General features: G+C 35.3%; 2 protein-coding genes across 2 annotated transcripts; both read left to right on the forward strand.

The window, feature by feature from the left end:
- Positions 1-9,997: 9,997 nt before the first annotated feature.
- Osi3 (Osiris 3) lies at positions 9,998-24,263 on the forward strand. Its single transcript, XM_081734461.1, has 3 exons — positions 9,998-10,926; positions 16,232-16,589; positions 23,917-24,263. The coding sequence occupies exons 1-2, from the start codon at positions 10,266-10,268 to the stop codon at positions 16,525-16,527; spliced, it is 957 nt and encodes a 318-aa protein (XP_081590587.1). The 5' UTR covers positions 9,998-10,265; the 3' UTR covers positions 16,528-16,589; positions 23,917-24,263.
- A 4,157-nt stretch (positions 24,264-28,420) lies between these two features.
- On the forward strand, positions 28,421-33,601 carry LOC145666204 (uncharacterized). Its single transcript, XM_081733272.1, has 2 exons — positions 28,421-29,318; positions 29,589-33,601. The coding sequence occupies exons 1-2, from the start codon at positions 28,421-28,423 to the stop codon at positions 33,599-33,601; spliced, it is 4,911 nt and encodes a 1,636-aa protein (XP_081589398.1).
- Positions 33,602-72,089: the final 38,488 nt, after the last annotated feature.

A 72,089-nucleotide genomic window follows, 5' to 3' on the forward strand; every position in this document is an offset into this window, starting at 1 on the left:
ATCTTTAAAATGAGCTATTAATGAAGAAAATCGGTCCATAAATAACTGAGATATCACATATAACATGTTAATTACATTATTAAAATGGTGGTCACGACTTCTTACAGATAGCGACAAATTCAGCCAAAGTAATTCATTTCCATACACCAGTCGAAAATTTTACAGAGTATTTATATACATAATAAATAATTTTAAAATACCTGGGAGACACTTGATTTAACACGCTGAACTCCTATGTTGACGCCTCAAAATGGCCGCCGGGATTAAAAACATAGGTTTGATTAAATACAACTATCTCCATTACCGATCATTTTATTGAGTCTTCCAATTGTTCCATTTGAAAGAGCATGAAATAAAGTACAAAAATGTTATTCGATTTAGTTTATAGGTAAATGGTATATCAATTACCGTACATATGACGATGACAACTTGGAAGTGGATGAAAAGAATATCCGTACATTTTCTTCTAGTAGATGACAGAAGTTTCTACTTGAAGAAAACGCAAAAACAATGTACTGGAGGACCACTATGGTGCTAGAATGTTTTCTTTTAGATTAGGTCCGCAGCATTCGACAAAGCAGTTTGATAGACTTTATTTCTACTCTGGAAAACAATTTCCCATGGATGTTTGCTCTCGATCATACTATGCGCGGTGGCTGCCAGTGTTTTTGTACAACTTAAAGCAACTGCCAGAGATGCATCCAACAATGTTCCGTGAGTTCCAAAACGGAAATATATCTGGCTGCAAAACTAAAAGAAAATTTTCCAGGATGGTGCATGACCAGTTACATGAGCAGAACAACAAACTAATTAAAAATTCTTCAATTAACCTATTCCGTCTAAGTCAAGGGGAGGGGCTATTGCAATGGATGGTTGCAGGTTGTCCGCATGATTGGAGAGTTCGAAAAGGATCGGAACCTGAAATCGTAACATTACTTCCGAGGAGCACCATGAAAATACTCCAAGTTTTCTTAAGAAATTCGAAAACCATGTTTCTGCCCTTGTTGAAGTGTTTGAATCACACGGCAACCCATTCGAAGATGACGAGTTAACTACAGTCAACAGCAGTAGATCATTCTCCCAGAAGAAAATGCGATGAGCGTCATGTCGGCAAATGCTACAGGGAAAAGCCAATTTGATACGTTTGTCGAAGATCGGTTGATCCTCAGAAAAGTTTCCATCCCTGAAGTCATCAAAAGAAACAACCTTCCCTTGATGAGCGCTAAGAAAGTTACAGTTAAGTCCATATCAAGCAGAAAATAGTAGACCTGAGAAAAGACAGTACTCTTTTTGCCAAGTTGTACGTCGCTAGTCAATCAAGGGGAATTGACGTCAAAAAGTTCTTTACCCATGAAAATAGTTCACGTCCACCTTTCATATCTGACCGCGGTAAGCTCGGAAAACCAATAAAAAAATCCGACGTGGTGTCCTGTATCGTCGAGTCAAGTGAAGTTCGGGTGACCACTGCTCATGAGCCCAAAGTTTCTTCACTCACAATCGATGCAGCAGCCTTGATCCATATGCTTGTCCCTAAATCCAGCCGGACATTTCAAGAGTACTGTAACCAGATTGTTAAACCATACAGTCTAATGAGATTAAGATCTGTGGAACGAGTTGACCTAGTTTTTGACCGCTACCTAGAAGGAAGCCTAGAAAGTGACGTAAGACAGTCGAGAGGGTTTGGGCTCAGAATAAATGTAAAATCTAATGTTGTCATCCCCAAATCTTTCAGTAAGTTCCTTGCTCACAGTAAAAACAAAGAAGAACTCTTTGAATTTTTAGCTGAAAACCTGGTCAAAATGGATCTCCCCGCCGGGAAAAGTCATTTGCACCTACAGAGACACGGTAATTAGATCGCAAATGGAGGTGACATTTGAAGCTATATCTTCGGAATTCCATGAAGAAGCCGAAGCCCGTCTTCTACTTCATGTATGGCATGCCATGAAATACTCAGGTTGTTCTTAGGTCATGGTGAAAACTGTTGATACTGACGTGGTAGTAATTGCTATATATGCCTTTTCTAGACTCAATACACTGAAAAAATTTTGGATTGAATACGGCAGTGGAAAACACCTCCAATACCTTCCGATCCACGAGTTGCACAACAAAGTTCCACGAAGAGTTCCAGATCTTTTGCCTTTCTTACATGCATTTACGGGGGCTGACGCTGTGTCAAGTTTTGTAAGTATTGGTAAAGCCACTGCATGGAAAACGTGTATGAATTTCCGAGATGTAGACATAGCTTTTTCGGCATATTGTCAAGTTCTGGACAACATCTCTGAAGATGACGACACGGTTTTATTCATTCAACGCTTTGTAGTTCTTATGCACCATTCATCAAGTTCTGCAGAGACCGTCAATGAGGCCAGGCGGATTCTCTTTACCCAGCAAAACAGACCCATTGAAAATATTCCACCAACCAGCAACGCTCTGTTGCAACACTTGAAGAGGGCCATCCTACAATGTTCTTTGTGGACAAACTGTCTTCAACGGAACAGTCAACGCTTGGATCCTTGTGAGTGGGAATGGAAGAAGATCGCAGATGACTAGGAGCCCCTCTAGTCGACAAGCCCAAACTTCACCATGGAAAAGCTAAAAGAGTTGATAGCATGGAAGTGCAAACAGATTTGGACGTGCTGTCGATTGTAAAAATACACGAACTTTGCACTTTACTTTGTAGTTGTGAGGGTCAATGCAAACATTAAGTTTAATCTTACAAACTTGTCATTTTGTTTAAAGTTTACATTGTTTTCAATAGTTGTGGCTTCCGCGTTAATAATCCATATGGATTGTAAGCTTACATGTTTTCATTGTGAAAAACTGTTGTAAATATCTGTTACTGTTCCTAAAAAAGAAAAGTTTTTTTTTTTTCATTTTTGCCAATCAGTAAAAAGAGGGAATTGGATCCACTAAAAGATGAAAATAACTATTTTTATGTTTATTTTCATGTTCTCTTTTGTGGTATAATTTATAATTAAAGACGAATCACTCTTAAAAAAATTATAAATCATGCAACGTTGCAATGGATGTAATGTGTTTACTTGAGTTAACGCCTCTTATAATAACAGAAATGTAATTGCAAAATATATTAAGCCAACAGTAACCATTTTGAAACATTGTATTTACCCCCTTCCACGTTGTCATCGTCATAAACCATTTAAAATCGAATAAAATTTTGTAGCTTATTTCATGCTTTTTCAAATGGAACAATTGGAAGACTCAATAAAATGATTGGTAACGGAGTTAAGTGTATTTAAGCAAACCTATGTTTTTAATCCCGGCGGCCATTTTGATGACGTCAACATAGGAGTTCAGCGTGTTAAATCAAGTGTCTCCCAGGTATTTTAAAATTATTTATCATGTATATAAACACTGTGCAAAATTTGGAACTGGTATATGGAAGTGAAGTATTTTGGATGAATTTGTCGCTATGTATTAGAAGTCGTGACCGCCATTTTAATAATGTAATTAACACGTTATATGTGATATCTCAGTTATTTATGGACCGATTTTCTTCATTAATAGCTCATTTTAAAGGTAATGAAATTAACAACATAACACGTTACCTAAGTGTTTCGTCTAAAACTAAGGGTTTCGGAGTTATTATGTATTTTTCTTCAATAAATACTCATTAATTTATTAAATTCTTAAATAACTCCGAAACGGTTAATTTTAAAGGAAATATTTTGGTAACGTCTTTGATTGCAAATTTAATTTCCTTTAAAATGAACCAAGTTTGAAGAAAATCGGTTCATAAATAACGGAGATATGGCTTATTTTTTGAATCAAGCTGTCCGCCATTTTAATGACGTCATCACATGAGTTCCGGACGTCAGATCAAGTGTCTCCCGGCGGATTCTTTTCCTTTGGTATACATATAATTACTGTGTAAAATTACAGACTGGTAGCCGGAAGTGAAATATTTTTACGCTAACTCCACGCACTAAAAGGTTTGTGTGTTTAGAGCTTTACCGTAGGAGTCAGTTAACATAATAAAATCACATTTATAGGTAGTTCGGATTTTCGAAAATAACCAAGAAAATGCTATTTAGGCTTAAATATACTGTACGGTATGCTCTTTTATCTCTACAGTGGTTATACAGTATTTACAGTAATTACAATACCGTACGTAAGGCTTCTGAGGAACCTGCTCGTACATTAAATTACACTGTTCTTGTTACTCACACTTAAAACTTAACTTTTATAGGCCTAAGGGAAAATAAAAATATCTATGACAAACAATTACATATGAATGAGCTTTTGTAAAAGCATAGACTTCACACAAACAAAACAAGATGTCAAGAGATAACTAGTACTAATAAGACAACATCTGATATTGAAATAGCGTTTCCCAATCGAACAGTTCACAATCGATAAAGAGGTGAAGGAAGTGAGAAATCCAAAGTTTTAGACTACATGCCAATACGCAAGAACAAAGGAGATACAGAGAAAGGAAAGATAAATAATCATGTGAAGAGAGCATTGCAAAATATACTCTTTGTATATACGAAAAGTAAAGTGTTTGATTGGGAAATATCACCTATTAATATCAGATATTCCCTTGTAAGGGAAATTTAGAATTAGATATCAAAAACTGATTATAATAAAATATCGGAACTTAATCGATGTATCGAAATATTGAGTCTCGAAGTAACAAAAATTGAAATACAGAAAAACATTGAATACCGAAATATCGAAAAGATACCGAAATATCGAATATCACTGTATCGAATGTCAAAAAATCGATGGGAAGTACGATGAACGAAATATTGAAATGAACGAAATATTGAAAAAAAATATTGAACTGCGAAATATCAAATATTGAAATGTCGAATATTATCAAAAGTTCGAATATCAAAATATTGGAAATAATATATAGCGAAAATGATTGAAATAGCGAAAATGTTGAATATGGAAATTAAAAAAAATATATATCGAATTATATAATATTAATATTATCGAACAATATTGAAATGACGAATATTAACATATCGAGTGTCAAAAAATCCAAATATTAAATATTGAATACCGAAGTACCAAAAATAATTAAAATATCAAAAAATATTGATTTCTGAAATATCAAGAAATGTCAAAATATCAAATATGACGAATAATATCAAACTACCGGAAATAATAAATATCGAAAATTATTAAAATAGCGAAAACATTGAATCAAAATATCAAATATTAAAATATCAAACATTTTTGAAAATTCGAATATCAAAACATTAGAAATAACTAAATAACTAACACTATGGTCTATAGGACCCGAAGCTTCAATGCCGCGTTCACAAAAGCTCTTCATTAACTTCTATCCTTAGTCAACTGGATCTAGTTTCTACTTTGTATTCTTATTTCTGCGAGATCCATCTTAACATTGTCCTCCCATCTGCGCCTAGGTCTTCCTAATGGTTATTTTCCGGTTGGTCTTCCAGTTAAGACTTTGAAAGCGTTCCTACTTTCTTCCGTTCTGGCTACATAATCTGCCCACCTAAGTCTTCTAGACTTGATGACCCTAACAATGTTGGGTAAACCGTATAAATTATGTAGTTCCTCATTATGAAGTTTCCGCTATTCCTCATTTCCGTTCCTCTTAGGTCCGAATATTCATCTCAAGATTTTATTCTCAAACACTTTTAGTCTACGTTCTTTCACCAGAGTAAATGGCCATGCTTCGCAACCATACATTATTGTCGTTTTGCATATTTTAAGCTTCAAATTCCTCGACAGAATTCGCGGCGACAGAAGATTTTCAATGGAATAATAACACGAATTTCCTGCTTTCAGTCGACATTTAATTCCTTCGTGAATATGGTTTTGGTTTGTTAATGTTGATCCTAGGTATATGAAAGTATTCACTTGGTCGAAAGTATTATTTGATGTTTTGACGCGAATATCCATATATTTAGTTTTTTTCTTTTTCAGTTACTTCTAAACGCATGACTTGCAAGCGTTTAATAAGACCTCTCCATTTCTTTCTATTGTTTTCTTATAATCCCCTATTAAATTTACATCAGCATATGCCATAACCTGGTGAATACCATTCAGCTCTAGATCCTAGTTGCTATCTTTGATTTTGTTTGTAGTGCACTCCAGAACACAGGGACGTACGCAGGGGGTGGGTCCTGTGGGTCCGGACCCTCCCCGAAATTTTTATTTTTGTGTAAATTTAGCCTAATTTTAGGGGCAATTTTAGGCATTTTAATATAAAATACCCTCATATTGAGTTTGGACCCCTCCCGAAATAAATTTCTGAGTACGCTACTGCCAGAACAAATCTTAATAATAATGGCAACAACGCATCTCCTTGTTTCAGGCCATTCACAACGCGAAAGCTTGTGGACAAATATTTTACTGCTCGGACTTCACTTTGGGATTCATCAAAACACATTTTAATTAACCTTATTATTATTATTATTATTATTATTATTATTATTATTATTATTATTATTATTATTATTATTATTATTATTATTATTATTATTATTATTATTATTATTATATTTTATGTAAGCATGTCGTACAATCCTTCTTAACTGAGTCGTAGGCCTTTCTAAAATTAATAAATAACTGATGTATCCGGACATTACGTATATTCCAATTTCTCATCGAGTATTCGTCATATATGGTCGATAGTTGATAGGTTCCGCCTAAATCCGCATTGATAATATTCAATAATTTGATCTGCATGTGGAGACAATCTTGCTAATAGAATGTTTAACAGGATTGTATAGGATGTTGATACAAGAAAGATGCCCCGATAATATAGCCTTTCTTGTGAATTGGAACAATAATGGATTCTTTTCACTCTTGTGGCAACTCCTCCTTGTTCTAGATAAGGAGAATGAAAATGAGTTTGTGTATCTTCCACATTTTTTCCCTCTAGTTAAAATTATTTCAGCAAGAATTTAGTCTACACTCGGAGATTTGCATTTCTTTAATTTCTTTATAGAGATTTCTATTCTGTTTGGTTAGGTTCTGGAATTTACAGTTCTGCTGTGTGCATTTTCCTTTCTCTATGAACATTAGTTTTTGGTTGCATGTTAAGCAAATCGTCAAGGACATATTTCCATCTATTCAAAATGCTACCTTCATCACTAAGAATTGTTTCGTGGCTTTCTCTAATATATGAGTGGGAGGTTGATAGCCCTTCTTAAATTTATTAATGCCGTTATGCATGTCCCGAATGTTTTTGTTTTTACTATTATTTTGAAGTTCATTAATTTTAGCGTTCAAACAATCGCGTATCCTTATTCTAAAAGTTTTCGAAGTTTATCCCCTGATGTCAACGAAATTTTGTGTAAATATATTGTTCGGATTTTGTAGCCTAGCAGTTTTACTTATTGGATCAAAAGATCCAATATATTTCAATCAAAAAATTTTCTTGTACGCCTTATATCTGGAGAACCACATATAGTGTAGCCAAACCCAAACTATCAGTTAATTCCGTATAATGTGCTTATTCCGCAGAAAATACGAAAACTCGATTTAGATGAAGTTCAAAAATTTTGTGGCCCCTGATTCAATTAAATCAAAAGATCCAATATATTTCAACAAAAGTTTTTTCTTGTAGGCCTTATATATGAAGAACTACGTATAGTGTAGCCAAACCCAAACTATCAGTTAACTCAATATCATATGCTTATTCCGTAGAAAATACAAAAACTTGATTTAGGGGCCCTTAAAAAAATTGTAGCCCCTTATCAAAAAACTAATTATTGATCAAGATCACAATATTTTGATCCATTTTTGGTTTTTCTAAAATTTTTGTTTTTTCTTCTTCACTAGTTTAGTGCATTTCTGGTCGAAGCAGATTTGTCTCAATATATTTCCGCGTGTCCCAATTTGTCTTTTGCTGAAATTTTAATACTAACCCCATTTTCAACCTAAGTATCCTGAATACTAGTGTATTCTGAACCTTCTAAAACCGAGAATCTGTTCGACACTTCAATCTGATATTCCCCTCTCGCCTGGCTCTCTTTTAAATTCTTTAAATTAAACCTCTCCGTTTTCAGATGCATAGTCACAATAAATATTTACAGAAATGGTTTGGAAATAAATAATGCGAATTATTATTATAATGAGCTTCTATTATTTTGTAAAAGATAAAATTTAAGCTTTTTTAATAACCTGTATAGTACAAAAATAATACTAATATTGGAAACCTCAATAGTATTACAAGAAGTTTATCAAGTATAACACCTGCAAGTTATCATTTTATTCTTTACGTTTAAACAGTAACGGCTGTAACATAAGAAGAACATAACTGTTATAACGTAAGATTTAATTCCTAAGATATTTTTTGGTAAGATCGATGGATCTGTTTCTTTATGGGTATTTTGTAAGTATCGATAATAACATGGTAATAAGTGTTTACTAAGATGTTTATGGACTCGTAAATGCAAATTATCACGAAGAACTAAATACTTATGATTTTTTTTCTTCCTTCCACGAAACAGATCGTAGCAGATGTGTTTAATGCTTTAGTTTAAACGGAGCGATTAAGGTTTATGATCTCTACAAATAACCCTTTCTGGTTTGATCTATGATCTGTAGGAAAGACCATAAAATACTTATCTATAAATTAAATAAAGTTACCATATTATTACCGTAAATAATTACCATAACCACCACAGCTATTATAACGTGCTATAAGAGCTAAATAAATTGACCAAATTATAAAAAAAAAATAGTTACCATAAATGCCACAGCTTTTATTACTTACCATAGATACCATTATCCATTCTAAAATTAAAAAAAAAAAAAAAAAAAAGTTGACTAAATTATAATGCTAAATTACTAATAACATCATTAATACACTATACTTTGTACCATGGATATTAAAGTATAAACATTTCGACTTATATACGTCTTAGAGGAATGAACCTAAACTTAGGCAATTATTAAGAGACTTTCTTTTTCACTTTTGTTCGGACATAATCCCTTTCAGCAATGATTTATTTATAAATAGTTGAAAAGGTTTTGATCTTAGTATGTTCAAGTTCCGAGCAGAACTCAACTGTTTTAACGTGATTAAAGGGTGGCATCTAGTTTTTGATGGGTACGTATAGATCACGGAAGTAATAATAATACAGAAGATATGAAAGAAATACTGTATCTTTACTTCCAACTTATATCAAGAAGAATGTTATTATGTATTTCCTTGAAGACCCACGTGAATATTCGATACTATACATCCGATAAATGCCAGGTGTGATGAATAGGAAAATGTATGTCATTAAAAATATATAAAGGAAAAATTATTCTCGATTTGCTACACTGTTAGGTACGTGAGATTTTAGCCGTAAGGGCAGCACCTATAGAAGAACGTGTCTTCGGTGCCCGGAACAAGTATTTCGAGTTCCAGGGCCATTCATATCTTTTATGAGAAAATGTCGTTAGTTTTTTTTTTTCTTTCTTGTCTGACAGGACAAGAAGATACACGCCTATCAGATTCTTTTTAGATTCATCCGCGTGTCCGCATTTTTTCTTTCGTTCTTTTTTTTTTTTTAATTTACTAACATGTGAATGTGGCAATGTATATAATATGTATGCGTTCTGAGTATCTGTTAAAAAGAAGTGCCGGCAGCGAATTTCTTCTAGCTATATGTTGATGTGCTGCGACTGTTTTACATTTGAAGACGAAAAGGGACCCTGTAAGATAAAAGTCACTTCCTGCAACCAACGATGTCACCGTTTAGTTTTTGACCCTTTGCCAAGGAGAGTTTGCTGTCCACGCGGATGTTGTTTCAACTCTTAACGAGAAGAAGAATGAACAATGTTTTTTTTAAAAAAAAGTATTACAGAGCAAGTTCCCTCTCTACCAACTCCATTGACCCACCTATAGGGTCAGAGAAGACCTTGCCTTTTTTCTTTTTTCGTAGTGCGCGCGCGCGCGCGATGATACTACCAGTTTCTCTCTCACACACACACATACTCATACACAAATACACACACATGTGTCGGCAAGTTTATTGTATGTATACTGTAAGGAAACGTTATCATTTACCTGTTTCACTGGTTATTCTCAACACGAGGTCCACATAAAAACCAGATCTTTTAACTATTACGCATCATTCGACGCGGTGAACCGGTGAAGTGCAATTCGCCTGGTATCAAAGAGGCAGTGTTTATTCTAGTGATTGCGTGCAAAATAATGGTCAACTAAATACCATAAAAAATCGTGTAGAAAAAAAAACTGTAGACATTTTGCTCTAAACTCTTAGGAACTCTAGTGTTTGTTATCAAAACAACAACAAAACAAAATGGCCAGTTATACATACGCGTTTTTGTGTGTTTTCTTATTAGCTCGCCTCTCAACGGGCAACCCTGTTGCTGAGGGTGCAGCACCAGTGGACAATGTTTCTCCAAGTACACCATCGCCAGCACCGTCGTCCGAAATGCCTGCAGTGCAACCGGAACCGGCACCTCCAGTGGCGGCAGCTTCCGAAGCAGAAGCAAAACCAGCTGAAGCACCAGCTGCAGAACCGGCAGCTGCTGCAGCGGAAGGTCGTGGATTTGCCAATAACGTTATTAGTTCGAATCCTTTCGAGGATGAACTGCTGCACAAATTGAATACTGATTGTGCTCAGCGTGAAACTTCAGCTTGTATCAAGCTCAAACTTATTAGTTACATGAATAAGTTGTTAAAGAAGGCCTCTATTCAGATCACGGAAGGGGTTGAAATTACGCAAACTTCTACTCCGCAGGAGACCATTGTAGAATCTACACTTCCCAGAAGTGCCAATGATGTTGATTCTGCTTTGACTAATCTTCTGGTTGACAAATTGATTGCATTCGTTAAGTCCAGGAGCTTGAAATGGAACATTCTTCCAGAAACTGACCTTCTTTTGAACACTAGTCCTGATCAAGAGGGTACCATCAATTTTGGAGTTTCATGGAGAGCAGGAAAGGCCATTGCTGAAGGTAAGTTTTTCTTTATTTTTTTAAATAAAAAAGTATTATTTGTTTAACATTAAAATAGGCATGCTAATTTATACGCTGCATGCGTTATTTGTTATAGAAAGTTTGGTTTGTGTTTCAATATTAAGTTTCAGTACTGATACCAAACCAGCAGTGGCGGATCCTGAGGGAAGTCATATTGATAAAAAAAATTGAATTTTATTGTTATAAGCTGAGGAAATGTACTTATCTAACGTAGTAATTCTTATATAAGCTTTTTGCTTTTTGAAACTTTCTTCCCTTATCTTGGAGAGATAAAATTTGGACTTTTGCTAATGTGACTACCCTTAAGTCCAGTCACTGGATACTAAATAACAATATGACCTTCAGTTAGGTATGGGATTCGAACTAAATGTAGTGTTTCCCAGTAGCTGAATGTCTCCTTATAATGGGGAGAACTTAGTTCGATTCCCGGTAGGATTATATTTAGTTCAGATTCTACTTTAAGATGTGGGTCCCGTATAATCTAGGTTCTGAAAAGAAAAAAGAAACTTATAATCGAACAAAAGCCATTCTGAGGTTCAAATGATTGGCATTTTAACTTTTGGTATGAAAGACTTTGTGTTCGAATCCAGATGAAAGTACATTCAATTCAGATAAGTCCTATCATATTAAGCGATAAGTGTAAGCCTTATATAGCGTATATGTCTAAAAAAATCGTTAAAAATTTTAACAGACTAAATCATTTCAAACCAACAAACTGAAGCAAATGTACTTTGATCGAGGATCAAAACTATTCTACCATGGTAAATTCAAGTAATGTTAGGTAATAAGTAAATTTACTGCATGGGATTTAATCACAATTTGCTTAATTTAGCCAGAATATACAGTAACTTATTCCAGTAACTAATTCCCAGTAATTTACCTTGTTCAGGGATTTGGTTAGTACTTTCTAATAAATATTCGAAACGTTGTTATCTTTAATTTTAATAATTATTCTGACAGAAAAAATAAAATTAACCTTTGGTCCAATTTGATCCTAAGAACGTGACGGGCATGACGCAAGTTTACAATAGTAATTAAGAGTTAAAGCTTTATTCTGAAAATAATTAACAATTTTTTTCTCCTATTAGAATTTTTCAAAATTAACGTTATTTAATATTCCTATGAAAATATTTTAAAATAATTTAATATTCTCATTAAAATATTTATAATTAAGTTTATTGATATAGTGTTTCCAATTACGATTTCTCTCTTGTGCCATAGCTTATTTTATCGAAATTTCTGAGCGTAGAATATCTTTCTCTAACATTACTTTTGAGGAGAATACAGTAAAAACTGTCTATCACGATATACGATTTTGGAAACATCTCATCTTCCCTGTTTGTTTTCTACATTTTACGTAATTTAAAAGAACATGTAAAAAACTTACAACATGCATACTTAATGTAAAAGAAATCACAAGTTATGTGTTTTATCGAATAATAATATACATAACTGAATATTGTATTAAATTATTGTATTGGTGTTGCATATAGATTCTGTTACGATCAAGAATATCCAGGACTTGATTTGAATTTGTTTTACTGTATTATTTCTAATCAAATTGCACAATAGTATGCTTTTTGTGGGCATGGTCTCGGGTTCGATTGCTGGCAATGGTAAGCCTTCCCGTTTCCCGCTGTTTAAAAAAGTAGGTTTGACATCATTCAACCTTGGTGCTGAAACAAAGCATTAAACATAAGTTAAATCAATCAATAAATCAAGGAATCTAATACTTAACGGTATTCACAACAAATACTAATATTCATACGTATTTGTATTTTACATTCTAGTGTTTTTGTACTGTTGTAAACTGTAAAAAAAAAAAAAAAAAAAAAAAAAAATCGTCTAAATACATACCGGCAACTTGAAATCCAGAGCGTAACCATTCGTAAAGAAACAATAAATCCATTATACCTTGAAAACAATCCTATTTTCTTGTTATACAGGTCTCCGGTTTATGCAAGTCATATTTAAGTGTTTAATCGTTTGGTTCTCAGAACGTTTCTTTCATTTATATAATTTTCCTTTTTTATCCGTCATAGACAGTTTCAACTGCATTTTCATGCATTATTACCAATAACCGTTTAGTTTTTATATTGTAATGGCAACAAAACACTTAACATCAATTAAAATATTAAATATATTCCAACGCAAAATAATTTAATTTTAAATCCCTCATAACGACCTTTCATTTCACAGTTACCAAGGCTTTTAATTTGCTTCATGTTTTAAAATTTAACTCAACACTTTAACATGAAAGCAAGTGTGATTTTAACCTGCGTGCACTTCTTTAAGGAATTGAATCTGTTATTGTATTTCGTGTGTAACATCGATAGAGTCTACATTGAAATTTCTCTTCGCAGATAGTCTATAAATTCTGGAAATTTTCTCGGCATTACCTTTTTCCTATATATAGCTATATATAAAAAATTTACTGTCCCTATCGGGAATCCAAGTTCAGCCAGCAACGTTATGTGTCCTCGACAATTTCACTTTTTAGTTAGCCCAGACTTCCTCTACTTTTAATATTTTAATTCTAACTATTTTAATACGATCGAACTAAATTAATCTATAACTGAAATTAAAAGGTATATAAAAAGAAGTAGTGAAGAATACACAAAACTAAACTTATTTTTTTTCCGTTTCACTTTTGCACTTTTGTTGAAATATAAAATAATTAAGTTAGAAAACTTTAAGATATAATTAAAACATAAAGAGTGCCATCTATTTATCATATAATGACATAATTGATTTATTATTTTATATTATTGTTATCAGCTTTGGAAGAAACGTCAAAATTCCATAAGGTTTTTTCAAAATTTTAGAATAATCAACTATTAATCATGTTGTCATCTATTAGACGTATATTGCCTATATAGGTGTATGTTCCTGTTCTAACATTTTATTCAAAACATTTTTTAGTTATTTATTTAATATAAAATAAAATGAACACATGAATACTTAGATTTTTCTCTTGTATTCCTCTTCAAACATTTTTGGATTGTAAGTTATGATTTTATTTATAACTTCTAACTTTACGAAACAACGGTATTAAAATATTAATACAGGGAGCGATACAGAGAACAAATAATAACAAAAATTCTAAGCTTTTACTTTATTTTTAACAGTGAAAAATTTTCCATACAAATCCCGTACTGAATTTTTAGCACTTCCTCCTCATCTCTTGACATTTTTTTTAAAGTACGACAATTTTAGTTAATTCGTGTTCTGTGTTTGTTGTCGTACAGCTAAAATGATTATTATCATTATTTATTAATTGTATTCAAAGGATGATTTAACAAATAACAAAGAGTGGAGGGGCGATACTCCGGAGTAAAGGCTCCTTTTTGTTTAATTGCAGCATTAAACTTATCTACCTTTTTTTGGCCACCTTTAAATACTGCAAATGCTCGATTAAGTATTACATTGCAATTAACTGCGCTCTGTAACAAAACATATAAAAACAAAAGAGAACATTGGTTTATTATTTGTTGGAAATTTATTTTTTCTTTATATTTGTTTGTTTTAATTAATTATTATATATTCCACTACCAGTATAGAGAAGTAACTGGATCTAGAAGGTAAAAACTAGTTTGGAGGAGAGCCAGAACCAACGTATGACAGATATATCATGAGTTTACTATAATCATTCAAAACTATATAAATAATAGATTAAATTATTTTTGTCACTCCAAAAACTGGGGGCCAAGTTTCCCCTTTCCCGGCCTAGATCTGCCACTGTCCACTAGCTTATTCTGTTTCGATGTAAAACTTGCATTCCGTGTCTTGAGCCTTTGCTCATCGTTCTGGAGGCAATATCTGTCTCTCCCAAAGTGACGCATCCGGATCTATTGGAGATTGACGATCACTTAATCAGAAGGTTAATTACTTTACATAATGTTAGCTATTCGTCATTAAAATAATTTTGTACTGTGATTTAACTGTCGCTTACTGCAGGACTAAATAAAAACCTTTATTCTTAGAAGTATCATATTCTGTACTATATCAAACCAGTGGCGCCCGAAGAAATTTTTCAGGGGGAAGGCCATCTCCGTTGGTTGCTATGTTACGTCTGGTATTTAATATACGTGATTTTCTATATTACTTGTACATTTTCGTGAGCTAAGGGGGATTCCTGCCATCCCCCTAGGGCGCCCATGTATCAATGAAATTGCAGAAAGAATGCTGTAAAGTAATGAATACTGCTCTATATTTAATTATTGTCCCTCATTTTTAATTTCTGATTCTTAGTTAGTCAATAGATGGCTTTTCTCTTTCTGGAAAGACAACTTTTCATTTTGTGGAACTCGATCACTTTGTTAGATTGACAAGTTTACAGACATCGTTGTATTTTTCTCTAGATATGTTGCTAATATTTTGTTATCAAATATTTTAGAAGCAAAAGAATAACATGGAAATAATTTTTGATACTTCCTGTCAGCAGACAAGATATGTAGTAATTAACAAGATATGTAGACCTAGTAATTAATTTTGAGGAACTCCTGCTTCTTTACTTTTGCAGATCTGTAAGGAAAACTCCAAACATTCTAAATGCTGCGGAAACATACAATCAACATTTCGTATGATAATTGGAATGTCTTTGACAGTTCAACGTTGTACTCTTGTGTGCTACGGAGACCAATGAAATATTTTCAAAATATCCATAAAGCCTTAGCGAAGAAACAGTATAATTGCCGCATCCGCTAATTTGATTCTAGAAATGGAAGTTATGTTTTCGCCAGTTCTTTTCTAACTATTCACAGTAAAATACCGTATACAAAATTAAAATCTCAAAACTACCGAAAATGTATTACATTCTGCAACCTATTGGTTTCTAAAATCAGTTGTGTTACTCGTTTTATCCCAATCATAGCCTGGAAATAGTCTGTTCTTCAAGGTACATCAACTCTACCCTGTTAAACTCGTTCCCGGAACACTTTTGCTCTTCATTTAGGCTCAAACTTAACTCTCAAAAAACTCTTCTCTATTCCTGATTTTAATCCACCTCAAACTCACATATCAAATGTGAGCATGAGTGAAATTTAAGAGGGAGCAGAGCAGCAGCTAGTATGGATCATAAATGTAAGTGACCGACGTTAATGCAGTTTCATCGTTGGAAAATTCATGACGGTACTAAAGTTGTAATTTATTAGATTAATTTTCGATTTCCTTATGGAATATTTCGATTTCGAAACAAGTAATGTCGAACTAATCATTTATTACACTTGTCTTCCAGCTTGTTTTAGCAACATAATTATGCATATATTTATTTTTTCTTCCTCAGCTCGAGGCAAGAGTAAACAGTTGTTGCCCTTCTTGGTTGCTCTGAAAGTGAAGGCAGGTATTTTGGGAGCTTTAGCTTTCGGAGCCCTGGTTCTCCTCGTCGGAAAGGCCCTTCTGCTCAGCAAGATCGCTCTCCTGTTGGCGGCAATCATTGGTCTCAAGAAACTCTTCTCTCATAAGGGCGTCACGTATGAGGTTCACCATGAGGAACACGGGCACGGAGGACACTACAGAAGATCTTATGATGAGACCGCTGCTCATAATATGGCTTACAACGCATATGCGCCCACTCAGTAAGATCATTTGGACACCAATTAGCTTAAAAAAAAGTATATTTGGAGCTATGTAAATCCTGAAGGGTAAGTATTGTTTCATATTCTACATTTTGGTATAAACGTTCTCCGCAATCATAATAATTCCTCTATTGTTTACATTCCACTTTCTGCTTAAACTTCCACTCACTTTGACACTCTGTTAAAATCTTCATTCTGTTGTCAGAACTGAGTTTCCTCTTCAACATGATATTCGATAGACAAATATCATCCGCTCTTAGTACGCATATAAAATATCAATGCCTACAGATCTTTGAATTCCGAAGTATTGGTTATCAAAATAAGAGTTGGGACTTTTTACTTTTGCATAAGCTCAAACCCTTAATGGGATGGCTAATTACTCGGTAATCAAACATATTCACATCATAATGTTTCATATGGATCCTAAGGCCATTAAGGTATATCTCTAATTCAACCTTGGTCAAATGGACGCAGTTGGTTTCAGAATTGTTGGCCATCAAATTTGGGAGTTTGGACTTAACAAATACATTAAACGCTGAGTAAATGAAGCGTGTACTTCTAAGAAAGCTTTGCTAAAGAAAATCAATTAAGAACAAACTTTTTCCACTATGGGAAAATTTACTAAAGTGTGGAATACCGTTGATGGCATGTGGGCTAGGCAAATGAAACGGAAAGCTGTAACACGACGTTGCCATGCCGTAAAGGGGTGTGACTAAGCACACACACACACAGTATAGCGTGAGCAGATCAGATACATGTCGCCCCTGTTTCAACAAGATAGACAAAACGTTGCAACGCCTGCATCCCTCTCATTAGCTAACAGCTTTTAAAGGGTAATTGGAACGGAGCCTTCAAACTCCATAACACTGTCCCTTAGCATAGTTATTTGATAGGATAATAGTAACAGTTATCTTGATAATACTTACGCGTATATAAAACAACAAACAGACTTCCAATAAGTGTTTATTATTATGAATGGATACATCATTATAATGCAGAATAACAATTTTTTTATCTATTATTTTTATATTCGTATTACAAACAAATCTTTTGCCTTTTACTGTATCTTCTATCCGTATTTCTAATAATGTACTTTCTACTCCAATCTATGAACACTAATTGTCATTTGTTCCCTTAGAAGAGAGATTTCCCTCAATTTACTAACACTGATTGTCAGTAGTTGTACCTTTAGATTGTTTTGAGTGATTTCGGGAGATCTAGCTAAGTACAATCTATATCTACACTTTTAGAAGGAAAACTTATTTAACTTCTCATTTCTCATTAACTGTTGACAAGTGAAATGTAATGTACATATCTTAAAGCGAAGAAAGTACATCTATCTTTAACACAAATTGATTCGTAAAGAACACTCGAAAGACCTAACCATAATGTAGGTTGCAACAAGAGCTGTTTGCACAAAAACTTGTTACTAATTAAGAGAAGTACATACAGACATAATGAGCCATCTATGATTGCACTTGGCATACTACAATGTCCTCATTCTGTTCTTTTGACATTCAACACCATTCTCTGTAATCAACTGACATTCATTTGTGCCTTTGCTTGTTGATGTTAAGATTTCAACGAACTTAATTGCTGTGTAAGGTTAATTTACGTCTTGCTTTCCAAGTAGGCTATGAAATGACACAAGAAACTAATAAATGCTAAGTGAATCTTGAATCCTAAACAAGTGTGTTGACTTGCACATTTTGAAACTGTGGTAGTTCTAAATTATGCGGATTTAATGATTAAACCAAAATTATGTGAAGTGTTAATTTTGATTCAAAACCGAAGCCAATAATTTGGTTTGCGTTTGTTGTTGATTGTTTTGAAGAAAAAATCGTTTGTTTCAAAGAACGTAAAGAATTTTTTACGAAATAAGTTGGGAGCCATCTTCACACTTTCAAACTTATTATTCAAAATCCAAGCCAATCGTTTGTTGTTGATTGTTTTCTAGTTTCTCAAAGGTCAGATTTCGATTCAAAACCAGAATCAATGGTTTGTTATTGATTATTTTGAAAAACAAAAGTTTGTTTCGAAAAATATCTAATGTTTAGGAGAAGGGGTCCAGTAATTGTTTCTAAAAACTATTACCATTTCGGTTATTTATGTTCACATTAGATTAGTTTAGTTTAGGTCAGGTTAGTTTATGTTACATTATGTTAGTATAGGGGTCCAACACAATTTTCCAGAAAAAAATGACAGAATTTCGCTTATTTCTACTAATATTAGGTTAGCTTAGCTTAAGTTATGTTAGATTTGGTTACGTTATGTTAGGTCTAAGTTCTTGTATTATCCATTTCTCCTTTAAATATCGACTCGGTGAAATAATATTTTGCCATGGGAGATATACATCCCATGTATACAATTATTTAAGGAAAAAGATGCCACTAGAAGTAGTGAATTGCAAAACTTACGTTAGTCGAAATATATGAACTAAAGAGAAAAAACTTGAGTAAAAATCTGGTAAAAATTATTCCTGTTATTTGTCTTTATACACTGTTAAAGACAATCACTCTTTTTGGCTGTTTACTACCATCTACTGCGAATAAACTTTATAAATCAGACAAAACATAATAGGAAATATTCTATACCATTATCAGCTCTAACAAAAAAAGTCCAAAGATGTAACATATTCCATTCAATAGAACTTGTTCAATTGAATAAGGGGACATGGGCGAGTTTAAATAGACATGCGTAATTTTTGAAAAATTCCAGCAAAAAAAAAAGTTAAAATATAAAAATTTATGCTGTTTGGTACTCATACCACGTATTAAGTTTGAACGGATAGTGTGAAGTATATTTTTTCATCAAGTTTCCCATTACGGCTCTAGGAAACCGACAGTCAGGGACAGGGACGTACGCAGAGGCTGCGTCCTGGGGGTTCGGATCTCCCCCATTCCGAAATAACTACATTTCTGTAAATTTAGTCTAATTTTAAGGATGATTTTCTTTTGTTATAGATTTTAATATATTTTATCCTCATATTGATACTTGGACTCCTCCCTCCCAAAAATGTTTGGACCTCAACAAAATAAATTGCTATGTATGTACCTGTTGACATTACATAGTAGACCTATGGTTGATGAAAAATAACTCAAAACATGAGTTAAATATATACTTTTCTTAACTTTAGTTTTTGTTCAGATATAACATCGTCCAGTTAAGACAATATGTCAAAAGATTATCATAGCGAGATGAACAAAATAACCTGCTAGAAGGTGAATAACTCATGCGTAGTTTTCGAAAAATCAGTTTTAAAAAACTATGACTCTAAAAAAACATATAGTTCGTTCATTGACTATAACAGTTGATGTGTGTTATTCCGCTCAAAGAATTTTCTTTCTTTAACCGTACTGTACTTACATGTTTTAATACTCTATAGATACTAACACGGGTGAATTTTCACCCAAATAATTTTTTGGTGCATAATTTTGAAAAAAAAAACTAAGATTTTCAGTATGTGACGAGTCTGTAAGATAATATATCTCTAGTTCTTATGACATACTTTTTGTCGTAAAAAGTAAATTTTGCATTAAATATTTTCTTGACAAAATAAGATTTTTTTCTTTTGATGCGTTCCAATGTCATTTTCTTGAAAAAAAAAAATAAAAAATTCCAAATAAATACTTTAATCCAAAATTGCATACAATACTATTGGAAACATAATAAAGATACTATATAAAAGTTTTTAACATAATAAATGTGCAATAATATATTAAAAATATATAAAAGATGTGAGAGATCGTAAAAGGTAATTTTCTCCTTAAATGTTTTCTTGGCAAAATAAGATTTTTCTTTTGATGCGATCCAATGTCATTTTTTGAAATTTGAAAAAAAAAATCTAAATAAATACTTTAATACAAAATTGCATACCATAGCACTATAGAAAAATAAAAAAGATAATATATAAACTAATCATATTTAGAACTTAAGTAAATACTTACACAGGTGAATTTTCACCCATATCGCTTATACACAGAATAGCAGATACATAGAACGCCGGTGACGGTACGCATGTCAACACAAATCACACTAAGGTTGGGCAGCATATCTGGAAGTTCAGACACCTGCGACGCTTATGCCTCTACTGACAACGATTTGAAATTTTCCATGGGTGAATTTTCAGCCATGTTAGTATTCTACGATTAATTATTGTATGTTTGTAGTGGTTAGTATATATTTTTTTTTATGTTGGAACGCTCAGTGGTAGAGCGTTCACCTGGTGAGTGGGGTCTCTGGTTCAATTCCAGCTCCCGCCAAGTGAACTTTGTGGTGGACAAACCATGTACGTGGGTTTCTTTCTCATTTTCCCGTTTCCTCCCATTTCATTCATGTCGAATCATCGCCTTCTCCTTTAGCCTAGCCAGCGTAATCATGGGACGTAAAACTGAAAGCTGTCATTTAATTTCATAGTTTTGTGTTTTAACGGCGATGCAGTGTTTCTAACAGTTACACACAGTGCTTACAGTGAAGCATATGTTCTACACTTCTTTGTAGGAATAATAACAAAGCCATAACGATTTGTGAATTCTCGCTGTTACAATCTTGAAGATGCTGTTATTCGTGAATGGATACCTTGCTTAGGTACTTTGGTGTACGTAAGATAGATCTGTGTTACCCGTGAGAAGTTAGAAAAGAAATCTCGCATTGTCCGTACATACGGTATAGTAAGTTTCGAGGAAGTAAAGGAGTTATTTGCTCAAGTAATGTTCGTTTCCTGTCCTAATTTTACAATGTTCTGGCTCTCACAAATTAAATCTTCTTCTAACGTACTTACATATTTCATTTTCATTTTACATTATTTATAACCAAAGAAAGACTACAATGCCATGTACTGAATTTACAGCGAAATTTTAAGTGAGCGTGGTATATATTAGGCCTTTTGCACTGACCAACCTCTACCCAATATTTATTATGAATCATATAACGTTATTTCATACTATATCGTCATAATGAAAAAGAAATTGTTGTTTCGTTTATAATTTAATATTTGCAACGTAAAGTCATCATAACAATGGACATTTCCCTTCTGATCAAAAAAACTTGTAATTTAATACCATCGTGTACAACTAGTCCAAAAAAATCTCACAGAAAAATATTTCTTAGTTACAGAGATACAACGGTTCAAACAAATACAAAAATGCACTGCTTACGTCACGGCAACAAAAACGAGCATTTTGACGTGACGTCATGTATCGGTTTCCTTCTTTGAGGCGCATTGAAAGCTTCACGGAATTCTTTCAAATTACAGTTTTTTACTGTAAACTATAATTATATTGAGTTTGTGATAGTGGAATAGTCAGAAACGAAAAATGCTAAAACAAATAAAATATTTACCGTAAAATAAACTTGCATACCGTAAATTAGCACTCTACTATCAAATCACTGCGCTTTTATATCATTGAACAATCACTAAAGTTCGTTTCGTAAGGTCAGTTCGTTACCCGTAATTAGTAAGGTCAGGTTCGTAATTAGTTTATTAGCTCTAGCTGCAAACAATGTCAATTTACGTAAAAAGGTACTAAATAAAATTACTATCACTATTGCCTTCGTGTACTTATACGTGTAGCTTACATTAAAGCCTTTAACAGAACTACAATACTTGAATGAGTACCGTATGTATGCTACATAGGGACTGAAGACAAAAACCATTCGGAACGTTTATGAAAAGAAGAAGAAAAGGAAATACCACGGTAGCTAGGTAAGCATGATAAATGAAATGCTGCTTCCGGCAAAATACAATTCTTAATTTTTTAAAAAAGAAAACGATTCAGATTTAGGTCCTATGATTATGCACTGTATGGTAAATCGTACAGATATTTAATGAAAGAAAATACTGAAATGAGAATATGGGAGAATCTCGAGAACACGCACGGGCATCTCACATTGAAGCAGACGAGACATCACTACTCTGCGACTGATTCACCATTCTCCTTTCTGAAAACAAGAAATTATTAATTTCGTTCCTCCTTCAACACCGAAAGGAATCGTTAACGAGTCAATAAGGATATACACTGATATGATAACAGAGCAATATTTCTATATTGAATTCTCTATTGTGCCTCACAACCAAATCAAAGAGATTGGTTTTTGAACAAATATTTATGTAAAGAAACAACTGAAAGTTCAAGGGAAGTTGATGACTGTCGTCAAGGGCGACGATTTCTCTGTAAATTTGGGGGACCCACTCAGACGCAGAAGGTATATATATGAGGATGTTAAGACAAATTGCATTCAAATTATGCCAAAATACATTCATAAATACACTAGGGGGGCTCGCATGAGTTTTGGGGGGCCCGGGCCCCCAGGATCGGTGCCCTTAATTGTCGTGGTTGCAGAGGAGTGAGCTGCTCTAGCCATCTCCTAGCTACAGGCTTGAGCACCGTCCGTCCGCCTTTACACCAGGCGCTCATTTTATAAAGATTAGGCAATCCCACTGTGTAATGAAACACGTTTCATTTAAATACGTTGGGAAAATTATTTTATTAGAATATTACTTCCATGTTATAGGTTACGTGTTGCCTTATCAAAATTAGCGGTATAGCAATCTCCCTAACGAGTGAGCAGATACACGTAATTATCAACGGTTACGCTTTTAGTAGCACTTCGAGATAATTAAGTGACTCTTTAATCATATAAAAATTATTTCCTCAAAGTAGAGATTGATTATCACGAATATTTCCGCATTCATATACATTATTATCATTATTATTATTTGTGAAAAAAGTCATGCTAGCTAACTCTTATGCAAAACTATGCAAAAGAGAAGACTTTCTTTGAACAAGCAGCAGTATTACAATGTATTCTAGGCGAAGGAGTTTCATTTGTCACACAACGTGCAGAATTGGTTTGATTTTATTTATTTTTTTTGTATTTCCACTTATCCCTACATCCCCCACATAAGAACTTTAGTAAAATGAATGAATATTTGGAAATGGAAAATATTTAAGTCTTTAAATTTGTCGAGTACAACGTCCTTAAGTTTCGTTTCAGCGTTTGTATTCCGTGAATAATTAGTATTTTGTATCCTGAACATTATAATAACCCCCTAATCTCAGCAGCACTGCAGGTAGTTTATCAAGAAAGGATAATATCCATATTTACTCCCATAAGAATGTTAAAGAAAACCGATTTTCGAATTGCCCATGTCTCTTGGGATCAACTGTTGCAAAATAATACACAACTCAAAATTTCGTTTCTACATGTGGAGTAACTGACGGACGGATCACCAAATGTTATAAGTCGTACTTGCATGATCCTAGCAAAGCTTTCGCTAGTCACTATTTTTATCACTTGCTAGTTTTGCTGGTGGTTTTAGTTTATCTTCAATTATTCGTCTAATAAATGTTTATTCTTTTTTATTTATTTATTTATTATTTTTATTTTTCAGATTTGTAATATAACTAAATTCCTACTCTGGGAACTGCAGACGGCAATCAGATACAAGGAAGTTAACACAAGGATAAACAGGAATTTTCACACATAATAAAAGGATGAGAGTGGGGAAAATATTTAAGTACATTTAAAAAAAATACAAAAATATAAAACCCTCAAGTATTTAAATTTAATTTATATTGTTGAGAGACTTTTTTTTTGTTATTTGTTATTGATAATAATTTATTGGTTAATATTATTATTCGTTATTTATGAACACATTTAAGAAGTACAAAGTGTTGTTTTTATTGTGCGTTTTTCTTATACATGCTATCTTTAATAACACCGGAAGCGTTTTTTTTTAAAACTACACACTACAGACTTGACGTAAGAAGGAATACTGTACATATGTTTTGTGATTATAGTGATTTTTATAAGTGGACTGTGACATGAAGACTCAGAGAACAAAAGGACACATGACGTACGATTAATATATAAAATTCAGTAATTATCACGTGACTTTTTTTTTTAAGAATGTTATCCATTGTTTTTGAAAACGGATGTTGTGGTCGGTTTAACTCACCAAACAAGTGCTATTAATTTTTGCTCAAAACGAAACAATTTGTTTTTAGATTCTGGTCATTTTATACTTTTTATTTTTTTGAAATGTTAACACGCTTATCTCGTGGCACATCTAATCAAACCTCAGTACATAACTTCATCTAGCGATGTTTCTGAAGTATCTAACTTAAGAATTTTTTTTTTTTGGAAGTATCTACCTTAAGTAACTTTTAAATTTGTATTATCGTTACTGAATTTTTGATTTTAATGTATATCTATAAAATACTAGATGAGAGTCAATATTGTTTATGCTTTTTATTAACCAAAGGTATAAGTGTAGTTACGTAGTATCTGTTTTTTTATTAGTATGTAGATTTCAATTAGAATCTATATTACCGTAATTGCATTTACCCAGTAGATGGCACGCATACAACTTCTGAAACTTTCTTAACAAATCCTTTCATCTTAACGTGAGGTTTTAAGTTAAAAATCTTTTTTCTAAATCTAGAATCACCTATCCTAATTCACCAGTAGTGTAAATTTCTGTATTTTGTAAACTTTTGTCTACATTTATATGAAAATACCGTAGCTCAACAGATAAAACCAATTCTTTTTTCGTTTAAATTCAACCTGTTATCGTAACTTTTTTTTTACTGCCCTACGTATTTATTATTCAATAATAGACAAATTATCTTCTTTACTATAGACTTGAAATATTAAGACTGCCCGACTTCATTACAAAGACTGACAGACGACCTTAACAAACTTTACGTAATAACAACAAACTTAACGTTCGAAGACTGAGACCCTGAAAATATTGACGGATTATTCTTTTTGTTAGCTTATAATAGTTAAATCCTTATATGAGTAATCCCATAAAGGATTATTTAACGTAAGTAAACTGGTTACTCTAAATTTTTTTTAAAAAAACTCAGGTTGTATTGTAACTTTATTTGAAATTTATTTATGTACATATGTTTGTATATAAAAAATAAGAAATTTGTATGTTATCCTTCTGAAAGAAGGACTTTTTTTTATTAAATGAAAGTAGTAGTTTTTTTGTAAAACAAAATTTACTAGTTGTTGAATAAAACAAAATCTATTATTTAATTTGTGTTTTCCTTGTCTTTTGTAAATCGTTCCATATTGTGTTTGACTTTTGCAGTAAGTTAAGAATAATTTTAAAACGTGTTTCGTTATTTTACAGAATAATTCCTTGTATGTACGGAGGAAAATTCATTAAGCAATTAGAAATTTATTTTATTCAGACGCAACCACACTTACATATTTTCAAATTATGCTGTTTATCTAAATAATCACCGCTTCTTTTAAAATACATGTTCTATATCGTTATTCCACTATCTTTTATATTATAAAATACCTCGATTATCGCTATTCTCGATGTATCCTGATTTATTTATTTATTTATTTATTTAACAATCAACCAGATACAACTCACAGGCCATTTTATACTGGATATCTAACAACAACCATAACTATATAGGATTTTTGGAAAGTATCGTCCAGAGCCTTTTTAGTAGGTACCATCCCGCCATTTGCCTAGTGGGACTGAGGAAAACCCTGGAAAACCCCAGTCAGGATGGTCGGAGCGGGAATTGAACCCGTGACCTCCCGAATGCGATGCCGACGCTCTACCACTTGAGTTACTTGATACCAAACTATCGATTATTACGCTCTAACTTAAAAAATATCGCAACCATCAGATATAACTCACCACTGCACATTATGCAGCCAGAATTACATTTAATTAAATTTTCCAGTCGCTGGTGTAGTGTTTCGTTTCATGGTAAATGAAAATTGTACAGCCAGCGGCAAAATTACTTTTCGTTTGATGAAATTATGTAGTTACGTAAATAACTTCAGAATGAAAGGACAATTTGGGTACAGTTTTCAGTAAATTAAAACGAATATAATTTTCTGTACGTTCCAGGCATACCAATGTTGTAAGTTACTGCCATACCACCGTTATTTCCAAAATATATTTTATCAAACGGAAAGACCTTTTGTCTCAGACTGTACAAGTAATGACAAACCATTCTGCAAATGGAATAGGCGATGAAGAACGCTGAAACAAAAGAACGATTAACCAATCAAGCTGTCCAAAGAGATTCTCACATACCCGCAAAATACCTGCTGTGTCATTACTCGAATAGATTCCATTTACTCTTGCTTCGGTTTTATCCGAGGAGCTTTAGTACAAGAGACATTGATAGTTCTTCAGGAATTTGAAATTTCCGTCCGTTGGTACTTTGTTTTATATTGAAGGAAAAAGAAAAAAAAATCGCACGACATAACTCTTAACCAATTCTTATCCAAGAAAAAATAATTGTGTGTGTACGCGGTACTCCATATGTGAAGTTATCTAAAATGTATAGAGGCTTTGGAGTTCAAAATTGAGTATACAGTTTGAGAATAACGTTAGGCAACCGTACACGCACAATTTTGTTCGATGACCTTCTCATACCTTTTTTTTTTGGGGGGGGGGCACCATAATGCCGTCGCTATAGTCTCGGCTATAACTTTGTAGTCTCTGGTTAAAAAAAAAAGTAACATGGGCCTCTTTTTAAACTAAATTAGAACCAGTAAAGAAGTTTTGAGAACACCGAAACAAATGATAGTCAGATTATGTCAGTTTTTGGCTATATGATTGATACATTAGAATCTCCAAGCCAAGTTCTCGCAAATTCTGACGGATTGTTAAAAATGTATGAGGTCTGGTGTTGTTAGTTTGGTATACGTCACCATTTTTTCCCCCAGCCATTTCTTTTGAATTGCTTTGAATTACTCACGCTAATTCTAGATAGTACCTGTTTTATGCAGAGTCGTTTTGAGGTATGATTAGCGTCATACTAAAAGCCTGACTACTGCAGGAAAGATATGTTAATCGAACTATTTAGTATGGTACTAACAATGAGTCAGAACGACTCTCCGTAAGACCTTGCAAGTCTGAGTCTATCGTTTTTCCTGGAGGAAGCAGCTTGTGATGCACAATGCAATTCCAATATCACACTAAACTTATAGCATAACCTTTCTGGGTATCAGTGTGCATTGTGCCACAGATTATTGAAGAGGAAGTGTAAGAGGGAGGAAAGATTTCGGCATATCGGCTTTAACTCTTTTTTACACTCTAGCCGCCAGTAGGAAATAGTAGGGGATCTAGCTCGAATTAAGGGGCTTCTAGGATCTGACGGCTGTCTTTTGGGATGAAAGCATGGATATAAGAATTTTAGAGAGAACTGAATTTAGAAAGACAGATTTTTTTTTTTTTTTGTAGAGATTGTTTGGGATTATTTGTGTGTTTAACAGTGTGTGTGCCTTGAGCTGGCAACAGTGTTCAAGTTGCTTAACGCCATTCTATTGTTTGGTGAAGTGTGTGAGTGTGGAGGCAGAAAGAACATGAAGTTTTGGTGGACCATATATCATGGTCGAAAATCATATAACATAACATAAACAATAAGCCATCGCAATCACAATCATTTACAACTAAAGACCTTGTGAACATGTTTATTCTCGTGTATATGTTTTGTGTGCAAATTGAAGTTGTAATCATTAAATACAGTGGATTTATATTTGGTTGCATTCATGTGGTGTACGAATCAAGCTTTACAGTCCACTGAACATTGTTTTTAGCATTGTTATTGTACTTTAGTGAAGTTACAAATACATACATTCATATTGTACATTTGGTCCTATCCGGGCCACATGAGTGCGAAGATTTCTGAGAACTGTTCTGTGCTGTTGTGAAGAGAAATGTGTTTGTGTTGGCCTATATGTGGTGCTATCACGTACGTTGGACAATAATCACGTTTTGTGTAGGCGGACAGCTGTTGTACCAGGACCAGGCTTCTGGAGTATATTTCATAGGTAAAAAAGAAAAAAAAACATCATCTGCAGGTCAGTAGTTTTTTATTATTCATATTTCTGCGTAGCATTTAATCATGAGTGAATCACACCAGCGTCTTTTAAGGCAAAGATCTGCATACAGAGGCCAGTTAACCAGAATAAACACTTTTGTTCAGGCCTTTGATCCAAATGAAGGCAATATAGAAGAAATACGTGCACGCTTAAAACATCTAAAAAACGTCTGGTCAAACTTGCAGGAGGTGCAAGACACTATTGAAATTGATCAAATCGAACCCGAAGCGGAAGCAGTAAACGTTCGTGCAGAAATTGAAAATGTGTATTTTTCTTTAGAGGCTCAAATGCAAGCACTTGTTTTAAAGCATGGAAATAAAGAATCAGCTGTTAATAATAACACTAGCAGTAGCGCACAAGTTAAATTACCGGTCATACAGTTGCCTGCATTTGACGGGAATTGTAAAAATTGGTTATCATATAAGGACACTTTTATATCTCTTATTCATGAGAATAAAGACATTTTCACAGTACAGAAGTTTCAGTACCTCCGAACTTCTCTTAAGGGCGAAGCGTTAAATCTAATTGAAAATTTACCAATTACCGAAACAAATTATTCAGTAGCATGGCAATTACTCGTTGACAGGTATTCAAATAAAAAGCTAATTGCTTCTTCTTACATTCACGAAATATTACAAATTAAGCCAGTGTATAAAGAAAATGTAAGTGAACTTCGCGCTTTTATAAATACAGCTACTAGCAATATAAATGCGCTACAAGCACTTGAGCCAAACGTAAACCTCACAGACGTAATTTTGACCCAACACTTTGTATCAAAATTAGACGCAACTACTAGAAAGTCATGGGAGCTTCAAAATACGAATTCTAATTTTCCTGCTTTATCAGAATTCTTTTCGTTTCTCGAGAAACGTTGTCAGGTGCTTGAGAACATGAGAACTAGTATTGATGGTGTGAAGCAGGGTAGTAGCGTACAAAACAAGCAAACAAAAAGTATTCAGTCATCAAAGACTTATTTATCAACATTTTCAAATGCATGCGAATTTTGTAATAACCAGCATCCCTTATATTCTTGTTCGTCCTTTGTGAATGCGGCACACAGCCAAAAATTGGAGTGCATTCGTAAAAATAAATTATGCATGAATTGTTTGAAAAGTAATCATTTTTTGAAGAATTGTAAATCGAGAGGTTGTAAAAAGTGTTCCAAAAAACACAATACATTATTGCATGTAGACGTAACAAAGGACAAATCAGTGCGGTTTCCAAGTTTAAGCAGTGGCGCGGTGCAAGAGCGTAGTAACAACTCAGATCCCAGTGAAAATTTAGGGCAAGTGTCATATTGTGCTTTAAAGGCTAAGCCTAACGCAAGAGTGTTGTTATCTACTGCAATAGTAAAAGTAAGGGATAACAAGGGAAATTTGGTTCCTTGTCGCCCGCTTCTAGACAGTGCTAGTCAGACCAATTTCGTAACAGAGAATTTGGTGCAACAATTGAACATCAAACGGTATAGACAGTATACTCCAATTCAAGGTATAAATCAAGCAATTTCTAATACAAAGTACTCTGTAGATATTAGTGTCCATTCATGTGTTAACACATTTTCATTGAATATAAGTTGTTCAGTTCTCCCTCACATTACAAGTAAACTACCGGAAGAAAGAATTAATTATGACGATTGGAACATTCCCAAGGACACTGTTCTAGCAGATCCTACTTTTAATACGCCTGGAGACATAGATATTCTTTTAGGTGCGGAAGTATTCTACATAATTATGAAGTCAGGGCACAAAACACGGCCAGGTGATTTTCCAGTGCTTCAGGAGACAGAATTGGGATGGATCGTGGCAGGACGCATTCCTCAAGAACGTGACCCCCATATTCCATTAACAACATGTTTTGTGAAGACAAACATAGATCTACAGCAACAACTACAAAAATTCTGGGAACTAGAAGAAATTACTGTTCCACCTAGATCAAGCGAAGAGCTTGCATGTGAGCGACATTTCGTTCAGAATACAACAAGAGATTATACAGGGCGTTTCATTGTACGATTGCCTTTGCTTGAAGACCGTACAGTTTTAGGCGATTCTTATCAGCAGGCATTGGTTAGATTAAAGCAATTGGAGAGAAGATTCGATCAACACCCGGACTTTGAAGCTAAATATACGGAATTCATGCAAGAATATGAAGATCTTGGTCACATGGTAAGGATAGATGAGCGTAAAAAGGAGGACGTCAGCGTTGCATACTATTTGCCACATCATGCAGTTTTTAAGCCCACAAGCTCTACAACGAAGCTCCGTGTAGTGTTTGATGCTTCAGCAAAATCTGACAGCGGAAAAAGCCTCAACGACATTCTCTTAGTTGGTCCTACAATACAGCAAGATTTGTTTTCTATCATTTTGCGCTTTAGAACTCATTCGATAGTATTCACTGCAGATATCGCTAAGATGTATCGCATGGTCAATGTTCATTCAGAAGACACGCCATTACAACGTATATTGTGGAGAAGATCTAGAAATGAACTGATTCAAGTTTTTGAGTTGAAAACACTAACGTATGGTACGGTATGTGCTTCATTTGTGGCCACAAGATGCCTACAGCAATTAGCAGACGAAGAAGAGCATAATTACCCTGTAGCAGCAGAAATATTACGTCGAGATTTCTATATTGACGATGTTTGTAGTGGCATGAGCAACATACAGCAAGCTCTAGAGGTCCAGAAGCAATTGATAGAGTTACTGGGAAAGGGAGGTTTTATACTTAGGAAATGGAGTTCGAATGATCCAAGGTTATTGGAATCCATCTCGCCAGAGCTTCGAGAAGTGCAGCGTCCAATCCAGTTCCATGAGGGCCAAGGCGTCAAGGCATTAGGATTGTCATGGCATCCAGACAAGGATATATTTCTCGTTGAAAGCAAGACGTCACCAGTGAAGGTTCAAGAGTGCATTACTAAACGCCAGATTGCTTCCATCATTGCCACTATATTCGATCCATTAGGAATAATTTCACCAGTTGTCATTTCATACAAAATATTTTTGCAAGAATTGTGGCAGCAAAAGGTTCAATGGGACGACAGTATACCAATGGAATTAACAAAGAAATGGACTCAATTGTACAAGCAACTTCCATTAATCAATCAGATTAAATTCGACAGATATGTACTCGTAGAAGGAAGCATAGCGGAGATTCAGATCCATGATTTTTCAGATGCTTCTCAAAGAGCATATGGAGCTTGCATTTATATACGATCGATCAATCAACAAGGAGAAATATCAGTTAAGTTATTATGTGCTAAATCACGTGTGGCCCCAGTCAAGAAAATCACTCTCCCACGTCTGGAGTTATGCGCAGCAGTTGTTTTGGCAAAATTAGTTCACAAGATTTTACCAATTTTAAAATTGAACATAAGTAGCGTCCATTTATGGACCGACTCCCAAATCGTGTTGGCATGGCTAGCTTCTCCGTGTAATAAATGGAAACCTTTCGTGGCCAACAGAGTGGCTCAAATTCAAGACTTAACTGACGTTAGCTGTTGGAAACATGTAACTTCTTCAGACAACCCTGGAGACTTGATTTCAAGAGGAATAGATGCAGTTTCCATAAAGGACAATTCATTATGGTGGCACGGTCCACAATGGCTTTCTAGTTTAGAATCTAATTGGTCAGTCACAAGTAAAGATTCATTGCAACCAGATCAAGTTCCAGAAAGTAAGGGAACCATAACATTGACAGTCACTTTAGACAACTGGTGCAATGGAACCATAGCAAGATTCTCAAAATTGTCAAGGTTAGTTAGGACAATAGCATATTGTAGACGTTTTGTTCATAACATCAGACACAAGCAAAACAAACTAACAGAAGGTCTTTCGGTACAAGAACTCCATACAGCGCTCCATGTTTGCATCAAATGGACACAAGAAATTGGATTTCACAGCGAATTACAGCATCTTCGTGATGGAAACATTGTTCCGCCAAGAAGTAAACTGAACAATTTACATCCATTTTTAGATAGTGAAGGCATGATCCGAGTTGGAGGAAGATTGGAGAATAGTCAGCTTCCGTTTGACGCCAAACATCAAATAGTTCTGCCTTCAAATCAACACTTAACAAAACTTATAGTTGAAGCAGAACACTTAAGATTACTTCATGCTGGACCCCAATTATTAATATCATCACTACGCCAGAAATATTGGATCATCAGGTGCAAACAGGTGGTAAAACAAGTCATCCATCATTGCTTCACGTGCTTCAAGTTAAAGGCCAGTGGTTCAAAACAACTTATGGGACAGTTGCCAGCAGCTCGTGTGCAGCAAGCCAGACCATTCCTAAACGTAGGCGTGGACTACGCTGGAGCGTTTTACATAAAATCAGGAGCAGTTAGAAATAGATCTGTACGTAAGGCATACGTTGCGTTATTTGTTTGTTTATCCACCAAGGCAATACATCTGGAATTGGTAACAGATCTTAGTGCGCAGTCATTCATAGCAGCTTTACGCAGATTCATAGCCAGACGAGGAAGATGTCTCAATATATACAGCGACAATGGCACAAATTTCGTTGGAGCCAACAACGAATTGAAAGAATTGTATCAGCTGTTTTCATCAGATCCTTTTAGTTCTCAAGTTCATGATTTTACATCGACCGAAGGAATTCAGTGGCACTTCATACCACCAAATTCGCCGCATTTTGGAGGACTATGGGAAGCCGGTATAAAATCAATGAAATACCATCTAGTTCGTATTACAAAGGGTACAGTGTTAACATATGAAGAGTTTGTAACATTACTCACACAGATTGAGGCCTGTCTCAACTCTCGACCACTTACAGTGCTATCAAGTGAACCTAACGACATCAGTGTTCTCACCCCTGGACATTTTTTAATTGGAGAAGCATTTACAGCTTTACCAGAGCCTAACCTCACCGATCTACCATACAACCGCTTATCTCGTTGGCAGAAGATACAACAACTAAAACAACACATTTGGAAGAGATGGTCCCGAGATTATTTACATGGTCTTCAACAACGCTCTAAGACAACTTCACCACAACACAATCTCAAGGTCGGAGATGTAGTTTTGCTGATTGAAGACAACGTTCCTGCCTTGCAGTGGAAATTGGGCATCATTGAAAAAGTGTTCCCAGGAAAGGATTTCTTAGTTCGTGTAGTGACGGTTCGTACTACAACTGGAACATATAAACGTTCCATCAAGAAACTAGTTGCATTACCATATAACAAGGATTAGAATTGAGATTTGAGTAATATAAGTACAGTTGTAACATTGTTTCAAGTTTTGTGTTTGTTTCGTTTTTTATATATATCATTTTGTTTTATTTGGTCAGACCTTAGCTGACCAACAGGGGGGAGTATGTTTGGGATTATTTGTGTGTTTAACAGTGTGTGTGCCTTGAGCTGGCAACAGTGTTCAAGTTGCTTAACGCCATTCTATTGTTTGGTGAAGTGTGTGAGTGTGGAGGCAGAAAGAACATGAAGTTTTGGTGGACCATATATCATGGTCGAAAATCATATAACATAACATAAACAATAAGCCATCGCAATCACAATCATTTACAACTAAAGACCTTGTGAACATGTTTATTCTCGTGTATATGTTTTGTGTGCAAATTGAAGTTGTAATCATTAAATACAGTGGATTTATATTTGGTTGCATTCATGTGGTGTACGAATCAAGCTTTACAGTCCACTGAACATTGTTTTTAGCATTGTTATTGTACTTTAGTGAAGTTACAAATACATACATTCATATTGTACAGAGATGATTTTTTAGAGAGACTGGGTTTGGGAGGAAATTAGGTGTGAGAAAGGAATACATTCATTACTCTATGAAATTTCTTCTCACTTTGACCACGGTCTACTTCGCATAGGTGATAAACCGCTTCAGAAATAGGTCGAGTTTGCTACGTTTTAGTATAGATTCGCCGGTAGAAATCCAATCAAGTAAATGTTTTTAAGTCAGATCATGTGGCATCTACACGTCGACTTTTTTTTTTTTTAAAGCTAACTTTCTCCAAATAATTTAACACTCTATGGTGATAGATTTTTAGGTTATTGTCAATGCCAAGCTGCTTAAATGCTGATGTTGCTAGACTTTTGCCAAAATATCATTCCCTTTTGCTTTGAAAATATCTCCCACTGCAAGGACCATCTTGGACATCAAAATTTGCAGAACGACAGCGATTGAAGAATCTTTTGGCTGTTGTTTTTGATAATCTATGTTGCTCATAAACAGCAAAAAATATCTCCACGGGCCTGCGCAACATTTAGGCCTTCATCGAAATGAAGTTGTAAACTCTAGCGCAATTCTGCGTAAAGTTCTCTCATCTTCATTGCATAAGAATTTCAACATGTTTTTTTACATATCTATACTAGCTTCAACCATCAGTTTCAAATGACATTAAGCTTCACTCGCTGCGGCTCATATACCGTGAGATTTGGGGCCTAACACCATCTCATGCTCAAAAGGCTCAAAACTTTTTAGACTACCTGATATGTAAATCAAGATTAAAGAATAATCTTGCTTTTCTAAACAAACATTTATTTTTTTATTTAACTTTTTATTTATATCCAATATAGCACTTTAATTACTAGGTTTTAAAATACATGGTCAGGGCCGGCACTACAGTATGTGCAATACGTGCATGTACACGGAGCGGTAAGTTTCAATGGGCTTCAAAATCTGAACAGATTTCATGATGATGGTAGATAAATTTACTAAACTGACCTTCTATTTGAATACTACATGCATAAAATCATGTTTAGGTCGTATTAGTTTAAGGTCAAATGAACAGTGCTAAAGCAAATGGTCAAACAAATCCCAGCATGAATTGCTTGATTGTTGTCAAATACAAGAACTCAATTCTCGAACAGTACCGAACACTTGTTTTATTTAGTTAGTTATCATAGTTTTGATATGCAAGCTAGTCAGTTCCATTAACTTGGAGCGCCACCATCCTAAAATTCATTGTTTTATATCTCATAGTTTTGCACCGATTTTGCACCGTTTTGCACCTTGCTTTAAAAATGTTGTATCCTCACCATTACTGAGAAATTCAAAATTCAAAATGGTGTTCCAAGTTAATGGTATTTCAACCACTAACTCATTTCCAAGATTAAACAATACCATCATCATCTAGTAGTTTTGCACCGTTTTGCACCCTCTTTCAAAAATTTTGTACCATCACCCTAACCGAGAAAATATTTAAAAATTCAAAATTCGAAATTTGCCACAAAAGGAAAATTTAAGTTTCAACCTGCAATAAGATAGAGTACGTTTTGCACCTTCCGAAAATACCAATATTTCATTTTGTACTCCCACAGTTACCGAGAAATTTAAAATTCAAAATGCCGAATTACCATTAACTTGGAACGCCACTATTTTCTACTGAAGAATTAAGAACACCAGCGTCTTCTACGAGTTTTGCACCCTCAGAAAATGTCGATATTTCGTTTTGTACCCTCGCCGTTAATGAGAAATCCCGAATTCAAAATGCCGAATTACTATTAACTTGGAACGCCACTATTTTGTACTGAAGAATTAAGAACACCAGCGTCTTCTACGAGTTTTGCACCCTCAGAAAATGTCGATATTTCGTTTTGTACCCTCGCAGCTAATGAGAAATATTAAATTCAAAATACAGAATTAGCATTAACTTGGAACGCCAAAAATATGTGTTGAATAATTAAGAACTCCTGCGTTTTCTACGAGTTTTGCACCCTCAGAAAATGTCGACATTTCGTTATGTACCCTCACCGTTAATGAGAAATTCCTAATTCAGAATGCCGAATTACCATTAACTTGGAACGCCACTATTTTATATTGAAAAATTAAGAACACCAGTGTCTTCTACGAGTTTTGCACCGTCAGAAAATGTCGATATTTCATTTTGTACCCTCACCGTTAATGAGAAATTCCGAATTCAAAATGCCGAATTACCATTAACTTGGAACGCCACTATTTCGTACTGAAGAATTAAGAACACCAGCGTCTTCTACGAGTTTTTCACTCTCAGAAAATTTTGATATTTCATTTTGTACCCTCACTGTTAATGAGAAATTCCGAATTCAAAATGCCGAATTACCATTAACTTGGAACGCCACTATTTGTTCTGAACAATTAAGGACACCAGCGTCTTCTACGAGTTTTGCACCCTCAGAAAATATCGATATTTCGTTTTGTACCCTCACAGCTAATGAGAAATTTTAAATTCAATATACAGAATTAGCATTAACTTGGAACGCCAATAATATGTGTTGAATAATTAAGAACACCTGCGTTTTCTACGAGTTTTGCACCCTCAGAAAATATCGACATTTCGTTATGTACCCTCATAGTTAATGAGGAATTTCAAATTCAAAATACAAAATTATCATTAGCTTGGAACGCCAAAAATATGTGTTGAATAACTAAGAACACCAGCGTTTTCTACGAGTTTTGAAATGGGAGGGGTAAAGTAATGAAAAGCTATTTTTATAATCGAAAACCTAAAGACAAGTAAACTTTTGATCAAAGCCACGCATTGTTGCATTTACCGTAACTATTTGTTTGTCCTTAACAGCCTAATTGTTAGTTCTAATTAACTGCGAGAGTACAAAATTTAGTATCCTAATTAATTGAGGGTGCAAAACTCAATGCTAATGTTAATAATTCTTCAGTACAAAATATTGGCGTTCCAAGTTAATGGTAATTCGGCATTTTGAATTAGGAATTTATCATTAACGGTGAGGATACAAAATAAAATACCGACATTTTCTGAGGGTGCAAAACTCGTAGAAGACGCCGGTGTTCTTAATTCTTCAGTACAAAATAATGGCGTTCCAAGTTAATGGTAATTCAGCATTTTGAATTAGGAATTTCTCATTAACGGTGAGGATACAAAATAAAATACCGACGTTTTGTGAGGGTGCAAAACTCATAGAAGACGCTGGCGTTCTTAATTCTTCAGTACAAAATAGTGGCGTTCCAAGTTAATGGTAATTCGGCATTTTGAATTCGGAATTTCTCATTAACGGTGAAGGTACAAAATGAAATATCGACATTTTCCGAGGGTGCAAAACTCGTAGAAGACGCTGGTGTTCTTAATTCTTCAGTACAATATAGTGGCGTTCCAAGTTAATGGTAATTCGGCATTTTGAATTCGGAATTTCTCATTAACGGTGAAGGTACAAAATGAAATATCGACATTTTCCGAGGGTGCAAAACTCGTAGAAGACGCTGGTGTTCTTAATTCTTCAGTACAATATAGTGGCGTTCCAAGTTAATGGTAATTCGGTATTTTGAATTCGGAATTTCTCATTAACGGTGAGGGTACAAAATGAAATATCTACATTTCCTGAGGGTGCAAAACTCGTAGAAGACGCTGGCGTTCTTAATTCTTCAGTAGAAAATAGTGGCGTTCCAAGTTAATGGTAATTCGGCATTTTGAATTCGGAATTTCTCATTAACGGTGAAGGTACAAAATGAAATATCGACATTTTCCGAGGGTGCAAAACTCGTAGAAGACGCTGATGTTCTTAATTCTTCAGTGCTAAATTGTGGCGTTCCAAGTTAATGGTAATTCGGCATTTTGAATTTTAAATTTCTCGGTAACTGTAGGAGTACAAAATGAAATATTGGTATTTTCGGAAGGTGCAAACCGTACTCTATCTTATGGCAAGTTGAAACTTAAATTTTGCTTTTGTGGCAAATTTCGAATTTTGAATTTTGAAGTTTGAAATGTTATTTTCTCGGTTAGGGTGATGGTGCAAAATTTTTGAAAGAGGGTGCAAAACGGTGCAAAACTACTAGATGATGATGGTATTGTTTAATCTTGGAAATGAGTTAGTGGTTGAAATACCATTAACTTGGAACACCATTTTGAATTTTGAATTTTTCAGTAATGGTGAGGATACCAAATTTTTAAAGCAAAGTGCAAAACGGTGCAAAATCGGTGCAAAACTGTGAGATATAAAACAATGAATTTTAGGATGGTGGCGTTCCAAGTTAATGGAACTAAGCTAAGTTAGTCTTGTCTTTGTCACAAACAAGTTCCTTATCTTATCAAGGTGAAAACATTTTTTTTTTAAATTTTTAACTAACGTAGAAGGAAAATCAAGAAATAAAGATAAAGGAGCTGGTCGCACTGGAATTGCAAACTAATAGATTAAGATGGAAGCTCGATATTGAATTCTATAGAAAGCATTATCATATTTCCTATGGCAGTATGTTTGCTTTATCTTTCAATAACATAATAGATTATTATTTAAAGAAAAAAACAGACACAATAAGATTGCATTTATAGTGTTTAGACCTCTCAGAGTGCGAGTGCTCTTTTTCTTTCTGGAGAAGGGGGTGGCAACTTGCCTGGGGCCGGCCCTGTCCATTGTAATAGTAATCTATTTTACATGCATTTTATCGTAATTATCGCCGATTCGATTATTGTTTTTGTGTGTGTGTGTGTGTGTGGCAACAATTGTTAACATAATCGTGGGAAACCATAATTGCACTCCCCTCCAACGTTGGACCTGCTTTAACTTGTCAAACGAATGATGCAGCAAGATAATGGAAGTGGTTTGAGTGAACTAAATGCAGTATGCTGTGCTCTGCATTGGCTGAAGTGAGCAAAATATCCCAATTAAATTTCAACACCATTTACCACAGCTTGATTTAGGTTTGAATGAGTCCTAAGCTATTGAAAGTAATGGGAACCTTTATATGTTCATCTGTCCTTTCTTTGTCAATGACAAAACTTTAAATGTATTCAAAATAGGGTTATATGGTAATTTATAGACCCAATACCGTGTAGGTGTCTATTGCACCTGATAAAATATGTATTTTATCAAAATAACTGCCATGCAATGACAGAAACAAAGTAGTGACAATTTAGGAAGCAGGTTCCCATTACTTACATCATAGGAGTTTACGCAATACAAAACACTGTAGTTCTATGTAGGTATTTAATCGCGAGGTGGTATTTACTAGAATGTCGAAGTATTAAAAATAAAAACGCAAAACTATGCACTCCAGCGATGGTCATAGAACGTAGACTAGAAATCCGATTCGTATTACTTCATATCCACAATGTAAATGAAGAGCCAGGTAATAATAATACTAAGCTTGGAACACTATCTTTTTATATCACTATAGAATATCAAAAAAGGTATAAGTATTTAACGAAAAGAATTTTCAAAAATGAGACGCTTACAAATTAATAGATATCATTGATCTGAACCAAATAATATAAATCAGTGTAAATTTTGTTTGGAGTTTTCAGGAAAATCAAAAACATATATATTTAAAAATTTAGAAATTGATGTTTTACGATTACCGTGTTACCTATTGAGGTGAAAGTGATACTAAAGTATACACTCGTCAAACTTTTCACATGACTATACTGGGTATGGTATGGTTAGAGATTTACCCAAAATTATGATTACCTCTTATAGCTACTTCATTTTTTGTTGAACTATAATATTGTGAAATTCTGCCTAAAGCAGACAAATGATAGTACACGGGATTTTGACATTCTCCAAAAACTGTTTATTATAAACTGCACTATAATACAGTATACTATAATTCTTTAAGGAAGGTGGTCCGAAGACCAATGATTCCTCTTCATTTGGCAAAACTTGATTAGGATTGTCTCAGGGCCTAGTCACAGCCAAGAAACAGGTTCGGGAGAACCTCAAGCCCCAGTTGCAACCAACAGGTTGGTATATGATTTCTCTCAGTACCCAGACGCAGCGAAGAGTGTGATAGGAAATCAGAATTTTGGATCCGGATCCAAGATCCGTATCTGAGGTTCGGATCCGAGATCCGGTTCTGAGATTCGATCCGAGATCGGAATCTAGGTCCGGATCCGGCAAGATCCGAATCCGGATCCCATTGAGTCCGGGATATCCGGATCCGAAAATTTTTGGCCATCCCTACTATCGGCTTGATGTGAACCGTGTTACGCGAGGTGCTCACATAGAGTATTTGTGAATATGTTCCAAGAACACTTTGACAGTTTACTTTTTTTTTTTTTTTTTTTTTTTTTTAGCACAAGTTTCATAATAACATATGTTTGTTAGATTTCCTACAACAAATTTCTGAAATCTGGTCCATTTTGACTTTCCCTGTGTATAGCATTATTAATATTACATTATGTTATAACCTACACACAATACAATTGTAGTTAATAGAATGTATTTATATAGTATCAATATATCAGAGTAGTCCATACTGTTCATTGGGACAGCAGACTTTTATAGAGTAGCAAATAAATGCCGAATCTATAAATAGTTGCAAAACGAAAGCAGTAGAAGATTGATAACTCATAGTAATAGTACCTCATGCAAAATAATATTGTCTAGCCCATTGCGTTCCCACTTTTCGATTATTTTTGCCTATTTTGAAGATATTACAGAAAAACTGTAAAATTAGCTGTAGTTTAATTTCGTCCCAATTAAGTCCCTTGCAGATCTTCTCTGCTTCATTCTGCGCCAACTATGATCAAAGCTCCACTCCATGCTTCTATACATCGAAGTCGCAACATTTCTAATTTCAAGTTGTTTCTATTTAGGATTTTTGGTAAAGTTTCAAATGTTTCCAGAGATCGAATGTAGATAAATACAGTCTGAATATCACCCAAGGTTAGTAAATATTGCCTAAAGCTCAACTCCATTTTCAACCAATCGTATGAATTTTTTGAAAATGCATAATATGGAAAAGTAGAATAAAGGTGTGTAAAGTGAATATATCAAGAGAAAATACGAAAAACAATTTCAAAATAAAGAGAGGAAAAACAAAATTCCGGTGCATTTAGTGTTTCAGTTTTTGCTTTAAAAATAAATAATGAAGGGGCTAACGGGCATATCCTTGGTGAACGAGGTTCTGTGTTTAATTCCCGGTAATTGGATTGGATTTAGCATATCTTTTAGAAGCAAGGCTATATGAGACATCAGAGTTGGATTTAGAAGGTGAAAAGCAAGGAAGGAAGGCAACCAGAACCCAGATTATGATAGGTATACCATGAGTTTACTATAAACTTTCAATAATATGTATTCAATAAACTTCAATTATATACCATATTTGTGACTCAGAAAACTGGGGAGGGGGTGCTGGGCCCCCGGCACCAAGCTAGATCTACCTCAGGGAAACAGATGTACAGCTTACAATGTGATCAGAACTACATAAACTTTTGCCGAAAATTGAATCCGAATCTCCCACATCAAAGGCGCGTACGCAAACCATACACCGTATACGGTAGCCACGAGAAAGCTCAGTTAAACAGAACTAAACTCACTACACTGCTCCAAAATCTTCCGTAAACTGTAGGTATAATTCTATATAGCCACTCTGCTAATTGCTAGAGTTAAATACAAATCAACCAATCAATGAAAAAATTTCAAGGAGGAATAACGACGAAAAATTTCAATTTACATTATATACTGTACTTCCAGGAAACTACCTCCTAAGAATCTAAGAGTATGTTTGCGGACTTAGTCTCTGGAATGTTGAGTTGATTTTGAGTTTAATGCCCCTTCCAGCACCGAGGCTATATCAGAGGGGATCTACTGACTAACGTGGAATCCGAACCACACGAGCTCATGCCGGGAATCGAACCCGGTTCTCCCATGCCAAAGGCACGTACACTAACCGCTTAGCCACGAAGGAGCTCATAGTCCCTGGAAGGCAGTCTAGGTTTTTGTGACCCGAAATGTACAGTACACTGACCTTATCATGTTATAGTCTCTTACTATGAACCATGTAACAGTAAAAGAAAGAATACTTGGAATCTAAGACTTCGGTGAACTAATGTTACCCGTGAAACTCGAGAAATTTTTCGCCTTTTCTTGATTTTCATGTGGAGAACGAGATAAAAATTATTGTTTCTCGCCTCGTCTCGAATTTCCTTGTCGCCTCTTGCGGAACACTTAATATGCAGCAGTAGTAGCCAGTTTGTAATGCAGTCGGGTCAGAACCAGTGACAACAACGCAAATTTAATTTCTTGGGGAGGGGGGCGAGGGGAGGGACAGTCATTTTTAAGGGTGGACAGCTTTTTTTTTTTTTTTTGTATATCAAGATACAAGATATCTGAGGGCAGACGATCTCAGCGTCGATACTGGTCAAAATCAAATGAGATCCATACTTGGGGGTTATTTTTAATTTTCGTTACCCACTCCTCCCTGAAGCTCCCAGTCCTCATATTTTTCTAAACCTGTGTTTTATTTTGCGTATCGTGCATTTTTTTAAATGTGTTTAAGGCAATCAGTGCGTGTGCTACAAACTTTTGAAAGTAACTACATGAAATCTTCATTTTTCCAAAATAAATAAATAAATAAATAAATAAAATAAATAAAATAAAAAATAAATAAAAAATAAATAAATAAATAATCCATAGCAAAACCTGTAGCTAGTAGGTCTTTAGGTAGGTTGCGTTTCCTTGTGACTATCTTCAGTCCCTTCGTCGAAACATTCACATGTTCGTTGCTATGTTTAAATTAAATTAAGATGAACTCATGTTATTCCCTCCCCTCCAAAAATGATCTCGGCCCCTTTGTCTTACTGTTCTGGTTCCGGGCCTATTGGGAGCTGAAAGCAACGGCAATCGACTTGGTGACCAAAATATTAAAAAAAAAAAAAATCATACTTAAAAGTGAAGTTCAAATCCGGATGTGGACTACGATTCTCATGTTGACAAATTAATAATAATAATAATAATAATAAAAATAAATTAAACAGCGATGGACAACTTCTAGACTTTTTTTTTTGGTACAACACACTAAAATATCTCTCCTAGTAGTTCCTGAATAATGGTTACAGAATTTCACTATTTTCAGTTTGACATATTTTGCTTAGAGGAATACAGTGTGATTACTTATACGACAGATTTATAATATGTGGCAAACGTCATGAAAGATAGAAAAATAAATGCTACATATAAAATTAGTCAAAAGTAACAGTTTATTTATACAACAGGGAATGAGAAATTAATTAGGAAAAAAAGCAGTAAGTGATTCTTTTGAAGGAAAGGAACAACATAACAAGTGGCTTTATTTCCCAACTCTGCAGCATCTAACGTCCTCTACACCATCTATAAAACACGACGTAATTAGGATTTTAGCATCTTGGTATAGTTTGATAGTGTTTTCTCTTTGCGAACCATCCAAAAGAAAATCTCAAGCAAAAGAATCATACCCATCACCTCTAGCCAAGGGCGCCCATCAGGGGGGGGGCGCTTGCCCCCTAGAGGAAATTGTACTTCGGAATATCCAAAACCCAATAGAATTTTTGCATTAGTTACAGCAAAATTTGAACCTATATTTGAAATGTCGCGTATACTTCCCCCCCCCTCGGAAACTACAATATGGGCGCCCTTGCCTCTAGCGCATCTCTGGTAAACCAATATTGCTTAAGTTATTTTTGTAAAGCTAAGTGTATTTCTGCTATTATCCATTTCGTTCCAGTGGTAAAACTGATGGGGATCGCAGGGGGGCGTCATTCCCTCACTTCTAAAAAATATCTATGGAGTCCCTCCACTTCCTAAAACATTACAATGGGGAAAGATATTCAGAGGGCACCAGTCATTGTTTCAGAAAACATGTTCCGGGGGGACACATTTAATATGCCGAAGGGCACTGATGGTACTATTCTATTTATTATTATATTATAGACGTATTATTTTGTTTTCCTCTGGGGAGCACTATCAGAGCTCCAGGGGGGCAGTGCCCGCCAATAAACATGTCTGGAAGAAACACTGCAGGGGATGGTGTGACGTTATTCGCTCCTTTAACTTTTATGATCCACTTTTACATCCGCTTTGTTCGGTCATTCTATGTTACCATTCTCATAATTAATTGTGGTTTCGTATTCAATTGAATTATCTTTATGAATGTTAAAAGAAACATTACAATAAAATTTTGATCCGTTTCCATTACAAATGCAAAATAAAATTAAAAACACCCCCTCAGATTAAGAATAGTTGAGCTTGATTAAAAAAAAAGAAAACAGCCAGCTGGCAACCCTACCCCTAAAGTTAAATATTCCGAAGGACACTGATTTGTTAAAGTTAGCTAGCAGATTCTTTCATGCTATGTCAGATGCATTGTAATCATCACTCTTTATTCGAACCTGCACTTTTTTAGGTTGATGTCACCCATTTGATTCATAATAGTAGTAATGGTGTCAGTTGAGGACACTTTTGGCCCATTGCAGTCTTGGTTATTCAATTTAGGGGCCCCATGCCCCATAGCGTTAGTGCGAATGAGCCAGAGGTAGTTTGGCCGAGATTACGTCACCTATTGAAATTTTGCTTATGCTTGCTCAGGGGCAGGGACCAGGGAAATGGATAGGAGTACATAAGATCACATTGATTTACCTCAGGAGGGGCTTATTGGATCCCATTTTGGCGCCCATGGTCCATAGCGTTAGCGCGAATGAGTCAGACATGCTTTGGCCGGGATTGCCTCAACTATTGAAATTTTGCTTATGCTTACTCAGGGGCCAGGGACCAGGGAATGCATAGGACCACTCAGTTTACATAAGATCACCTTGATCCATATGAGGAAGGGGACGGGCGTACAGAACCTCGTTCTCTTTGATCAGTATTAACATATCAATTTTGGAGGTATTTTTTTAAAAACTTATCCTATTATCTTTTATGAGACCTTTTCGTTATATGATTGAGTACAATGGTTCACTCCTTTTTGATTTTGGGAATCATCTCGTCCTCTTTGATAAATATCAATGATCAATTTCGGAGGTTATTGACTCCTCCTATGATGGGGGCCTTATTACGTTATATGATTATTTGGAGGCGTACTTAAGATTATTTCCTTATGTTTTAAAATGTTAAATTTGATATGGTAGTAACCTTTCCGTTCCTTAAAATAAACCTCAAGGAGGAACATGGATACCTTAATTGTGTATTGTTCACCCTTAGCAATTTTCAGTTAATGTAGGACCTCGTGACTTATACTGTTCTGCTTGAACAATGTTGATTACTATGTTATAGATATTGAATCGTCCGAACACGGTCCCGAGTTCGATTCTTACTGCTAGTTTAAGGAAATTTTGAATTTAACGTCCCATGAGAGTCTAAGGGAGACGATGATGAGAAATGGTGGAATGAGAAAGTGAGAGAAAACATCATAAGCTTACTTGCTCCGGATTGAACTAAGGACTTCACACATTAGAGACAAGCGCTGAGCCACCGTATCCCATTGAGAAGTTTTAGTTTTCGGTGCGAGAAGTTTTAATAATAGGTTTATGTTTCTTAAGATTCTTGGTGATAGTTTGTTCCGATTTCATTGAGTTTAACGCCCCCCCCCTCTCAAGGCTAAGGGAAACAACAATGATGAGAAATGGTGCAATTAGAAGTAGGAGAAAACCCACGGACATTATAAACTTACTTGGCTGAGGATTGAATCAGGGACCTCACACATTAGATTTAATCGTTTTATCACTGAGCCACCGTACTCCATTGAGACGTTTTTAGTTTACGGTGCAAGCAGTCTCACGTATGGAAGGAACATGAGCAGATTTTAGACAGGTTATGTTACATCACACATTTCTGTTCGTTGTTACACATACGAGTCTGTTTGTGAAATTGCAGAATCTGCTTTTACGAGGAGTACTACGTCAGTTCGTTTATTGAATATCTCTAAGCTGGGTAAAGGAGAAATCATTCCGGACCTGATTAACAACATTAATTTATATCGTTTTTGTTCGCATATTAAATAAAAATGTTGCAAAGTTTGAAAATCTTCTTCGTGCATTGGCTTATAATCATATGTTAGAAATAAACGTAAGCTATATTGTGTTACATGTGCTTACGTATTCGTAGTCAGTTTCATTGACATTCTTTTGTTACTACATATCAAACATATAAAGTGTTTAATTGTCAAATAGTGTGTACTGGTTTACTTTGAACGGATATATTAAGTCTATGAGAGGGATGAAAGGGATGAGTTGAGGTGATTTTGGACCTAGTTTGTAGCTCTCGTTTGGACGTCACATGAATGAAATTATGTTCATCTTAGCATTTTGTTTGTTCTGTGCTCTGAACAGTAAGCTGTTATCCGTTTCTTACAAGTTCAAGTGTTATAATGGTTAATATTTACTAACTCACGTCTTAATGTTCGCTAAACAAATAGAATTTCATTTCTGCAGATCTTACAGAGTGTGTCCAGAAAAATGATCACGATTAACCAAACATAACAAAATAAATTTGCCTTGTGCTTTGGCGTGGAAGACCTGAGTTCGATTCCGACGGAGCTCATGTGCTTTGGATTCCATGTAAATCAGTAGGTCCTATCCTCGCTTTTGGACGGGACGTAAGAATCAAAATCAACTCATAAAGTTTAGTTTGAAATTTTGATTTGCAATCTTTAAGTTTGAAAAAAAATTGTTTGAAAATTTGGTTCGAAAAACTTTGATTTGAAAAGTTTTAATTTTGAAAATTCGGCTTGAAATTTTGAATTTGAATTTTTTTAAAGTTTAGTTCGAAAAGTTTGATTTAAGAATTTTAAATTTCCAAAAATTTGTTTTGACATTTTTTCGGTTGAATTTTTTTGAAAGTTTAATTTTTTTCAAAATTTTTGTTTTTGAATATTTTTAATTTCCAAATTTTGTTTTCAAAATTTTTTAGTTTCAAATTTTTTGTTTTGAAAATTTAGTTCGAAAAAAATTTAGTTTTGAAAATTTTCTTTAAAATTTTTAGTTTTGGAAATTATTGCACTCAGCGGAAGCGTTTCGAAAAGAATAGGGGCAGTTTAGATTTTAAAAATCTGGCAACACTGTTTCCATCAATGAAATGCTACTGACCAACAAAACAAAACGTTTAAAAAATAGCTCGAACAATGAACCAATCAGATTTAAGCAAAAGAGTAAATGTGATGTCATCTATTTATTTAATCGACGAACGGAAATTAGAGGTACTAACTAGGTCCAAAATCGTCTCAACTCATCCCTTTCATCCTTCTCATAGACTGAATATATCCTTTCAAAGTAAACTATTACACACTATTTGACAATTAAACACTTTGTATGTTCAATATGTAGTAACAAAAGAATGTCAATGTTACTGATTACGAGCAGGTAAGCACATGTAACACAATATAGCTGACGTTTGTTTCTAACATATGATTATAAGCCAATGCACGAAGAGTTTGAAACTTTGAAACATTTTTATTTAATATGGGTACAAAAACAATATAAATTAATGTTGTTAATCAGGTCCGGAATCGTTTCTCCTTTACACAGCTTACGAGGGAACCTATCTAAGTGTAACTCTGACTTCGAGTCGAGACTATGGCCGTTGGATATCTTGTCTCAAAAGAAAATAACACAAAAAGGTATACATCTTCGATCGCAACCGTTGCGGAGATATAAGCGTGAAAAGTTAGAAATTGAGCTCCATGCTATACATACAAACTCAGATTCTGGGTCAGATTTTTCGGAAACGGTCAGGTAAGGAAACTCAGCGAATACATATCAAATTAATGCGGGGAACACAGCACCTTTGAATGAAAAATTAGTGTCCCCGGGGCACTCATAGGGTCCCAGGCGGAATTCAACTCAAATTTTGCAAATGGAACCGGGGGTCAAGTAGCACATTGTATGAAAGCTATTATTAAATAAAAGAAGATAGAACAAATCTCAATTCTCTGCAATAAACCTGTGCAAACGGGCAACTGGTCAAAATGTCAATACAACCTACATCAGAAAATCTATGGCCACGCTTCTAAATCCGTTAAGTTGCGACAATAACAAAACAGAAAAAACACTTTAAAAGTGCAAGGTATTGAAGTAAAGCAAATTGCTGCAGAGGCTCTCACAGAGTCGCACAACGGACCTTATCCAAGTATAAGTTTGACTTCGAATGACCAGTGGATCATAGAGTAACCACGACCATTGGATTTCGTGTCCTAGAAGAGAAAAGATAAATTGTCAATCGCAATCGTCATGGAGGATGAGGTCAAAAGGCAACGGTATATGCTTCGCGCATAGGGACCCCAAATTCACAGCTTGCACTGTGAAATTTCTATCGAGGGATTTGCTGAACGAGAAACATGATGGTAAAGACGAAATGGAGTAACCTTGAACTGTGAGGCAACTTGGAGAGGAGTGGGTTTGGAGAAAACTGAAATAATGGTGCAGAAATAAAATATATCGGAGGGTGCTTTTAAACGTGTTTTTTTGTTTTGTTATTGTCGCAACTTAACGGATTTAGAAGCGTGGCCATAGATTTCTGATGTAGGTTGTATTGACAGTTTGACCAGTTGCCCGTTTGCACAGGTTTATTCTAGAGAGTTGAGATTTGTTCTATCTTCTTTTATTTAATAGCTTTCATACAATATGCTACTTGACCCCCGGTTCCATTTGCAAATTTTGAGTTGAATTCCGCCTGGGACCCTATGAGTGCCCGGGGACACAAATTTTTCATTCAAAAAATGCTGTGCTCCCCACACTAATTTGATATGTATTCGCTGAGCTTCCTTACATGACCGTTTCCGAAAAGTCTGACCCAGAATCTGAGTTTGTATGTACAGCATGGAGCTCAATTTCTAACTTTTCACGCTTATATCTCCGCAACGGTTGCGATCGAAGATGTATACCTTTTTGTGTTATTGTCTTTTGAGACAAGATATCCAACGGCCATAGTCTCGACTCGAAGTCAGAGTTACATTTGGATAGGTTCCCTCGTTAGAGATATTCAATAAACGAACTGACATAGCACTGACGAAGGTATCCATGTTCATCCTTGAGGTTTTTTTTAAGGAACGAAATGGTTACTACCATATCAAATTTAACATTTTAAAACTTAAGAAAATAAACTTAAGTACGCCTCAAATAATCATATAACGTAATAAGGCCCCCATCATAGGAGGAGTCAATAACCTCCGAAAGTGATCATTGATATTTATCAAAGGGAACGAGATGATTCCCAAAATCAAAAAAGCGTGAACCATTGTACTCAATCATGTAACGAAAAGGTCTCATCAAAGATAATGGGATAAGTTTTTAAAAAAATACCTCCAAAATTGATATGTTAATACTGATCAAAGAGAACGAGATCGTATACGCCCGTCTCCTTCCTCATGTGGATCAAGGTGATCTTATGTACCCTGAGTGGTCCTATGCATTCCCTGGTCCCTGGCTCCTGAGTAGGGATGGTACCGAGACCGAGACGGACTTTTATATACCGAGACGAGACCGAGACCGAGACGGACTTTTACATACCGAGACGAGACCGAGACCGAGACAGACCTCTATAAATCGAGACGAGACCGAGACGAGACCTTGGCCAGTCTCGAAAGTCTCGGTCTCGTCTCGAATATTGACAGCTATTTTGCCTTTACTCATAATTTGTTTCGCTGCTGTATGAGATAATATGGGAACAGTTGACTGATGTACAGTGGCGTATTTAGGGGGTAGGTGTCGGGTTCAAGCCCCTCCCGAAATAAATTTATGATCATATTTTCGCATTGCACGTACAACACAAATGTTTCTTACCCGTTCCTCAAGCTTCTCCCGAAACAAAATCCACTGCTGTTGTATATAATCCTCTTTCTCTCTCTGTATATATATATATATATATATATATATATATATATATATATATATATATATATTTAAAATGCTGAAAATTTGTACCATATTGTGTGAAATATTGAAGGAAAAAATCTTCTAAATACTCTGCAATACCACTAGATAAACAAACAGTGTTGCCAACGCAAAATATAGTTGTATTTTCACAAATTGCACTATGTAAGATATTACCTATTTCTAATTTAGATATTAAATAAAACCACAATACCACATACATTATTCAGTCTAACAAAGTACAATACAGTATCACTAACAGCAACATTTTGGAGATATCTAATAACTCAAATGTCATAGACGGTGCAATGCACGTCATTTTTATCTTAGCGTCAAATACTATGATCGTGGTATAATGTATTTCGAACGAATGAAGGAACAAAGTTACCGGAAAATGTAACATTTTCTAAAGACTTTACTTCTAAAACGTGCTGACATATCATGTCTCATCATGTAGATGCTTCCAAAAGACTTAAGTGGTGATCAAAATGTCACTTACAAGAATTGTTATTTCAAACCGTTTCAGAGATACCAAACACATGGATAGTGATTGTTGTACTGCTTAAAATAACGTATTTGTGTTAAGTTTTCATAATGATTGTTGCTTTAGTTCGCTTCTATAACATTACAACCATAGTTTTTAGTGGTTTTAATTACAAGTCGCAGTTCCATTATTTTAAGTAGTGTTGCAAACTTAAATAAATTGGTAAATTTTATTCTAAATATAGTGCAAATAACGTAGCTAAACTTCAAAATATTTTTAAATTATTCGTAATTTGTTTTATGGTGCAAGAATGTTTTTAAAAGACTATGTTTTTCGTAGTCTTTATAATGTTAATGTTAATGTCAATTGTTGGTTCGAGCAATACATGTAAATGAAAATTGTAACTGAAATTAAATGTAACTGATAACTTTTCAGTAACCCTAGTTGTTTCCTTAAGCCTTAATCGTGATGTACACAAAACCATGGTTAATTAAAAGTTCTAATTACACCCTAATTACATTTCACTTGTTTTAGTTTGACCACCGACCACCTAAAACTCGATCCATACCATAGCTGTATGCAGTTATTCAAGGACTTAAAGTTAGTAATACACATTGTGTTCATTTTTGGTTTGGTTTGTTTTAGTTTAATGTCCCTAGGGCGTCTAAAGGAGATGTGGACCTAATGATTATAATGGAATCCGAACCACTTCGGTCGTTCAACTGCACTCCCACGGGAAATCGAATTCGGGACCACTCGAACCGAATCAAGCTTGCTAGCCACTAGACCAAATGGAGTCCTCACATTGTGTTGATTTAAATCGTTGAGTCAGTGTTGTCAGATTCGAAGATCAAAAACTAGCGTATCTGTGCTCCAAAAGTAGCGGATTTGAATAATTTGTACGACAAATATATACAGTAGAAATGAATTATTTGGCAACTAGTGACTGGTACTAATTAAATGATTTTTAATATGGACTGGAAAATGTGCTGGACATATTGCAAGAAATTATGATCGATGAACAAAAACAATTCTAGACAGGATACCATGAGATAAAAACAGCCTAGAAAACGTTCTTGTACAAGAAGGTTTGACGAAATCAAGAACAACTGGGGAGTAACCTGAGAAAGAATTGCTCAAGCTTAGTTGTAGAGAAGTCTCGGAAAGACCTTCATCCTGCAGTGGGTTGATAATGGTTAATATTTTATTATATCTGGACCTCAGAGATAAACTAAACCAAGTTATAATTTCGTAATTTTACAGGAGAAGCGAAAAACCGGTTCCTTAAGTAAGACCTATAGTACTGTTTTATACTAAGTATACTACACTAAGTAGTTACAAAGTAATAGGATGTTTTTAGACATATTATTACACCACTAAAAAGAAGATAGTCTAAAAAATTATTGTTAAATAAATTTCGACCAAAAAGTGACTTAGCATAGTCTATTACTAAAGTTCATATATATATATATATATATATATATATATATATATATATATATATATATATATATATATATATATATATAACTTTTACTGGGTAAGGTAGGGTAAAAACGGACCAAAATTTAACGAAATTCGTACAGCAAATATATATATATATATATATATATATATATATATATATATATATATATATATATTTCTTTTTTTTTTTTTGAAAGATGAGTGCCGTAGCTCCCACCACAAGGTTAAGGAAGTTCATGTTTTAGAGTGTCAATTAAACACTGAGATGTGAAACGGTAATAAATCATTTGATCATTTTGAAACAAAATATATTGTAGTAATAATTTACTCTATTTGTTAAGGTAATGAATATGACAGTCAAAGCAGAGTGTATTGGATAATAACTGAGAAATTGTAAAATTTCAATTTCGGTACGATTAAATACATTCGTGCTGCTGTGTGTTGCGTTATTCGTTAGGAGGTATTGAACAATTCTGATTCAAAGGAAGGAAATAAACTACTGTATAGTACTGGGGTTAATTTAATAGTTTAGTTAAATTAACTCTATTATAGGCAGTACTGAAGCTATTTGAGACAAAGTCTATTGCTGAAAGTGAAATATGAGTTACTATTAGGGTTTTATCCCGGGTATGTTATATCCACTGATGATTGAACCTGGAACACACACATGGAAAGCATTAGCGCTAGCAAATTAGCTACGAAGAGGTACATCATACCATAATTCTAAGTCAAGAATGAAGGCAAAAAATAAGAAGCGGAAACGACAGACTGTAAGATAATAATACTTTCGCAATTTTAATTTCACACTATATATTTCGAGACTTTCGAGACGAGACCGAGACTTGGCCTTCGAGACCGAGACCGAGATCGAGACAGGCATCTATTGACCGAGACGAGACCGAGACCGAGACGGCGATTTTTGACTCGAGACGAGATCGAGACCGAGACCGCTACTTATCAACCGAGACGAGACCGAGACTGCGTGAAGTCTCGTCTCGTCTCGTCTCGATACCATCCCTACTCCTGAGTAAGCATAAGCAAAATTTCAATAGATGACGTAATCCCGGCCAAAGAATCTCTGACTCATTCGCGCTATCGTTATGAGGCATGGATAACCAAGAGTGCGATGGGGTAAAAGTGTCCTCAACTGGCGCCATTACTACTATAATTGTCAGTGGCGTGGCGTGGAAAATCAGTGCCCGGTAGGGATGGTACCGAGACCGAGACTAGTCTCGGTATCGTCTCGGTATCGTCTCGATAATTCGAGACGAGACCGAGACCGAGACGGACTTTTATATACCGAGACGAGACCGAGACCGAGACGGACTTTTACATACCGAGACGAGACCGAGACCGAGACAGACCTCTATAAATCGAGACGAGACCGAGACGAGACCTTGGTCAGTCTCGAAAGTCTCGGTCTCGTCTCGAATATTGACAGCTATTTTGCCTTTACTCAAAATTTGTTTCGCTGCTGTGTGAGATAATATGGGAACGGTTGACTGATGTACAGTGGCGTATTTATGGGGTAGGTGTCGGACTCAAGCCCCTCCCGAAATAAATTTGTGATCATTTTTTCGCAGTGCACGTACAACACAAATGTTTCTTACCCGTTCCTCAAGCTTCTCCCGAAACAAAATCCATTGCTGTTGTATATAATCTCTCTCTCTCTCTCTCTCTCTCTCTCTCTCTATATATATATATATATATATATATATATATATATATATATATATATATATATATATATATATATACAGGCTCGGATCCAGGATATGATCAAAGGAGGGGCTAAATCATACTTTGCCTCTTTATCCAGTGTAAAGCAGGATTGAAGTTCATTTTATTCAGTGTATACCTGAGCGTTAAGGGGGGATATGGCCCCTATAACCCTTGCCATGGATCCACGCCTATATATATATTCATTTAAAATGCTGAAAATTTGTACCATGTTGTGTGAAATATTAAAGGAAAAATTCTTCTAGTTACTCTGCAATACCACTAGATAAACAAGGAATGTTGCCAACGCAAAATAAAGTCGTATTTTCTCAAATTGCACTATGTAAGGTATTACCTATTTCTAATTTAGATATTAAATAAAACCACGATATCACATACATTATTCAGTCTAACAAAGGACAATACAGTATCACCAACATTAACATTTTGGAGATCTCTAATAACTCAAATGGCATAGACGGTGCAATGCGCATCATTTGTATCTTAGCGTCAAATACTATGATCATGGTATAATGTATTTCGAATGAATGAAGGATCAGTTACAAGAAATGAAAAATTTAACTTTTTCTAAAGACTTCACTTCGAAAATGTGCTGACATATCACGTCTCATCATGTAGATGCTTTCAAAAGACTTAAGTAATCATAATGTCATCTACAACAATTGTTATTTCAAACCGTTTCAGAGATACCAAACACATAGATAGTGATTGTTGTACTGCTTAAAATAACGTATTTGTGATAAATTTCTATAATGATTGTTGCTTTAGTTTGCTTCTATAACATTACAACAATAGTTTTTAGTGGTTTTAATTACAAATTGCACTTCTATTATTTTAAGTAGTGCTGACAATAAATTGCTAAGTATTATTCTAAATATAGTGCAAATAACGTAGCTAAACTGCAAAATATTTTAAAATTACTCGTAATTTGTTTTATGGTGCAAGAACGTTTTCAAAAGACGATGTTTTTTGTAGTCTCAAAGTTTTGGTTCCAGCAATACATGTAAATGCAAAATATAACTGAAATTAAATATAACTCATAACTTTTCAGTAACCCTAGTTGTTCCCCTAAGCCTTAATCGTGATGTAGACAAAACCATGGTTAATTAAAATTCTAATTACACCCTAGTTACATTTCACTTGTTTTAGTTTGACCACTTCAAACTCGATCCATACCATAGCTGTATGCAGTTATTCAAGGACTTACAGTTAGTAATACACATTGTGTTGATTTTTGGTTTGGTTTGTTTTAGTTTAATGTCCCACGATTATGCTAGGGCGTCTAAAACAGACGTGGAGCTAATGATTATAATGGAATCCGAACCACTTCGGTCGTTCAACTGTACTCCCACCGGAAATCGAATTCGGGACCATGCGAACCGAAGTCAAGAGTGCTAGCCAGTAGACCAAATGGAGTCCTCACATTGTGTTGATTTAAATCACTGAGTCAGTGTTGTCAGATTCGAAGATCAAGAACTGGCGTGTCTGTGCTCCAAAAGTAGCAGATTTGAACTATTTGTAGGACAAATATATACAGTAGAAATGAATTATTTGGCAACTAATGACTGGTACTAATGAAATGATTTTTAATATGGACTGGAAAATGTGCTGGACATATTGGAAGAAATTATGATCGATGAACAAAAACAATTCTAGACAGGATACCACGAGATAAAAACAGCCTAGAAAACGTTCTTGTACAAGAAGGTTTGATGAAATCAAGAACAACTGGGGAGTAACCTGAGAAAGAATTGCTCAAGATAAATAGTTGTAGGGAAGACTTGGAAAGACCTTCATCCAGCAGTGGGTTGATAATAGTTGATTATGATTATGGTTATGATTTTATTATAACTGGACCTCAGAGATAAACTAAACCAAGTTATAATTTCGTAATTTTACAGGAGAAGCGAAAAACCGGTTCCTTAAGTAAGACCTATAGAACTGTTTTCCAAACTATACTAAGTAGTTACAAAGTAATAGGATGCTTTTAGACATATTATTACACCACTAGAAAGAACATAGTCTATTAAAAAAAGTATTGTTAAATCAATTTTGATCAAAAAATGACAGCATAGTCTACCTCTAAAACACTTTTACCGGGTAAGGTAGGGTAAAAACGGATCGAAAATTTAACGAAATTCGTACAGCGAAAAAAAAAAAAGATTTCATATTGCAGCAAAACTACGAAAATTAATAGAAAAGAAAACCAGAAAGTTAAGAATCACTCGTATTGCCGGGACAGAGAAAATAGCTACATATAGCTCGAATTACCTATATACTTATATAATATGTATGTCCATGTTTCGCAAGTAATTTTCAATCAATATAAAATTTCAACATAATGAACGCATGATTAGTTTTCTCGAATCAAGATCATATGCACCCCTGAGAGCTCAGGAATAAGCTTAATCTATGTTACGGCACTGGATATATGCTTATGTAATACATTACGACCTTATGAACTTGTATAAGAAACAGAATGTACTTAAAGTGAGACGTGAACTATACGAAACATCGGACTTTGAATCTAACTTGTTTAATGATCCAACCCGAGACCACAGATAGCAAAGATGAGTGCTGTAGCTCCGACCACAAGTTCCTATTTTCAAGTGTCGGTTAAACACTGAGATGTGAAACTGTAATAAAGCATTTCATCAATTTCAAACAAAATATATTGTAGTAATAATTTACTCTATTTGTTAAGATAATGAATATTATATTCTGTTTTTAAAATGACAAGCAAATCAGAATGTATTGGATAATAACTGAGAAATTGTAAAATTTCAATTTCAGTACGATTAAATACATTCGTGCTGCTATGTGTTGAGTTATCCGTTAGGAGGTATTGAACAATTCTGATTCAAAGGAAGGAAATAAACTACTGTATAGTACTGGGGTTAATTTAATAGAGTTTAATTGTATAGGCAGTATTGAAGCTATTTGACACAAAGTCTATTGTAGAAAGTGAAATATGAGTTACTATTAGGGTTTTATCCCGGGTGTGTTATACCCACTGATGATTGAACCTGGAACACACACATGGAAAGCATTAGCGCTAGCAAATTAGCTATGAAGAGGTACATCATACCCAGTGGCGTATTTACGATTTTGTTTCGGGAGGGGCTTTGCTAACTTTCCGGGGTGGGGCTTTACCTGAAAATGTGAAAATTCAGCAAGATATTTCATATAATTTACTATAGTAAGTAAGATTTGGGGGGGGCTTAAGCCCGGAAGCCCCCCATAAATACGCCACTGATCATACCATAATTCTAAGTGAAGAATGAAGGCAAAAAATAAGAAACGGAAACGACAGACTGTACGATAATAATACTTTCACAATTTTAATTTCACATTATATATTTCGAGACTTTCGAGACGAGACCCGAGACGAGACCGAGATTTGGCCTCCGAGACCGAGACCGAGATCGAGACAGGCATCTGTTGACCGAGACGAGACCGAGACCGAGACGGCGATTTTTGACTCGAGACGAGATCGAGACCGAGACCGCTACTTATCAACCGAGACGAGACCGAGACTGTATAAAGTCTCGTCTCGTCTCGTCTCGATACCATCCCTAGTGCCCGGGGCGAGGGTATGTGTACGATGGCGCCCCCGTTTGTATGAGTGAGATCGACAAACCAGCCGCGAAGCGCCATCACAGTTGGCGCGAAACGTAAGTAAGTTTTCAAAAATAAACTCAGCTTCTCCTTGATTTTGAGTACTTTTTATTACTTTTGTCCTTCCATTTTATATATATGTACATGCATTTTCCTTGAGTAACATTATAGGATACTCCCTAAGGTAGGAAGTGGATTTGAGTACATACTAGTAATATTCCAAGTATTTTTTATCTCTCCTTTTCTTTTCTTTTTCCTCCCGAATTTTGCACCTCCTTACTTCGTCGTCCAGAGCCTACGCCCCGCTTGCCCCCCACTGTACGGCACTGTAAATTGTTTCCGTTTAGGTTTACTTTTGGCACACCACTCGAAATAATTGTTGTAGAATTATATTTTTTCAGTAATTTACTTGTTATTATCTCCTAAAGGATTGGCGCTGAGTGACATAAAATATCTCACTTGGCATAGATAAAAGTTAAGGGGGCCATCAGATATAGTTGTTGAAAAATTACAATTCTTTTACGCTTTGAGTATAAATACGGCATCCTGATGTATGGTATAAAAATTATAGTAGAAAACACAAATCAACGTGTGCTAGGTGGGTACTATAAAGCACGAATGATGTGTAACCGAATCAGCGCAGGGCGAAGCTGATGAGTCTGCGAGACAGTGCGAGGGTGCGTCCGAATCGAGCAGAGCGTCAGCGACTGTGAGTATACACGTACCCATGGATACTGAAAAATACTAGATTTTGGCAATGATACGAGTTTCAATAGCACTTGTCATGGTTTCTTAGTAGTAGCGTTTCACTTGTAAACATAAATACAGTTTCTGTACACTGTGTAGAAATACACTGTAGGTGGGAAATAGTATCTTTGATATGCACTCACTTATTTTATCTGTAGTAAAGTACTTGTGATTATTTTATACTAATACCCCTACACATTTGTATACCTAAAATACAACTGTATTACTTTGTATTTATTTCTATCGCCTGCAGAAATTTATTCGTTATCAATATGTCTTTTCATGCAGAGTATTGAATTTTACCTGTAAATCTTCTAAAATGAGTTATGCCAAACATAAACCAGTACTATTGTTTCATTTTAACGTAATAGTATAGTTTTAAAAAACGTGAATTAAAGTTTAAGGGTTAGTGATAATTTAGTTACATCCAATTAACCATATTGTGTATTATCATGTTGGTAGACCAAATGAGAAGCATGATGAGGGTGCCTTCTTCTTTAATATTATTTTCATAGATAGCGCAGTAATCATACAGTGTCATTTTTTAAGGTTTACAATGAAATTAGTTTTTTCGATTTTTTCAAAAACTACACTTCAGTATATACAATTACCTATATGATTTTTTTCAGGTTAACAAGATTTATTGATTAGTATATGTCTCATTTTTGGATACATTTTCTCCTTAAACGCTGATAACAATAGTAGAATTTATATTTTAATACCGGTACTGTTCTTATTAAAAAGTATGTACATCTTTATTAATAGTTTGCAATCGATTTAATTTGAATATTTTAGAAAATTTATTTATTTTTTTTATAATTTACAGTTTCAACAGTAATGAACTTATTTGTTTCAATTTTCCGATGTTTTAAATATTAGTTCAGTAACTTATTAGAGTCTGAGGAAATACGTTTATTTTAAATAGGCGTCACAGCATCTGCATCGTGGAAGACAAGTGATGATGGAATTAAGTTGATTACATTATAGTATAGATTATGCAGTAGCAGAAGTTCAATTTTATTCCCCCTCTGGCCTTTCCATTTCTCCTGTTCCACCCTTAGATTCTACCCTCACAGTTTGCAGATTTTCGGAGATAAGTCGTCACAATTTTGTCAAAGTAAGTAAGGTAATCTTAAGGTAAGAACTACGTACAAAGACGGTGATGTATGAAGTTGTAGGAGATTGTACAATTTGTCAGGCTTGTCTGATTTGGAGTGGCGTGAATGTTAGAGTTGGTGGTTTAAGATACAATGGAAATAATCGAAATTAAATTATAATTGGTTGACAGTTTGCTTTGGAATTTAGAATCCCTTTCAACTCGACCTACAGCTTAACATGGCATCTGAATCACATGACGTTTCTCCAGAATAAAAATTTTGAGTTCAACATCCAGTTCTTCACGGTTTAAAAATGCATTGCAAAGGACACAGATGTACACACAATAGCCCACCAAAGTGTATTAATGCAGCAGGTGTGACCGAATTGCTTGTCATCTCGAGGAATCCAGATCTTAACCAATGTTTTCTCGTACCACATTACGTACGAATCTTTGATATTTTTTTTCGATTAAAAACAACTATGGCAACTCCGGCTTAACCAAAACAGAATGTAGATAGTTAGGAATAATAGCCTTGTGGTTCAGTGTTGATTTTGTGGGTCGTTTGCTAAAGAACAGTTATGTATTTTAGACATTTTCTTATTCTAACTAAATTCCAATAGATGACAGTAGACAATTTTAATGTCTCTGGTGAATATGTAATTCACGTTAACTCATCTATTCTCATAATATACTACGTTATAAAAATGAATAAAAATCGAAACACAAATATCTTAAAATATTTTGAATTAATTTTCAACTTGTAAAATTTAAGTTAATTTTAATGTTTATTCCATATCAAAACTAAGTATTTTTTTTATAGATGGATTAAAAACAAGTCAACAATATCTGAAGATGGGTGATGTAAGTCTTTGCTGCAACATGTTATTCATATTCACCAATCGTTTATCTTGCACTCCATTAAGGTGACTGGATCACACGTCTCTACAACCCAGATCGCTGCATTTGCAATCACCAATCGAATATCTATTGCGCATAATTAATCTATGACACTCCTTGGTTCTCACTAACAGGGCTCCCAGTGTCTCAACCCGCCCTAAGCAGCTCCAGAGCAGAAGATTAACACCCTCATCTCAGATAACATCATGTGTCCTTATGTTATGTGAACAACACTTCATTGCTAACATCACTTGCTCTCATAGTATTCTTATTTTTTAATGGCAATAAATAAATAATTCCTGATACCAGCATAGACTAGGTTTGGGTCTGGGATGGTTTTCATCATTTCTTCTTGACGGTGCAACTTGAGGGAGGGGGAGGGTGTATATCTATCTATCTATCTATCTATCTATCTATCTATCTATGTGTGTGTATATATATATATATCGGGTGTTCTAAAGGTTGCTCCCACGGACCACAGAGCACCATTCTACATGTCAAAATAAAGCAAAAATGTTATATAAGGGTTTGCCCTCCCGGGCTTCCTTCACCCGCTGTGGAGAATCAAAATTTCACAATATGGCAACGTCGCAGATTAACCTGGAACCATTAGCAGTGTCAGGGATTTTTTATCCCTGGAAAGTTTTATCCCCTGGAAATCTTTACCCCCTTGTCGATTTCTGGCAACTTCAAAGGAAAAGTCAGAAGTAACATTAAAAATCCATATCATTGAATGTGATCTCTCAGTATATACAGGGGTACACTCATTTTGGGCAAGATGGCTTTAAATCCGAAGATTTGGAAGGGGGTAATTATTTCCTAGGAAATGTTTACCCCCTATCGGTTATTGGCTGCTTCAAAAACAAACTCAAATGTTACATTATAAACTGAAAAAACTTCCTAGTATCTCTTAACAAAGTAACTTTGGGCATTTATTACCCACCTAGGAAATTATTACATCCCTGTCAGTTATTGGTTACTTCAAAGAAAATGTCACATGTTACATTATAATTGATACCACTCCGTAGTAACTCTTAACAAACACAAACATCACTCATGAAGCTTCTGACAATCATAATGCACAGAGAAACTGATTGCTTCCGCAAATATCATATGTTCCTAAACTAATCAGCTTCCGAAAAATAAAATTTACTCCTTTGCAACTACGCTAATATTATAATTGAAATCAACAACCAATTGTAGACAACCTCGTGCACATTTTAGAGTGAATTCATACATATCTACATATCTTCTTGATAGGTGGCACATATAAGATTAAACATTAAAATGCGAAAGTTACAGATATTATTTGTGTTAATACAGCAAAACGATATCCAGGTAGGAGCAAGAAGTTTTATTGAACATCAATGATATCATTCACATCGATCAGATATCTAAAAATTGTTTAGCAAGTAGCAATTTTATATTCCTACTCGAGAACTAAATAAAACTACAGAATTATATAAGTGTGATTGAAAGGCTCTGAAAAAAAAATACTTTCAAATAACTTTTCTGAAAATATACGGGAGAATAAAACCATCTGCACTTACTGTATATGAAAAAGTTTGGGGTTGTTTCAGTTATATAATTCAAAACTGACTATTTTTCTTTTTAACTAATTCTGAATTTCACCATTAATCATGTCTGACTTTCCATTCGATTTAGTTAAATATATCAATTTTCACTTGTGTTACAGTCACATTAACAATGAGCGTGGAGCCAATTCTCCTACGCTAAGAAAACTATGTTAGACATAGAGTAGACTTTGAAAGGTCCCGAGTCCCTTGAGCACAGTGATGATGTGGTCAGGTACTGAGTCCCGAAATTTTAGAGCTCGAGCCCCTTCTATTTGCCTATTAAAAGAGGGGAGCGGGAAGTGGATGATGTCGAAATGGTCCTAATCCTGTGAGCACAGCAATGATGTCAGAAACCAGGCCCCGAGGCTCCCGAAATTTAGGACTCGTTTCCCTTGTATTTCCCTCTTAAACATGGAGATGTTGGGTTTGTTTGGTGGCGTTGGAAAGGTCCGCTGAGCACAGCGGTGATGTCACAAATTGAGTTCGAACCCCGAGTTTGCACAAATGGGTTTTGCGGTTTTAGGCTCGGGTCCAAATAGAACAACAGAAATACCTTTCGTGGCTTGTTTTTGCCAGGCTATCGAGATTTAAGGGTGCCCTTTACCAGAATGGCATAGACTTGATTGATTTCAATGTGAACGGTGCAGTAATCGACATTCGCCTGGCCCATGTACCATTGCAAATCCATAGAGGCATAGGGGTATTGCCATCATTTACATCAGCAGTGGTTCTAGTTCGAAGTATGAGATCACGTTCTTCAATTGATAGGAGCCACAGGAAAAGGGAAGGTGGTGTTATTTAGTGAGATGTGCGAAGGTTGTTGCTATATCGGCAACTGGAATAGGCATGTAACCAAGTGCATCAGATCTCCGCATACAACTTGCCCAACTTGTTCTCCGTTTTCATGCGATCCAGTAGGCGTTGCACAGCTGAATTGTCCTGGTTCAAATTGTTCGACGGGACAATCTTATCGAGCAATGCGCAATCAATCGAGCGCCTGAAAACCATGTATCAGGACACGCGAACTGGGATAGCAAAGTAGCAAAATGTTGCTTTCAGTCGACTAAAGAACTACTCGATGACGAATCGTATCTTGGTGACTCGTCTTGGCTAGTTGGCTTGCTCAGTCGACTGCTGGGCGCCTCCAGAAAACCTACTCTGTGAAATATAAAAATGGATGCCACCTGACTATACTTGTCCTGGCATTCCGAAAGCCACGGTCTGTCACTAGTGATCACCCGCTTGCATGAAAGGCAGCTGGTTCTCCCGTAGAAAGTTATTGAGAATAGAGATATCATTCTGCGTTGCAGGGTAAGAACCCGGCTAACCCACCAGTTCCCCGTTAGAGAGGACGAGCACATTAAACTTGTATATGCTGTTCTTCTGCATGAACCAGGTTTTGAGTTGAAAGGCTTAGCTTTTCGATCTCCCGCATAATCGATATCCACCATCCGTAATGGCCAGCAGTCAATATTCACTGATTTGAAGCAGAAATTGAATAGCGATGCTTGTTTGCCCAACAAATTTGACTTGATCAGGTATATATTGTCTATCTGTACCATCACTTCGCACATTGCAGCGATTGTGAAGCGCAATTCTCGATAGACAGCTTGCCGCTTCAATCCCACCAGCGAGCCGTTACTTTTGTTGGCTAGGGCAATGCTGATCTTGCATAAAAATAGGACTAGCTGTCGGTGGGTGCAGCGAGGGATGAAATCTTACAAGATATTCTGAAACTGGGCCTTGTTTTAACCAAAGCAGATCCCACAAGTTTCATCGTCCATGCAATCAAGGCTATCAACGTCGAGAAAGCACTTTCTACCACCGGTTTGCAAATACAATACATAATCGCGATGGAGTTCGTTCATGGCCAGGAAACCATGCTGGATGAGTTGGTTGCCCATGAGAGCATTCGAGCCAAGAATCAGTTGAAATCAGTCTATGGTGCGTATGTACGAGAAGCAGATGAGCGAACCTTCAGGCACAAAGAAGCAATAGTCGACAAGAAACAACATTCGTAGGACCTTGGAAAAGTGATCTTTTGTTCTTCTTTCGAACTATGCCATCCAAATGTACATGAAGCATGACCAGATCTACGTATGCATTACTGTGAGAAATCCCCCACATTAGGTTCAGGTGGTGTAGGAATAGGCTGAGCACATTGCTCATTGCCAGAGCCATCGTCCCCTCTGTCTCGGGCTCTTGTTTACACTCACGGCGGTCCTCCTCGTAATCAAAAATACAAGATAACCGCCGTCGTCCGAATCATCATTGTCATTGTGGCTGATATCTATGGGATCATGTGACAGTAGGTTGCTATGAACATAAACTGGAACTTGTTTACATTGCATTATTTCAGGGTTAACTTGCCATTTGCGAGACTTGTAAATGTTGAAACACTTCATTCAAAGATCTCCTTCGATGGATGGATTTTCAGAATCTACGCAGTTGCCTTTTGGGCCTATCAGTCATAGCGACCACATTTGCATTATCCTGGCAATAATTGAAGAAGGTTGGTGTGTGAAGGCGACGCTGGTACGGTATCGCACTTTGCTTTTCTCCTTCGTACCACTTCCGATATATTTAGTGTGAACTATTATTTTTAACTATTTACAGACAAAAAAGGATTTATTTCCTGAGAAAGATAAAAAAATACAACTCGCTAAATCAAATAGAAATATAATTTCGAACAGTGTTTGAAAATCGTTTGGGATGATGTATACTCAATTGCTTACACTAACATGGTTTACGCTCGAGCAAAAATGGGAGAGAACTGTTGATTGCGTCGTGAAAAAATGGTTTTGCACCAGTAATGCGCAACAGTTCCCACAAAACAGCAAATCACATACTATTCCAACTCGCACAGCAAAACGAGGACACCCAACTGTGCACATTAACCGATGTAGTAACAAACATTTGATACTTTCGAGTTACTAATCTCATTTTTCCTTATATATAGCCGAATTTATATTTTTTCTTTCAGATATTGAGCTTACGCTACCACAAAGGGTTGCGGCGACTCATCCCAAAACTTCGGAGATTGATCTCTGGAGCCTCGAGACCCAGACCCAATTTTGCACACAACTGCTGTGTTCAGGGGATCCAGATCTTTTCAACAACACAACCCGCTTCCAAAACTCAATATTTAATAGACGAACAGAAGTAACCTGAGTCCAAACCTCCATTTTTCGGATCTGGTGCTCCGGGTCCTATTTTTCATAACACCGCTGTTTGGCAAGTGGATAGGTTAATAGACCATTGCGTAGACTTCTAATAAACCAATGAATGTTATGTGTTGTCTATCTGCACAGAACAAGGACACGTTGTAGATAAGATTATCATTTTGTCATACAGGATGTCGGTGACTTACATAACTATTTCACGTTAACTTGGCTAGAGTCAGTCTTAAGAAATCCTTTAGAGCAAGGGTGCAAATAACCACTCGCCCGGGGCAAGTGGTTCATCGGTGCTGGCAAGTTTTTAATATCGTTATTACTTATTTCAAAGGTAAGAAAATGAGTTCCATTGTTGTAGTAGGTTTTTTGTAGGTTGAGCTAGTAGGTTTTTTCTTGAGCTAGTAAAATTTTGTTGCTTATTTGCATTCCTGCTTTAGAGGAGGTATCGTATACTTAATATCAAACGAAATAAAAATATACATTTTTCCTGTTTTTGTGTCTTATTCGGTATATAATCGCTCTTTCAAATAAAATACATATAGAGCAATAACATGATCTGGTAAAAAGAAAATATTCGCGCTTGTCATTAATGGATTGTACATTTAATTGCAGTCTATGATACTAGAGGAGTCGATCCGAGATACAGTAGTGATTGTTGCACCAACCAATTTTATTAATATTATATTTCTTTTCAATTTGGTCTTCGGCGTACTTCAATTAGTAATTCAAATGTAATTACTTCATAGTCACTAGTTGTTGCTTTATCATGTACCATCCAATCACTTATTCTTATCTCTAATTGTGGCGAGCATAAAGATACATCAACATGAGATGACCCCATGGGACCTAGAAAAGTAGGCTTGCCACCCTTGTTCATTATTATAATTCGTTTTGGTGTATAAAATCCTCTAACAGCTCACATTTCTTATCAGTCACAGTGATCCCCAAAGAACGGATTTGGGTTTACGTCTATTATCAATATATAGGCCTATTCATTATTTGGGTTTTGTTGAATAATTTCCTGTATTTTATCAATAAAAATTTGAGTGTTCATACTAAATTGAAAATATAAATTTATTATCAAGAACTTCCTTTGATTATATATTGTTTCAACACAGATCAGCTAATTATCGAAGGTTGACTAATTTTAAGTATTTCGAGATCTTTTTTCAATGCAGCAATTGCTACTTTTAGCTGTTTCCCACGTATTATTGTCCCTGATGATACTGGAAATGTAAGTTTATTTATTTATTTATTTATTTATTTATTTATTTTTGCTAAGTATTGTTCTTGGATTGCAACAATGTCTACTTCGTTCATTTCAGCCAGTACCCTGAGTTTTATCGTGGCGATTTTTGATCGTTGAGCATTATTTTGCATTATTTTTAAATTTTTAACTACTATGCATATCTCGTATGAACCATTGCTTTCCTTCCAGATTTGCTAAAATCAGATTAAACCATACCATAGGCGTTTACTAGCTGCTTATAAACATTTTTATACTCCAGTAGATACCTCGCCTTTTAAAGACTTCATCCACCAGTTTAATAAGTTGTTAGCCGTTGGGAGGGAGATCAGAGATTCTTAATTCCATTCTGTCTACTTCTTCGAGATATAAATATGTTATCGACTGCCTTTTTCATGCAGGTCTCTTATAATTTGGGTAAATGCTATTGTTAAGATCTATTTATCCTCTAATTTGGCCAATTTGTATTTCTTATCCATTTTTCCTTTAAAGGCCTAGGGCCCAAAATTAGTGGATCATCCCCTAAGAAGTCCACCATGGATGTTGATGACACTTCATTGTCTTGTATATTATTTTCTCGATAGGTTGGAAAGGTTTCTCGATAGTATTCACACAGTGCATTTTGCCCAGAAGACAAATGCCTGTCTCATTCGACCAGATAACAAGACAATTTAATGTCAGTTGAAGCTGTCACGTAATACCATAAAGATATTTAGATCGGCAATAAATAACAAGGTCGTCAACGTAAAGCAGACCACATATAGGATGCTGAATCTGTGACAGAATACCCGTTTACAGAAATAGCGAACAATGTCAGGCTGCGAACATTTCCTTGTGGAACACTATATTCCTGCAGAAATCATAAGAGACTGGAATTCTGGAATTCACATACACACTTTAAAAATCATGTTCATTTTGGCATTTTATCATGTGTTCACGAAGATACCAACCATAAGCTTTTCCAAAACGAAACAATGTAGCAATAAAGTTGAAGAAAGCTTCTTAAATCTTGTTCTCCAAATTATCAAGATTGTCTGAAGTGGATCACTAAGAGTGAAAATCACACTGAAACTTGTTCAACAGAGAGTTGATTCTTAATACTGTTAGGGTTAATCAAATTCTTCACAACTACTTTTTGCTATCTGGACAGTTAACCTCTTATACTAGACCTGTCCCTTAATTCTACATAAACATAATCACGCTCTTCAATTGTCTCTTTAAAACAACTAACACTTTGTCCGATAATTATCTAACTGCTTTACAAACCCTAACAAATACCAAACACTTGTTAACCATACACTCAAGAACCTTACATATATAAGTCGCAAGAGCAATGAGTCTGTAGATCATGACTCTTGTTGAGATTTTGTTTGGTTTGATGGGATGAACCAGAGCCTCACGCCAACATAGTGGAAACATGTCCTACGACCAGATGCGGTTAAACAGTTGCAAGAATGTTGTTTGTGCGAGAATTGACACATCGTAAGGTAAACGATCAATCTCTGAAGCAGTGTTCGATGAATCACGGAAGGCAGAGTTGATTCTAGAGTCATGAAAGGTACGTTATATACTCCAGTATTAGCGCTAAGGAGATTTAAATAGTTCTTCTTGATTGAATAAGAACGTGATTAATCTCAACCGCATAGTATCCAGTGTCAGAGATATACGAAAGGCTTCGGCCCAACAAGTTAGCTATATCTGTGGGAATTTAGTCTGATAATACTGCAGGCATACTATTACTGGAAAAGTGGCATATTATGGGTCGAATCCGACGCTAAATGGCAATCATTGAAGTTCAGCAATTGAGAGACGTTACATAATCTTTCCAACATTGGCACTTTGAGGATTAATTCAAATATCTAGCATGAGGACGAAGAATGAAAAATTGTGGTAAATTTTAAGCAGTTGATGATTAAAAGTTGCAAAATCACGCCTACAAGCCACAATACCTTCTTTGATTTCCGCAGGAACATCATAGAACTTGGAGTCGCAAACTGTCGCTTCTGCTTTCTGGAACGAAACCAGGAAAAAGTGTATCTTGTAAACAGATACGAGCCGGTGAGTGGTTAGAGATCAGTTGTTTCAGTTCCTCAAGAGGACTAAAGAAGCCGTTAAGATTTCACTACAGAAATGCAATTGTTGGAGAGATCAACGTTTAAGATAATAGTGAGCCAATTAACCCGTCCACCCAGTATCCATCGGTTCGACCTTCACTATAAGCTGATTTCAGTGAAATCGAAGGCAGCTTACAAACTGTTGTATATTTTTGGATTATTTTATGAAGGAATTCGGTTGCTTAGGCGATCCCTAATATTCTGGTTGATGTCAGTAATATATAGCGAGTGATGATGGAGTGGAGTTAGCTTGAGACCACCATTAGGGACAGGAGATGTTTTTAAGCTTTGAGCGATAAAGTGATGACTGATAATTTCAGTTCTAGTCTCTTAATTGGAGGGAGCTCCTTTTACATTGAAATACCAGATGTCTGAGTAACCACTGATTTCCGAGCAATAGTAACAACAGAGGCAAACGTAACGGGAAGCGTGGTTGGAATGTTTAGACGACGTTCTGTACCGACTGCGGAAATCTTTTCAACAACAATTAAGTAGCTTAGCAGTTTGTTTCTCATCCAGTATTTCCACTAACAAAGTGCCATATAGTAGTTTTTGAATGTTTTTAAGTTGTCCAACTGTCTAGGCGATCACTTTGGTTATAACAAAATGTGGCAGGACCTTAATACTACTCGGACAGTTGGAGTCAGTACTCATAGTATCATAATTCTTTTCCTTGATTGCAAGGTATCAGACTACAGGAGTTGTGATACTAGTCTCTTGCACATCCTCTTCAGTTAAGTGAGTTTCGGTCTCGTTCTCGTGAGATTTGGTCTTTTTTCTAGACGGTGAGCACGGATCCGAAAAAATTCTTTATTAAAAAAATGCTTTATTTTTACAATTTGTAAATTTTTAAAAAAACTTCGGTTGGCGACGCAGCACTACATCGAGACGATCATGAAGAGAATACTAGTGTCTACTCTCCTAGCAATCCCTAGGCACGTCTTTACCAAAGGATCAAAATGAACCCTGCGTGGTCAAGGAGAATGCAAAGTGCCCCAAACTATAATCACCATCAAAAAGAAAAAAACAATTGACCCTGGAATAGAAATAACAATTAAAATAGAAAGGAAAACTAGAAAATATAACAAATAAGAAAATACAACCCTCATTAACAAAAAAGAGAAAAAATTATACGAATGTCCTTTTTAACATTTTCTAATTTTTATTTATGATGAAATGGTACACATAAACGTCAGAGAGGAGTATATATACAAACCATCTTTCAAAACTTCCACCAACAACCTGCGAGTCCGGTATCGGTATTCGCGGCTGAAAAGGCATGCGAGAACATGAAGATGAAAGGGGTGATAAATATGACCCCCTTTTAACTCCACCTGTTCCTAACGATGACTGTGCGCTACATGATGGGGCCAAAGGTTTTTAATTCAGGCAAACATTGCCAACCTCATTATCCAATTATTGATAACAATTATGCACCAACTTCATGTATATAAGAGGCAAATATAACTGTTAGTGTTCTTATAAGATACCGGAAGGATCTATACTATACCGGCGAATCACATAGCACAGTGATTCCTATAACACTAATTTACAAACTACTAATAACCGTAATCTTGAGGACAACCATTCTATTACTTCAGACTACATCTACTGTCAAAACACTAGCAGTTTGGAACAAAAGAACATTGTGCATGAGATCGACAACGTAACATGCCGACGTATCAAGAAATCTCCTTTCCTGATGATAAAAACTCGGCTACATACTATAATTTCGTCCTCTGAACGAAACCCGATCCCATATTCTGGACGTTCTGATGTTTTGAAAAAAAAATAAGTATGAGTATATTTACACACTTGTCCTATTCAGCTAAAGTCTACACGGGGATTAGTTTGTAGAAGAATAAAAGTTCGTCGTCTTTCCTCGAAAACTACCATATTTTATCATTACACCAAAAAGGTCTTTGCTCTTAATGCTTCTAAATGATTTAACTACACTCACGTACTTCATTCAGTAACCGAACTTAGGCTAGTGGTATAGTCGAGCAGTCTGAGGCGTTAAGCTGACGATCGCTTTCGAAACCCATTGGCGGTTCGAATTGCTCTTAAGAACATGGTTGTTTTCTTCAATTGTCCTAGGAGTTTCTACGTTCGTGCCCCTCTCGCATTAGATTTAGTAAAAAAAATAAGATTAGTTAGAAGATCATGATGAAGACCTCTGTCCCAGTAGCAGCGAATTAAAAAAAATATTACTTGCTTAGCAATTGGGAGCTCACGGGTTCGAACCCAGTGGCAGGTCATCCTAACTGAGGTTTTCGTAGGTGCCTATAAATATAAGTTTAGACTGATTTTCTTTTGCCGTTGTTATTATTGTAGATTGATAATATTTCCAGGGTTAATTAGTGTGGAACAGTAAATTTATTAAATAAATATATAAGCTATCAATTTATTAAAAAGACCTCCAATTGTGTGTACCTTATAAAAGATAGCATGTGCCACAGTGAATTAATTAAGAACTTTGATTTACCAAACCCCTCTTTATATTTACCGTGTCTATCCGTTCATCAATCCGTACATGAGACATAGAGTATATCCGTCCGTCTCCTAGACAAAAACTCTCAAGAACTACTTAACAGTAATGACACAATGGATAAGATCTTAGTGATCCATGACTCAGATGCCCTCGTCTGTCCCGGAATGATCCGATGTGATGAAAATAGACCCATAATCCGGAGTGATCTAGTGTAGCATTTACCCCTGAGAATTATTACTCCCTAAAATTCCCATTCATTTGAAATGTTTGAACGGAAAATCATACTATATCAAAAGATATATCGAAGAAACACCCCGATGAGGGATAATAATACCTTAGAGAATTATTATCTTCCTCGAATTGCCATTTAATTGAAATGCTTCTAAGTAAAACCACAACATATCAAAAAATACATCAAAACATCCTGATAATAGGGAAAATAATTATAGTGTTTCTTTGATGTATCTTTTGATATGCTATGATTTCCCGTTCAGACATTTCAAATAAATGGGAATTCGAGGGAGTTATTAATTTCCTAGGCAAGAGTTCCTAAACTTCTTTTGACATAGAGTCCCTGTCAACGATAATAATGCTAAAGGACCCACATCATGTTGTCTTCGTGCTGTAATAGAACATAATGAGCCTTATGCAGAGTCGTTTTGACGTATGATTAATGTCATATTAAAGGCGCGACTACTGCAAGAAACATGTTAATCGAACTTTTTAGTATGGCAATAATCACGTGTCTGAACGACTCTGTATAATGTTCAATAACATTAGTATCAGTAAAGTACTTGTAAAATAATTTATTTGCAATCTGAACAAGTTTGCTAACATCATACCTATTACCCAAACACCAAATTTGAAAATTGTTCTTTTAATGACACGAGTGGTGCTATTTCCTCACCTGCATAATTATTTTCTATTCGGTTTGATCGAAGATAGTCGAAGTATCATGACAGGTTCAGCATTTAGTCGGTTGTGGCACCTCCATACAAGGAAAATCTCTGCTCATACATGTGAGACTGACAAATGGCAGAAGAACCACAATAGCCTTCGCAGATAATTCAAGATACTTTTCTTAACACTGTAACAAACTCTGCTAATGGAAATTTCTGATTAGTACTTTATAGCAGCAGCGCAATCTGTCTTCAATATTGGTGGCGGTGGTGGGGCACAGCTAAGACCGTTCCTATAATCATTTTTTTGTCTTTAGCAATGTTAATAATCTTTATGAAGTTGAAAAACAATGCTGTGAAGGAGCAGGGGAGCAAAGTTGTTTTCAACATTGGGAAGCGGGCAGATTTGAGACTTATTCTGCCGGAGATCAATGTCATTGCACTTTCCTTTGTGGCAGTCGGACACAAATCATCACATTTCTACCCTCAAAACACATTTCAAATCGGATTATTGGGGGATAGTCCCTAGTCCCAAGATTGGGGGACATATCCTCCTCATTTCCCCGGGATTTGCGCTAGTGCTTTGTAGTG

Source organism: Thermobia domestica, chromosome 12, assembly GCF_964235325.1.
Source record: "Thermobia domestica chromosome 12, izTheDome1.hap1.1, whole genome shotgun sequence".
Classification (NCBI taxonomy): domain Eukaryota; kingdom Metazoa; phylum Arthropoda; class Insecta; order Zygentoma; family Lepismatidae; genus Thermobia; species Thermobia domestica.

Coding starts and splice junctions, on each gene's coding strand:
- Osi3 (XM_081734461.1), top strand. CDS start 10,266: ATGGCCAGTTATACATACGCGTTTTTGTGTGTTTTCTTATTAGCTCGC. Junction 10,927..16,231: donor AGGAAAGGCCATTGCTGAAG/GTAAGTTTTTCT, acceptor TTTCTTCCTCAG/CTCGAGGCAAGAGTAAACAG.
- LOC145666204 (XM_081733272.1), top strand. CDS start 28,421: ATGAGTGAATCACACCAGCGTCTTTTAAGGCAAAGATCTGCATACAGA. Junction 29,319..29,588: donor TATTGATGGTGTGAAGCAGG/GTAGTAGCGTAC, acceptor TATTGCATGTAG/ACGTAACAAAGGACAAATCA.